The sequence below is a fragment of the Carassius carassius genome, chromosome 2 (genome assembly GCF_963082965.1).
Source record: "Carassius carassius chromosome 2, fCarCar2.1, whole genome shotgun sequence".
Taxonomy (NCBI): domain Eukaryota; kingdom Metazoa; phylum Chordata; class Actinopteri; order Cypriniformes; family Cyprinidae; genus Carassius; species Carassius carassius.
The window spans coordinates 28,460,861-28,532,949 of NC_081756.1; the positions used below are offsets into that span (position 1 = coordinate 28,460,861).

Below are 72,089 nucleotides of genomic sequence, written 5' to 3' on the forward strand. Positions count from 1 at the left end.
GTCTATTTTTTTTTTTTCGCAAACCAGTTCTTTCGGACAGTTTGTTTCAATGAACTGGTTCTTTTTCGTCATCACTTAATGATGTCAATTCTATCATCCCGGCAAATGAAAATACATTCAAACACATTCAAATAAAGTAACTTGTAATCATAACTTAAAATAAATAGTAATATTGTCATCATCATCTACGATAAGTTTCTTACATTTACGTTTTGCAAAAAAGCAACCAAACCGGCACTGATGTGTAAACGTGGATGTCTTAAAGATAATAAACCATAGCAAAACCTTAACCGTACAGAAATCCAGCTCATAAAGCTGCTACACTTCTTGTATTTAGTTTGGGTGCTACAAGGTGTAACTACTGTGGCCTCAAAGCTTACAACTCACCTACTCTGAATCGATTGCTATTCCTGAGGTGAAACGCCCTCCTTATTATCCAACGGACAAAAAAATGTAGAAATAAATAAATATAGATTTTTTTTAATAAATACATAAAGGTGGAAAAATATATATACATAACAAAGAAAATAAAAGTATAAATATTCATAGGCATTCATGTAGTTGCAAAGTTTAACAGTACTGGAACTCAAAGGTAACATGCCTTACAGCATGTCGCAGGGTAAATATCTCATATGTCTTACTAATGCAGAACTATCTGTGCAGGGGAGAGGATGCTATTCTGTTCACAGACTGTTAAAGTAGGCTTCCATTAGAAAAACATAAATAGGAAATCAGGAATTCAATTTGAAGTGACCCTAAGAAAACTATCTACAATTAGACATTTACTATGAGAATATATAATGGAATGAATGTATGTCTAATTAACATGGTGTTCTAGTCATTGGTTAAAATATTGTTTTTCCCATTATTTGTGGATAATTTTGGCAGTTTACTCAAAAACTGAGGTGCATGAGACCTATGACCAATCCAAGATGTGTTAATAATCTAGCAAAATAAGCATACAATTGCTTTACAGTTTTAAAAGGCCAGTCACCGAATCAAATTAGAACACCAAATTAGGAAAATAATTTTTAGCACAGCAAGGGTTAAAAGTGAAATACTGTACCATACTGAGTCAAAAAATGGGTTTGACAACAGAGATTACAAGTGTTTGTTTGAATCAACATTGTCTGATTTTGATCAAACTTCAGCTGTTTGTTTGTTGAAGGAGACCGATCCAATATCTTGATTTTTTTAAAGGATATATCCAAAAAAAAAAAAAAAAATGCACCAAATTTTAATTTCAGAAATTGGATAACCTTAGTGTACAACTCAGTTACATACAGTAGTTACCTTTGCACCTTACTGTTATGCAAAACAACAATAAAATTTGACATCAAGTCTCAAATTAAATTAAACACAGTTAAATAATAATAATAATAATAATAATACAAAAAACACTATTATTGTAATGAAAATTGAAATGCTGAAGAGGACAACTTGATGAATATGTCACATGAGGTTGTTCTGCAGGGTGCAATAGGGTGATCTGAATCTGAATCACTGATCTCAATGTTGTGAGATTAAATATGCGTCAGATCAAGACAATTACATGTTTTTCTGTTTGAAGGAGGCCTCTCCGATTTAGACGACTAACCTTCACTCGCCTTTTCCAATCTCAGCTGTGGTAAACAAGACGGGTCGACAGTGTCCAAGGCCCTATTCAATTAATCAGGAAGGTGAACACTTGGCTCATTTTGTTTAGATTAAAAATGATTATAATTAGAAAGATGCAGAGGGCTGCTGATGTTGAATCCTGGCCAAGTGTGAGCACATGGCCTGTGTGGAAGGGTGTCGCTGAAACTGGCAGGAGTAAGAAAGGCCAATCTTCATGCTGGCCTGCTCGCTGTGGCATCACTTTCAGGTCACCAGTCCCTGCCTCCACATTGTGTAAACAGCAAACGATAAGCGCTGCTGATGAGCTGTGAACCTTTACACTCTCTGGGAAAGTGGTGAGAAATGGAGGGATGGTTAAAGGACACTGTCCAGCTCTGGAAATGACAAATATTTTACACAAAGAAATTTCCTGCAAACCAACAGCATCATAGGTACTTCATCAAACTGATATGTGTTTATATGTCTCACGTAGACATCACAGCTGCACTCTTCCTGGCCAAGAATAGAAGCAAGACTTACAGCTGACTGAGACATTTGGAAAATAACTACAGGACTCAGAAAGACATATTTTCAAACCAGGCTCATTGGAAAAACATGTCTGTGTTTGGAAATTAAATGTCCTTTGTTTGGCACTAAATGGTTAATGCTCTATTATGTTTGAAAAGACTAAATCACCTACACAAAACCCTATACCTTAAACCCAACTGATAGTCTTAACAAAAGTAATCATTAAATCAATACAGATTTGCTGAAACATCCATGCTTTTTTTTTTAAAGACCCATGTCTCATGGGACTCGTACCCAAACATTACACATTACAATTACAATGCTGTACCAGCTGAGCTACTGACCAAGTTTGTCAGAAATAAAGCTGTGTCAAAATATATTAGTTTACAAATTATGCACTATAATAAAAGTGTTCACTTTTGAAAACGGTTTCTCATGCTGGTTAAAACACTACCCACATGAAAAGAACCTATATGTGGATATATGCGCATATATGTACATATAATATAGGAAAACGGCCAATTTTATATATGTCACATATATTAAAAACCTATATCAAAACCTATATTGAAACATATATGTTTATATAGGTTTTTTCCATGTGGGTATGGGGGGAAATTCTGTCTACTCTGAATGCTGAAGCCTGATTTGTTCATGTTTGTGTACAAACTACACAAACACTATACCTTCACTAGGTTTTATAACCTGGGCACCCCTGCCTGTTTTGCCGGGCTGAAATGCCATTTGCTTGTGCAGCTACATAAAAGTGAACAAATCAGGCTTCAGTATACAGAGTAAACAGGAGTTTGTGTTGGTGAAAAAAGTTGGTGTTTTACTGCCGCTAGTTTTCATTTCAGCTGGCATCTGCTATGAATTATACTGTATGTATAGGTATGTTTTTTTTTTTTTTGCATTTTTTTTTTCAGTGAGCCTGTATTTCCTCTCTTTATAACAAACTGTGCATAACTTTGACAGAGGTTAAAAGCAAAAGCTTACAGTTCGAGCTGGATGATAGTTTAATCTGGCCTGTTAGCCAGCTGTACTGATCTGATCCTAACTAAAACAAGGGCAGAAAATCTAAATATAGACCCTGCTTTTCACAATATTATTAGGCTTGACCTACGAATAACTAGGGCTTTTTGTAAATATTCTTTTGGGCTGTTGTCCTTCAAGAATGCACAATCATAGCCTTTCATTTCCTTCATGGGGTTGTTTTTAGCAAAATGATGTGTTGACAGTTCCAAAAGCAATTCATATTTTGTAATGTTTGCGTACATGTTGTATTTTAAGATTACATTAGGGAACATCATGAAAACGTCTGTATCGGGAACTCTGCTTGAAGGTAAATAATCATCATGTTGTTTTTGGACATTACAATGCTTTCCTTACGCCCCAGCAGAATGAATAACCCTGAATGTGATTTTATGCTTTAATAGAAGAATACTCATGATGAGATCCTGAGAGATTTGAATGTTCATCTGTTAGATTCAGCAGCAGCATGACAGGAAGAGCATGAGGCAATGTGACAGGCTTACCAATATTTTAAAAGAGCACCTGAGGCTGATGTGTGCTACACATTCGATGTCAAACAGGCTTCATTTACTAGTGGGAGTGCTGCTGTTTGGCGGTGTGACTATTTTTAGCGCATTGAATGTCTATATATAGCATACTTGTAAGGTCATCTGGGTCAAGTTCGCTAGTGTCATCTCACTATAAACAGGAGATGGCTGGCTAAAAGGGATTGTGGGTAATCTTTCCTGTCTCACTAAATGTGAAACCGTTTCAGCCTTGTTATTATCCTGAGGGATGGGATTATTATTCTCCATCTCTAAAACAGCTTGGCCTGAAGATGACCTGAAAAAACATGAATGAGGATAAGCTCTCTCTTGCTCAATGTCAGTCTACGTTATTTATGAGTGACCAAACAGAGCTTGTTTATTACATTTGAACTAAATCAGTCATACCAAAATGATAGATAAGTTGATCATTGCATCATTGATCAATCGCTCCAAATGTTTTAATTGCCACTACTGTGTGTATGATTGCAAACAGGACGTTCTAATTAAAGTAAATTGCATTTAAACAAATAACAGAAATATCCCCTAAAGAAAATAATTTCTGAAGGTCTCATGAAGTTCATTAACTTGAATCTTTTGCATAATGTATATGAGTGATTCAACTGAGCTTGTTTTGTCTTTGATTGTCTTTATTTCAGATCATCGATCACGCAACTCAGAGAGGAAAGGAAACAAACAAACTGATTTATTTATTGATCCAAAATTTTTAATCACCGCTAATTATGATAAACTATGATTGCAATAAAGATAACTACATAGCTTAAAAACAAATAAATAACATAGAAATATCACATGTAGAGAAAAGTTTTGAATTCTTCACAGTGGTACTAATGTATATATATATATAGCCTGTATATCTCTCTATATATATAGTCACTTTTCACTAAAACCAAAAACCAATTTTATCAAAAGTAAGCAAACTTGACTTTAGAGAAACCCTTGAATGAGTTGATGGGACTTTTTAAAACTGTAGTGACCAAATGACTGAATGGTCTAGAACACAAGAAGTTAGAGAGAGACTTTAAGTGGCACGCGTTCCTGGCAGCCTTTGTTTGGTGGTGTTGAATTCTGGTAGGACAATCTCACAAATATAACAATCAGTATAATGCCTGTAAACAAGAACATAAAATGTGATTTAGGAACTGCAGATTGTATTATCCTCTTCTGTTTTCAATCATTTCAGGATGTTCTGAAAAAGATGTGTACGTGTCTCACCTATAACTCCCAGAGTTCCGATACCCACTGTTGACTGAATTGTAGGCATGCCCTGAAGCTGTTTTGGTGCTGTTCTACAGTTCCCCCTCACATTGCACGGGTAAACCGTCACTGTGAGAGAAACATTGTCCATTGAGCTCTTTTTAAACGCGTTATGGGGGCAATGGTTGCTCACAGGAAAATAGGACATATGGAGCACTAGATTGAGGGTGATTGCTTCGGTGAGGTCTCGTGGGTCTCGTGAGTCAGACAAGATGAGATTGAGACAGGGAGGAGAGAGAGAAGCCATGCACCTGTGGCCATGCATCACTGGAGACTGAGTGAACAGGACGTTCCATAAAAAAAAATCTATTAAACCAATGGATGTGAATGCATGACCCAAGCAGACACAAAAACACACACCTTTTTGACTCTATGGCCCCCATATTGGCTAAGATAATTCCTCTGGTATTTCTGCTGTAATTCCAACAACACTGCGTGTTTACTTTTAAACTTTTTTTTTTTATTATTAACATAAACTGGCATTGTTGATATATAAATTAAATATGATTAATTTTTAGATAAGATCCAAGATCCTGTATGTCTTTAAATACAAATAAGTTATTTAGGGGAAAAAGAAATATGATTTTTGATTGTACCTTGTTTTTTTGTTTAGCATTTTAATTACAAATTTTAACATAATTATTAATTAATAATAAATAAATTATTTTTTGTCATCCTGTGGCCCCTTTGAGAACTTCTTGTCAGTTAAATATGAACATACATTTTTTAAATTTTAATGAACCCGTATGCATGTTTTATTTATTTAAAAATTAATTAATAAATCAACCTTCAACTGCATAAATCCATTTTTAACAATGGTCCTTCCAGGGAATATGCAAAAGAATACCTAAACAAACATTGATTTAACTTGAAAAACACCTCACCTATTATCACAACCTCACATCAGTGAGCTTTATGAGAAAACAAGGCTCCACCATTACAGATACTCACTACATTAGTGCTAAATTGTTTCACAAAAATCCTCTGACTGAACGGTCATTAAGCTTATTTGTACATTTTTAATAACACACTCACTGATGTGACTCTGCTTGTTTTATCATGGAAATGTGGCTTAATTGCATTTTTATGTGACGGGGGAACATAGAGAGATATCCAAATTTAACTGACCTCCAGTGAACATTACAGTCTCTAGTGAGCCATTTTAACATTGTGTTCAGACAGCTGATGAATGCAACGTATGAACATAATCAAATGACGTACATGGTTTCCTTGTTTATGTAAACATGCTCTCTTTTCATTCATTCAGTTCTAGGTTAGTCCGTGTGTTACCTGGCAGGTTGATGAATGTGCTTCTGGGTGGAGAGCTGCTGTCTGAGATGGTAAAAGCTACAATGTAAACCTCTGGAGGCAGATATGGGACATTCAAAGACAGGTTGGTGTGAGTGTCTGTGGAAAAAATTACATATCAGCTTACACAATTTTGTTATTAATCACTTATCCCCACCTGGTTCCAAACCTGTAAAAGCTTTGTTCGTCTTCGGAAGATATTTTGGGGGTAAGTGATTAATGACAAAATTTTCATTTTGGGGTGGAGTATCCATTTAATATATTAAGACAATACTAGCAGCATGCTAAATAATGCTATCAATACCAACTAGCTAGCTGAACAATCATCTATACAGCCACTGATCTATATATATGACTGGATCACTCATCGCATACTAAACTGCCAAACAGGCCGTGAAGCCACCGGAAGTGTTCGATCTGCCAGAGCACAATTGAGTCACATGCAAACCGCTGACCTAAAGTCACCCAATTAGAGGCAAATCAGTCAAACGGGATTAGTTTTTCTGTTGTGTGTATGTAAATTCATTTTTACTTCAGATGTTATCTGCAATCTTTATGGTCTTTTTGGGCAGGATAAGAGACATATTTAAACCGTTTAGGTGGGTGTGTCTGCTATGCACTGACAACACAGGTAACGATCCAACACAAAATATACTCTATTTCTTTATTAACATAATTATTCAGGAATTAATAAACATGAACTTATTAGTATCAAAAATGGATTTGAATATATTACAATGAATAATACAATAGCATCTGTTGATACTGCTATATACTGAAATGAAAAACTTAACTTACTATCTTGGAAATAAAGCCTTTAAATGTCTATAAATCCGTGCATGTATAGTAAGTAATCTCTCTAAATAAATTATGATGTGTATATTTTAATGTCCTGATTGAGCATCATTTATTTCAGACTCTCCAAGATCGCACAAATACATTTACTAGCATTACTGTTTCCATGTGTAATACTGTATGCTAAATGAATAATTTAACCACCATTTAAATCATTACCTGCTTCAAAATGAATGATGTTAACAAAATCATTGTTGAAACATTTGCACTTAGCGCCGAATAACGAATAAAAACACTATAACAAAATTATATAAACACTGTAAAAACTGTACAAGGCAAATAAAGGTATACGAATCATAAATCTTTCTTCAAATTTCAGAACGAGCACTTTGTCATTTGTTATATATGTTGAGGTCATGTCTGTCTGATCTTGATCATGTTCATGATGTTCGCTACTGTAATGAACATAGCTTTTTAATAAGTAGGGGAAATTCCTGACATAAAAAAAAAAAGTTTACATGCCTATGGTGTTTGCATTGTAAGAATGTACAGAGATACTTCAGATTTATAAATGCTGACTTGTTAGGTGATGTTTTCTCATTAAGATCATACTATTTCCTATTAATTCAACAGAATGTTTACGCACACTGGGATTACCAATGGCGGCGTGGCGGCTTCACTTTCATGACGTAATGAGCAATCCATTTCTCTATTATTTTAAACTTTTAGATGAGTCCAGCCTCAAAGTTTGTCCTTACACACTTTATTATTTTTTATTATAAATATGAGTTATAATATTTACCCTTGACATAAAAAACAACAACAACAACAAAAACAACAACATTAAGTCAAGCAGTCCAGTGTAATGCTGCTGTGCAAATATTATGGAAAATCTACTCACTGGGCCCAGTTAGGATTTGGCCATGTGACGCAAAAGCAAGAACTGAGTCTAGTAAACAAGAGGCTGTTATCAGTCTCTGCTCACTCTTATCAATGGTCCAAGAAGCCCTATTAGTGTTCTTTGACACTAGAGTCCTTTAATGTGCTAGTCAACAGGGGACTAAAGGGGTCACCAGTACTAAACTGGTACAGGATTATCTCTCACAGGTTTCTCTCTTGTCAGAGGTGACCATTATGTTGCCCATGGCCTCCACATCAAAAGATTTCTGGTGGAGACACTTAAAGAAATGTATAGTTAATTCTACACAATATAGTCAGTACAGTACAACTATCTATCAGGCCTATTCAAAGTTTTCAAAGTTTTCAAATTTCAATATTTTATTCAGAATACATCTCAAAAAAGTTGGGACAAGGCCATGTTTACCACTGTGTGGCATCCCCTCTTCTTTTTATAACAGTCTGCAAACATCTGTGGACTGAGGAGACAAGCTGCTCAAGTTTAGGAATAGGAATGTTGTCCCATTCTTGTCTAATACAGGCTTCTAGTTGCTCAGCTGTCTTAGGTCTTCTTTGTCGCATCTTCCTCTTTATTATGTGCCAAATGTTTTCTATGAGTGAAAAATCTGGTCTGCAGGCTGGCCATTTCAGTACCCGGATCCTTCTTCTACGCAGCCATGATGTTGTAATTGATGCAGTATGTGGTCTGGCATTGTCATGTTGGAAAATGCAAGGTCTTCCCTGAAAGAGACAAGGTCTGGATGGGAGCACATGTTGTTCTAGAACTTGGATATACCTTTCATCATTGATGGTGCCTTTCCAGATGTTTAAGCTGCCCATGCCACACGCACTCATGCAACCCCATACCATCAGAGATGCAGGCTTCTGAACTGAGTGCTGATAACAACTTCACCGACAATGTTTTCTGGAAGCATTCCTGAGCCCATTTTGTGATTTCCATTACATTAGTATTACAGTATTGCCCTGTTTCCACCGCAGGAACATAACCCAGGAACTAGGGACTTTGGCCTGGTACTCGGTGTGTTTCCACCGCAGGAACCAGGAACTAAATAAAGTTCCAGGTAAAAAAATGCCCCTCAGAAAGTCCCTGCTGGCGAGGTGGTACTTTTTCAAAGTTCCGGAACTTTCGGGGGCGGGACTTGGGCGCTAAACATCCTGATTGGTTCACGCAGCATTGGTTGAGTTCAACCACCATTTATTCGGATCAACATTTTCAAAATATTACTGTTATTGTGTCTTGAAATGTAATTTTAAAAGTATTTCAGGCGAGAATGTAGTTGTTTAAAACTCAAATCTGTGGTTTATTTATGAAGACAGCGCCTATTTAAAAATGTGTTTCGCCGATCTCAGAGACGGTGAACTCCACGCGATCAGCGGGAGCTCAGTGATCATCTATCCGCCGAGAGCAGCCTCACCTTGGCTAGACCTTCTGATGTGTGCCGCTGGCTCTGATGTCTCTTTAGTGGTTAAAACATAACATATAATTCAGCTGCGGTGTAAATCTAACAGGTTATCTTTGGTCTGTATTCAATTTATCTATATGTTAAAATGAAAATAAAAAAGGCAAATTTATATAATATTTCGTTTCATTGTAATGGCTGTATATATACATATCCCTGAACTAAGTACATTTCTGCAGCTGTTATTATGTTTAAATGAAAACGAAAGGAGGCAGTGGTATTTGATATCCGATTTCGTTTTATTGTAAATATACTGAGAGGAAAACTGCAGTAGCCATGGTCAGCTTAGTTCACGCAGCATTTCGGATCATTTTCAAAATATTAGTGTTATTGTGTCATGAAATGTAATTTTAAAAGTATTTCAGGCGAGAATGTAGTTGTTTAAAACTCAAATCTGTGGTTTATTTATAAAGACAGCGCCTATTTTTGCCGATCTCAGAGACGGTCAGCTCCACGCAATCAGCGGGAGCTCAGTGATCGTGTATCCGCCGAGAAGCCGCCTCACCTCGGCTAGACCTTCTGATGTGTGCCGCTGGCTCTGATGTCTCTTTAGTGGTTAAACATAAAATATAATTCGTTTTGGGTAAATCTAACAGGTTATCTTTGGTCTGTATTCAATTTATCTATATGTTAAAATGAAAATAAAAAAGGCAAATTTATATAATATTTCGTTTCATTGTAATGGCTGTATATATATACACATATCCCTGAACTAAGTACATTTCTGCAGCTGTTCTTATGTTAAAATGAAAACGAAAGGAGGCAGTGGTATTTGATATCCTATTTCGTTTTATTGTAAAAATACAGAGAGGAAAATTGCAGTAGCCATGGTCAGCTTACTGAAGTTATCAAGTACGCTGCTGTTTGCAGAATTACCGGATTTTGCGTCGTCGCGGACATCACACTCCCGAGTTTAATGCGCAGAGTCCGCACTACCGAGGATGCACGTCCAAAATCAGCGTACTTTGTATTGAGAAACGCGTGCAGACCTACGTCACCAGTCTATTTGCCTACGCTTCCTGGTACTTTAAACCGCTGTGGAAATGCAGAAAGCAACAGGTCTGGGGGGGGGAAAGTTCCTGGGAAAAAAAGTTCCTGGTACAAATGTTCCGGGTAATTTCGGTGGAAACACGGCATATGTGATGCAGTGCCGTCTAAGGGCCCAAAGATCACGGCATCCAGTATGGTTTTCCGGCCTTGACCCTTAACGCACCGAGATTGTTCCAGATTCTCTGAATCTTTGGATGATATTATGCACTGTAGATGATGATAACTTAAAACTCTTTGCAATTATTCTATGAGAAACTCCTTTCTGATATTGCTCCACTATTTTTCGCCGCAGCATTGGGGGAATTGGTGATCCTCTGCCCATCTTGACTTCTGAGAGACACTGCCACTCTAAATGGTTCTTTTTATACCCAGTCATTTTGCCAATTGACCTAATATGTTGCAAATTGGTCCTCCAGCTGTTCCTTATATGTACATTTAACTTTTCCGACCTCTTATTGCTATTTGTTCCAACTTTTTTGGAATCTGTAGCTCTCATGAAATCCAAAATGAGCCAATATTTGGCATGACATTTCAAAATGTCTCACTTTCAACATTTGATGTTATCTATATTCTATTGTGAATATGAGTGGACATACACACACATAACACAAGAAAATACAGTTTTCTCAGGGTGAAATATAAATTGAGACTATCTCATCCCTCACCATCATTTTCGACACGCTTTCATGATAGAGCATGTAAAGCTGAACAAGTAAAAAAAGGAAGTGAGAGAGGTGTGTAAAAAAAAAAAATAAAAAAAATAAATAAAAAACCCTGTTGGTTGTCTAAAGATCAATCACATGAAAAGTCATTGGAAGTACACTTTTAGCCTCTCAACCTACCAGCCCCAGCTGTGAGATCATATAAATTAAAGGCAGCATAATAACCCCATGTTTTTATCCATTAACAAGAAGGAAAAAATAAACTGAGAAATACTGAGACAAAGCCCTGCAAACATGTCCTTGCAGGGCCCATGCTGGCTTTTTGCAGGCACAGTGGGCTAGGGCCAGCCCACACCAAACCTAAACAGGCCCAGTGCGGGCTTGCCTAGGGGAGGCCCACAGCTTTGGGCTAACCGCAGGCTCTCTGTGAGCAGCTCACACTATGGGATTACCCACATTAATCCAATGATGGCCCAGTGGGGCCAGACATGAGCCTGTTAATAAAAATGTTGTGGTCAGTTTTCTTCCTTACCACTAGTGATGCTAGGGTGTTTTATGTTTCCTTAAGTAAAGCCATGTGGTAAAGAGAGTTAAGAATAGCAGGCAGCAATATCCAGCATGGTTCACCTGCTGAACACATTGTGCTGTGTCCTGGTTAGGAAGTGTGTCATTTCAAGCTCAGTCTGAAGGAGTTTTTTTTTTTTTTCTCATTGCTAATGTTTTTCTGCAGAGATTGTAAACGTATGTATGGTCTATGTTTGGATTGATGCTAAGAGTTTAAGACAGTGTATTTGCATATATTCTCTTTATTGGTAAGGTCACCACATTATGGTCCAGTTTGAATATGGATTTAAAGCTCTTTTCGACATGAGACCATAGTCTGGACTATTTTTTTTATTGTTCCTGGTTAGGAAAAGTCTGGTGTTTGAGAGCTGTGGCTTTTTTCATTACAAGAGGTTGGATTATTCATTTGCTATCAGCCAGCTTCAGCTAATTATTAATTATTTATAATTAATTTATTAATTAATTCAGCTAATTAGCAAAATCTCAGAGCCCCTGCGCTGGCAGCCTGCTGGGGGCCCTTAGGCTAGCCCTAAGTTGGCCCGTAAAGGGCCAGTGAAGGTGTGTTTGCAGAGAGACCAAGAAAAAAAATGAGCATGAAAGAAAAGGAGTGAAAAACATAATCAAAATCTATTTGATTCTGGTCCGTGACTCAGACGCTGCAACTAAGTCAACCTGCTCACCGGCATGAGCTTGGCACATTAACAATGCCTAAAGCTATCAGGAAGGGAGCCATTGCGCTTATTACACCCAACACAGATTTGTCTGAAGACACTAGATATGGAGGGCAATTTCCTTCTTTGTCAATACGCTCTTTTCCCCAGACCTGCACTGTGTGTGATTCAGCAAGTGGAAAGCATGGCACCCAGTTCGGATGACGTATTAATTTGACTGTACAGATGCTACAGCCACAGAACAGCAGTTTTTTTTCTTTTCTTTTCAAATCTCTAATTTTATCCACATTGACGTCATTGCTAGAGGAGGTCAACATAACCGGGCATGTCAGCCCTATTGCGATTATAGAAGGTTTGGGCACATTAAGGGAACGAGTGAAGATCGTCTGACATGTATTTTTTAAATGACTGACAGACGAATAGATCTTTAAAGACGGGTCACATAGTTCTTAGGCGACAGGGAAGATTTGTCACTTCACATTCAGCCCAAGTATAATTCAGTTCGTAGAGGGGCTGGAAGTGGGCAAAGGAATAGACAAACCATTGATGGGAGTGAGCTTCCAGTTGCGGCGGACAGTGACATCACTGCGGAGGGAGAAGTTGAGCCTTCCTCCATGCTGGGGCCCATCGCTGTCCCGAGAGGCCAGAACTAGAGCCTGATCCTCCCAGCGAGGTGTGCACAGGTACTTCCAGGAGTAATCGCCCACCAGAACAGGGCTGTTGTCATTTACATCCAGAATGTGCACTGTCACCAGCGTGGAGGCCGACAAAGAGGAATTGCCTGAAGGAGACAAGAAGTGACAGCAAACATTTTCAGTATTTAGTGTGCATTTAGTCTGTGTATTTCAGTATGTGTGTGTGGAATCTCTTAAAGGGATAGTTCACTCAAATTGACTTTTATCAAGAATGTTGGTAACCAAACAGATTTGGTGACCATTGACTTCCATTGTATTGAGAAAAACTATTTTTTTGGTCAACTATCCTTTAATGAGAGTAAGCAACTATACTAAAAATCCATACTATGTACCATGCCACAAAAGCTTTATTATAAATGAGCAATATCACTCGAGTTCAAGAGCGATACCGGCTCTATATCAGCATGGCTGTGATTAGGCCAGAGCCACGTGATGGAGGCAATCACAGCCGCTGATAGAGCTGGTATCGCTCGAGTACAAGAGTCATATTACATTTATACAACAGTTCGACGGCAAAAGTGTGTAAATACATAAGAAAAATAACAATGGAGTGTCTTTAAAAACCCTTTTGTGCAGAACTACTCCCTTCCGTTATAGATTCAAATCTCAGTTTGACAGTTTAACAGCTGAGTTCAAGCCTCTGTTACTAATTTGAAAATGTCACTTAAGAACTAGTAACGAAGAAACGCTGAGTTGCTTCAAGCTTTTATTAAAAGCTCACTGTATTATGTAAAGTATTATGAGAGAGAGATGGACTGAGAGTGTGATTCCCTGCCTCTGATACAGCATTCATTCTTCAACCCAATCTCATATTCACAATAAAACATTAGTCGGAATGTCTAAAAATATGTCTGAAATTAGTCTGAATGTCTGAAAGCGATATCTTTGTTGTACTATCTTTCATCTGTTAAAGGTGATTTACAATTACAGCGCAGCTCACTGCATTTGTTGGCTGCGCCTTACAAGCAGTTATTAAAAGTAAAAATAACTTTCATTTGAGTCTCTTTCTATATAAAAGTCTTTACTGTTTACACTTAAAAAAGTCTCTTGTCACCATCTAATGGCAGAACAATGTTGTAGAAACATTGCCAAGCTACAAAACATTACCTGTTTCTAAAATAGATAGCTATTTTAAACTGTTTGATCACATTCTGGGGTTTCTATTATGCATAAAAAACGTATGCAACATTGATAGGAACACTGAGATTAAAAATAATAATAATAATAAAATTAAAAACAATTCAAAATGTTTACTTTTTTGTAAAATATAACATACTTTTATATTAATTCTTAGAGTATTACAACATCATTATTGTATTTTTTTTGTAACATTTGAATTTTTAATTTAGTGCAATATTTTGTCACTGAAACATTTTATTGTCATTTTCACTAGCAACTGCAATTAGATTTATATTGTATATTTAAGTTCACTGTTCTCCCACTGGTCACTATTGTGACCATCAGCATGTTTACTCATTCTATGACCACACTCATTAAAACTAAATATATGTGAATGCATATATTTATACTAGACACCCTAAAGATCACGTGTACCAAACATCTTTGTCATATATTTATGTTAAGACACTTTATTAGCCTTTAGTTTTGGAGCTTTGATGCAGCCATCATCTTCTCAAGGTGCAAACAGGAAGTAAACTGCTCTGGTCATGTGACAATTTGCACTAATCACGTGAAACTGCACATATTTAATTGAGACTCTTTATTTTTTCCATATTTGCAGGAAGTACACTAAAACATCAGTCAGTAAGGTTTTTAGAGCTTTATAAATGAAAACCTTTTTTAGAGTCACTAGTGGGATTATTAAACAAGAAATTTGTAAGATTTATGTCAAAAAACATTCTCTTAATCACGTTTGTTGCTCATAAACTACTATAAGTATATCATGGGCTTATCTCCCCAAAAGTACAAACATTGAAGTTCCTAGACACCATCAAAAGATTTAGGGTGGCCCACTCAGATTTGTCAATCTTTTTCCATCCTAAGCTAAAGAGAGAAACTAAGGGGTAACTACTATTGCAGGCCGAGACAGAGGGTGTTTAGCCAATGTTGGACCATGGCTGTTGCGTTACATAGAAGTGCAAGTCAAAATGTGAAGATTTGCCTATATATATATATATATATATATATATATATATATATATATATATATATATATATATATATATGCAACCCTTTCTGTGTATTGTAATGCATCTCTTTCTGCAGCCCAGAGTAAAGTACAATTCCTTGAATGTCATAAGCTCTCAGATACTGAGGTATATGTGTATTATTTATATCTATTATCTAAAGTTTCTTTATTTTTCCCTCCTCTTATACACTCCCTCTCATTTTCAACCCTGCTTCAACACTCAAGACCACGCAAGACAGGGAGTTGTGAGTCGTATCTCTTGTTCTCATTTCATCTCTCTCCTTTTTTTCTCCCCCGTAAACATTTGTGACTGAGCATTCTGGACTGGAATGATTCCTCATCTGAGAATGCTGATGGGGGCAGAAGGTAATTGGAGGGTGAACTGTGACCTTCACACCTCAAATCTTTCATCTTCGCCCTACATTCAGGTGAGGAGAAATTATGTGGAATTCTATAGCACACACACATCGTTCACACACCGCAACATCTTAGCTGGTGACTCATTCACTGCTAGTAACAATGTCTGAGATTTCTCTCATGGTGTGTGGATGTGGACAAGAATTTTCAATGAGATTTGATACTGAATAGAGCCTGTCACAGCGTTTTGAAATGTCAAGTGTCTCGGCAGCACTGATGATTCTGAAAAAATGAAAGCCGAGGCATGTTGATTTTCCCCAGATGTCTCATATTGATAGCATCTTCTTCTTGTACTTGCTCTGTATAATAACTTCAGTTTGATGGACATGTTTATTCAAACAAACAACATGAATTGACAGCCCTCCACAGTGAATGCATGCATGACGAGGGGGTAAATTGTCACTTACGCCCATCTTCAGCTAACACCTCCATGGTGTAGGTGCTGTTCTCTTCTCTGTCCAAAGCCTGGACAGTCTTGAGCTCTCCTGAGTACTTCCCAATGGAGAAATATTTTTTAGTGTCTCCTCTCAGTGAATACCTGAGGAAAAAACTGCTTTTGAATCACATATTTTCTTTCATAATCAAGCAATTCTGACATTATGGATTGTAATGCAGAAAAAAAAAACAATCATTAAAATTATTAAAACAATCTACAAAAAATTTAATTAATTTGATCAAAAGCGAGAGTAAAGACATTTAAAAATGGTACAAAAAATGTATATTTCAAATAAATGCTCACTGTAAAAAATGATTGTGATTTTAACGGTAAAAAACTGTGAAAATACTACAGTTCAAACCTGTTTACTGGTTAACGGTAATTCCTGTAAACTTTACAGGGAAAAACCGTAAACTTACGTTCCCAGAATTCTCTGCGTTGCTTTTTCTTTGAAATAACTATGTTTCTTCTTAATTTTTTCTCATCTGTTATGTTTATTAGGTTTGTATGTTACATAAAATGTTGTTAAATTAATGTTTATTGCATATTTCAGTTTAATGAGTCTCACCATGATGGTGTTTAGTGCTTGTGTGAATGACACCGTGCACCTTCTATGTATCTTATTATTTAAAAGCTGCTTGTGATGGGCTTTGTTTCACCACATGACTCTCTCATCACCACCTGCTTTTGGTGGTTACCAGTGTAATACAAAGGTACAAAACAGATTTCAGTGCTTCAATAAGTTCGTATATTAATATTAAACTGTAAATATAAAGTAAAACCCTTAAACCTACAACAGTGTAACTGTATTTTTTACGGTATAAAATCGTCAAGCCAAATGGTTTTACCGTATTTTTTTACGGTATAATTCTGGCAACCACAGCTGCCGGTTTTTTACCGTATATTTTACGGAATATTTTTAACAGTGCTGTTCATTCTATTCAAAGAATCCTGAAATACATGTATCACGTTTTCCACAAAAATATTAAGCAGCCCAACTGTTTTCAGATTTGAAATAATAATATGTTTTCAGCATATTAGAATGATTTCTGAATGATCATGTGACACTGAAGACTGGAGTAATAACTGCTGAAAATTCAGCTTTACCATCACAGCAATATATTACATTTTAAAATATATTACAAAAGAAACCAGTTCTTTTAAATGATATTGTATTGTACTATTTTAATGTATTTTAGATCAAGATTCAGATTCTTTTCCACTTTCCAATGGACAACGATTGAAATCTATATGAACATACAACATGTTAAATTATGCTTCCACACATTTACAGTTCTGGATTAAGAGTTGTGTGTGTGTGTGTGTGTGTTTAACACAAATAGTGAGTTTTCTCTGTGTGTTTTAGATTTTGAGAATGAGGTGTTTGTGTCAATTGAGATTAATTAATTAATTTGGGGAATCTCTCATTGTTTAGGAATGAAAGGGACAGCTGGAAATTTTTGCAGGACGTCAATTGATGCATAGATACAATTTGTATTGTTATTGGTAGTTTTACTCATTTAAATGAGTAAAATATCACCTTACCTGATTGGATGAGAGTCAGGGTCATAACCTCTGATTGTGGCAATAACACGTCCTCGCTCCTCCCCTTCTCTAACAGTGACTTCATAATGGCTTTGAGACAAAACGGGTCCTTCGTTGATGTCATCGATAAAAATGGTGACAGTTGTTGTGGATGCTGGTCCGTACCTGCCTCGGACCAGAGCAACTGGGTTCTGAGCGCTCAGTACTAGTATATACTCATTCTCCCGCTCAAAGTCCAGCACCTGCACGCAGTTTGCCAATGAGCACACTGTAAGTACATGACCTTTTTTTGCAAGAGAAAATAATGACACACTGTAATTATGAAAATAATAATATAAAAATAACAAAAAGCCGTGTTCTGAGTTTCACAGGCAGTTGTCTTAATCTGTAGCAGCACACTGTAGACCTGGACAAAATCAATCTGAGAGTGTGTCACTGGTCATCACAATGTGTCAAACTGCATTTCTGAAGGTAAAATGTGTTCAAATCAGGTTCTGAAAGACCCATTGTATGCTCTGATGTCATTCTTCAGACTGAAGGTCAGATATTTATCTGGATGCGCACAACCTGCTGACATCACTCTGGCTGTATGTCATACACTTGCTGTTTTCCAGGAAAACAAGGCTATAATAAAAATAATGAATAAAATGCAGATAAATGCGGATCTGAGAGTGGGCAATGTCAAAACAGTCTTTGGTTATCTATACCTTTAATTGTCATCTTTTATTTCCATTTCTCATTTAACTTTATTCTAAAGGCTTCACCTTTAAAGCTCGTTTGTTGAAAAATCAACAACAAAAATCATCCTGTTAATTAAGAACAAATGTTGATGTTGACAAATGATGAAGAAAGACTGATGGATATTCTGAGTAAAATGAAGAATGCTCGCCAGACCCGGGAAATTAATTGTAAACCATGGTCTGACATGATGTCCTTGGGTAATCAGCTGCTTCCATCACAGTGGGTAGACCCTTTAGCGGAATGAGTTTGGCATCTTGTAGATCCTCCAGATTTTTATGATCTGGGATGATGGTAAATGGGTGACCGGAGGCCTCGAGCCAATGCATCCATTCATTGAGGTTCAATGTCATGCCAAGCAGCTCACGGTTACCAATATCATAGTTATGGTCCACCTGGAACAGCTTTTTTAAGTAGAAGGCACATGGATGGAGTACTGGAGGTTCACCATGCCACTGAGAGAGGATGGCTCCCACCCTGGTGGTAGATGTGTCTACTTTGACCAGAAAGGGAAGCTTGGGATCAGGAAGCACAGGAGCAGGATCTGATGAAAAGGCTTCCTTCAGTTGCTGGAAAGCTTCTTGTGCAGCAGATGTCCATGATAGGGACTTGGGCCTTTGTTGGATTAGGGATGTTAAAGGTGAGATGAACTGACTGAAATTCAGAGGCACACTAATTGTATTGGTCTGGGATCCATGCTGATTAATATTATTGTTATTATTATTATTCAGCTGTGTGTTAAACGAATGCTGCCTGTTGTGCCATTTAATTAAGCTGACTGCTGTAGCCTATATCCAGTTTAGGTGTGTTGTACCTTTATTTGTATATATACTGTTTGAATGACAGCTTGGTATATCTGTTGGCGATCAAATATTCAATATCACTACTCATCATAAGTACTTGGTACATTATCAGCGCAGCGCTAGACGTTCCAACTAATAGCACATAATTTATGTCTCTATGATGATTGGTTGATAAACCAGAAGGGAGGCAAGCCTCCCTTGCGAGGTTTCTTTTCTCAACACTCCTCAGCACTGAAAAGTGAACAATCTATAGTGATTGGCAGTGTTTTTTTTTTTTTTTTTTTTACCAAAGGAGGCACGAGTGCTCAAATCTCCCACGGGCCTCCCCCTCTCCTTCTCTATCACCTAGCAGTTGTAATTACATTAGCAGATTCGGCACATTCGCGATAGAAACACAGTGTTTTCCAACTTCATTAACCTGTTATGGTATTATAGCTGTGAAATTACAAACAAAAAATACACATTCTGAGACATGAATTGAAAAGAATTTTGAATTTTATTAACATTAAATAGTCATCCTTCCATTTTCACCCCTGCTGAAATTAGCCATAAACCAGTGGTATAAATTGGCAAAGCCCAGGAAGCATTGGAGGTCCTTGATGGTCCTTGGAGTAGGCCAGTCCCTTACCGCCTGGACCTTCTTCGGGTCCATTTGTATGCCATTGCGGTTGAATATTATAGCCTAGAAATGAAAGCTTGTCACAGTGGAACTCACATTTCTATAGCTTGAGGTAAAGATGGTGTGGTCTCAGCTTGGTCAGGACCTGCTTCACATGTTGGCGATGTTTGGTCAGGTTCCAGGAGTAGATCAGGATATCATTGATGTAGATAATGATGAACTGGTGGAGAAACTCCCGGAACATCTCGTTCATGAAACCTTCGAATACGGAGGGTGTGTTAGCAAGCCCATACAGTATGACTTGATATTTATAATGCCCAGATGGAGTAAGAAAAGGCGTTCTTCCACTCGTCACCCTCATGTATCTGGATGAGATTGTACGCGCTCCACAGGTGCAGCTTGGTGGAGATGCGAGCTCCTCGCAGTTGCTGCAGGTTGGCAAGGATTTTGACTTTAACTGTAAATATTGGCACACAAGTGAGAAAACAATTTTTTTGCACTTCTGAGAATAAACACTGAACTTTTGACTTCATTGTCATGTCACCTAATTTTTACGCCTCCATCTGCCGGTACCTTTATAGCCGTGGTGATCATACTGTTTGAAACATCTCTGTGCCACTTTTTTGCAGTAGTCAAACCACTGTCTCTCTTACAATAACAATATTTGATGGTCTGCACATTGAGGGCCCAGTAATCAATGCAAAGCTTCAAGCCCCCATCCTTCTTGCTGACCAAGAAGAAACTTGATGTGGCAGGGGAAGTAAATGGACAAATTAACTTCTATTTCAGGGCCTCTTCAATGTACTACTCCATGGACTTTTGTTCCGGAATGGACAAGGGACATTCCTTTCCCTTAGGCAGGGTTGTCGCAGGCAGCAAGTCTCATGGCTGATGAGGTGGTAATTTTGTGGCCAGCTGCTTACTGAAAACATCCTGGAACACCCGGTATTCCTGTGGAATTTCATTATGTTCAGCAGGTTCTAGATTCCCAACAGAGGTGGAGTGATTGACCACAGTGAAAAAGGTGGTATGGAAAATGATGGGCCTTGGTAAAGATGGTAGACAATATGGTAGATGGTAAAACAATAATCACCCCACTGTAGGAATTCTACACTGGACCTTCTAATGTTGAGGAATTTTGATATAACCACAGGCATCCCAGGATGACATCTGCTGTTGAGCACCATGAAGGAGATGGTTTCAGTACACTTGCAGCCAATGTAGGGAGTTCTAGGAGGTGAGCTGTGAGTGATTCGACCCCGACCCAGCAGCTCTCCCAGGACTGAGTAGATTTTTAAGGCTTGGGAGAACTGTTTTCTCTTGATTTTAAGTTTCTTGATTAATTTGGCGAAGATGAAGTTGTCCTCTCAGCCAGAATAAATAAGAGCTTGGGCTGGAATGGAGCGATAAGAGGCATTTACTATTACAGATAATTGTCTTAAGGTTGTTATGGCTTATCGGACGCACTGAGCAGTCACATGAGAGATGGATGGAATCAATTTGCATGGGCTCTGGTGCTGGAGGGCTGACAGAGTGGGTTGCGAGCGGAGGAGCTGCAGCGGGAATGTTGAAGGTAATGCCAGCGAGCCTCTGAGGAATCCATATTGAACATTGGATGAAGGCCTCTAGTCCAATAATTTCATCATAGATGGCCATTTGTTAACAGATCTGCAGGTACAGACCATGCCGATAAGTAGAAAAGAGGGCTGTCTCGTTCCAACCACTTGTTGCCTGCCATGAGTGTACAAAACTTTAGGGCATAGTCCATAACAGATGATTTCCCTTGCTGTAGACAGCAGTTGATAGTAAACAGAGAGGCTATTAGCAGTATGACCAAGCACTTCTTTTAAATAGGTGGTAAAGGTAGTCAGAGCACTGTTAGCTGAGCCATTGGCATCCCAAATCACTCTAGCCCATTAAAGACCTCTTCCAGATAGAAGTGAAATGATGTGTGCTATCTTGACATGGTCTGAAGTGAATAAGTGAGGCTGAAAATACAGTAAGCATTGGAGAATAAAACCATTGCATTCCTACTCCTATCCACTGTAGGGTGCCTGCCGTGCCATGGGACTGTGGTGTGGTGGTGGTGAAGATGGAATTGTTTGTGGGGGTAGAGATTGCCAAACAGCCTGTATTAGTTCAGTGAATGGATTTGATACAGGGTGAAGAACATCGCTTGGGTCCAAGATGTGTTGTCGGTCTAGTCTTCTGTCCCAACAGAAGAGGATAGATGGCAGATAAGCTCAACACAGATCTTCAATTAGCAGTGCAAGCAATGGAGGCAAGCGATGCAAAGCAATGGTAAGTGTGACAAGTGGGGCGGGGCCGAGGGACGTGGGAACGAGGAGCGAGGCCGGTGGAGTGATTGGAGATGAACTACACCTGTTCGAACCACCGGTCTCGAGTCCCACGGAGGAGATGGAAGGATGGAACTGGAGGGACGACAGTGAAGGACGAGAGAGGACCAGGCCTGGGCTTTAGTTTATGTTTGCTTTTTATTTGTGCACATCAGTCGTCCGTGAGGGGCTGATGCGCTGTTTTGTGTTTATTTTTAATTATTAAAGTTTCATTTGATTGTCCGCCGGTTCCCGCCTCCTTCTTCCCGATGATTATGGAGTTTTAATTATTACAGTAAGTATCACACAACACCGTAAATAGTAATTCAGCAGAATGGAGGAATGAAATAGGGTTGGGCCGATAGACGACGCCATCCTCATCGCCGATGGCTGATAGACATCATGATGACCCCCCCCCCCCACTTTTTGAATGCACAACTGCTTTTTAGTTTCAATATCCCTTACGAGATTCTTGATCACAAGTACTCTTATTTTACAAGATTATATGTTTATCGGTGTTACTGAGGATCTGCAAATCATTCACCATTGTCCTATCAGTAATCTCTCTTTACACCGTGCCTACACTGGATGCGACAGTTGTAGTGTTGCACCGTGCTGTATCAGCTAAAGACTTCTACACTGGATGTGACAAAGTGACTATTGAATATAATTTGAAATTTCTGTTAGCATGTCATTAATAGAATGCCACAGCAGTTTACTGTCAGGGATTTGTGGTGTCACGTCATGCCGTGCTGCATCCAGTGTAGACAGCATTACTGATTATAATGAGTTCTATTGACTTATCTATATAATGAATCTCTATTATAGATCACTGGTTCTATAGTATTTTGTCGCGCTCCGCTGCTCACATCTGGTGTAGACACGTTAAGAATCATTAGTTGTTTTCCCTTATAAGGATTCATGCTTCAGGCACACCCCTTAACTCCAATTTTTTCTAATTCAGTCTGAGAAACCTTTTTACAATAATGGAGTTTTAAAAATGTTACACAAAGCTTAGTGCTCTTCACATGGAATAGTGTGTTCCTCTATCCATTTGCTTCACCCAGAACACATATGTATGTTTAGCACACCTGTCACTATGGGCAAGAAATTAGCTTTTCTCAAATCCCTGCATTAAACTGAACACACACACACACACACACACACACACACACACACACACAAAAATGTATCATAGCTCCTGACAACTGTTAAAACATTGATCTAGCATGCTTCACGTCAACAGTAAATTCCATTTTTTACTGTTGTTTACCTAGAAAATGTTAATCTCCTGAAAAATACAGAATGTATGTGGTCTCCAGTGTTGATTGCCCATGCTGCAAACATGGCATACTGTAATTAACTCCTGCCAATTAAAAATACAATAAAACCACTTAATTACTGAGACACAGAACAACAACAACAGAGAGAGTTGTGCAGTGCAAACGAGAACACAGATGAACACAAGATAAACAAATGGCTCAGTTCCTTGACATATCAGTAAACATCAGGATTCAGATACCCTCTGTTGGAATGTCAAACTCCTAGCTTGTAATCCGGCAAAACATGAATAAAATATGTCATAAATGGATCAGACTGGTTGCATTTAATATACGGTGTGGACCAAGATCAAGGCAATCAGAGACACTAATCACACACTTGTGGTGACCTTGCACAGGAACAACTGCATCACCTGAAGGGAATGTGGGTCACGGTGAGGATCAGGCCTTAAGCCCTGGTTGAATGGCCTGTTAAATAATGACTTAACTGCTTGTTTTCAAACAATGACCTCAAAAAGTATTTAAAAACCTAAGCCCCACTTTTAATATGTACAAATTGAATTGTATTATATCAAACTAAGTAGCATTTGATACCGGACATTTTTTGGTCATTTACTTTATTTATATGAACACTTTTTTTACCAACTGGCAAATACCTTTGTAGTTCACATTGGTGTAAATTCTTGAACAGTATATACTATATACAGTATAAATACTTTTTTTTTTTTTTTTTTTGTGAAATATTTGAAAACTAGTGTTTTAGCTTAACACTTAAACCTCATCATGTCCTTAATGTTACCTATAAATATAGCAGCTGGTATAAATAAAACTGTTCAACAAAGGTAAACACAGAGATAATTATAGTAACTCAAGAGTATGAACAATCATACATTTTGACGATTTGACGATGAGTATCTGCAGTGTCAGTCCTACTCTGTAAGCACTTCACAAAACTGCATGTAGCTCACTTGGATGTGTTTAGAAGTTTCCGACAGAACATCGATTTCAAATCACAGATTAAAAGTTATATAAACATAAAGCAATCACATTATGTCAGGGTGATAATTCAAGATTTCCCCCTAAATCAGTGAAAAAGAACAGACCACTGAAAGTTATTTTTTTTCTTCTTTTTTTTTAATCCTTAGCTTTCCCCAAGCCCTCATTAAAAAGAATGTTTGTGCTTTAAAAGCACATTCTTTAAAAAAAGTGCAAGTGGTTTGATGTGTATCTATAAATCTATGACCAGCAGTTTTCAGGCAGAGAAGATACCTTATCAAGGATGATGGCAGCTTCATTGGTCTGTCTGTCAGTCACTAGAGTAAAAACCTCATCCTCATTCCCAGATTTAAGCCTGTAGTCCACCTGCCAGTTGTCCCCACCCCACTCATCGGCATCCCATGCCGACGCTGCAGTGACTGTAGTGCCCACTGAGGAATCCTCAGCTAGGTGGAAGGGACCATACTACAGAGACATAAATGAATGAACGATTCTAAGATAATATATGCAATTAAAATAAAAATGGAGAATAGAGAAATCATTAATAGGTCTGTGATTAGAAACCACAATATTTGTAACAACTTTATGGTCAGAGCCTTTAAATAAATTATACAGTCATGGTCCGAATTGTTGGTACCCCAGGTAAATGTGATCAAATAAGGCTGTGAAAATAAATCTGCATTGTTAATCCTAATGATCTTTTATTGTAAAAAATGTTCAGAAATGGTTGAAAGAATAATAATAAAAAATTTCTCATTGTGGAATAAATGTTTTTCTCTAATACATGTTGGCCACAATTAATGGTACCCTTAGAAATTCTTATGAGTAAAATATCTCTGAAGTATATTCCCATTCGTATTTACAATTTTTGGCACACCAGGGACATTCTGAACATGGAATTGTCCAGCCGTTGCTTCCAGTTTCACATTAATATAAATATAAGGCAAAACAAAGGCCAAATTAATATTGTTCTCAATATGAATATACAGTGGGTACGGAAAGTATTCAGACCCCCTTAAATTTTTCACTCTTTGTTATATTGCAGCCATTTGCTAAAATCATTTAAGTTCTTTTTTTTCCTCATTAATGTACACACAGCACCCCATATTGACAGAAAAACGTCTCTAGGTTACGTATGTAACCATAGTTCCTCGAGGGAACGAGACGCTGCGTCGAAAACGCTTTGGGTAACGCGCCCAGCATGAGCGACTCTGAATATCGTGTGTAATCAGTCCAATGGAAGAGCGTGACGTCACCGACGGGGTGACGTAAGCGACCAGGAAGCTATAAAAGCACGTGCCATGCAGCTGGCGTCAGCTTCGAGTACCAGCAAGCGCCTGCCGGGGGTATGGCTCCGAGACGCAGCGTCTCGTCCCCTCGAGGAACTAGGGTTACATACGTAACCTAGAGACGTTCCTCTTCAGGAACTCGAGCTGCGTCGAAAGCGCTTTGGGGAACGAGTACCAACGCCGCCAGACTACCAAACCCCTGCCTAGTGTGTATCCGAAGAGCACAGCTCAGGACAGGAGGACAGAAGCGCCTGGAGTGACTGGCATATCTAGGCCATAGAATTGAACAAACATAGAGGGCGTGGACCACCCCGCAGCATTGCAGATGTCCAGCATGGATACACCTGCTAGGAAGGCCTTGGAGGCCGCCATACCCCGAGTAGAGTGAGCCTTGGCTCCCGACAGCGGGGGACGACCAGAGGACTCATAGGTGACGTTGATAGCCTGGACTATCCAACGACTAATAGTCTGCTTAGAAGCAGGAAAACCCCTCTTGGGGGGACCGTAGCATACAAGCAATTGGTCAGTTTTTCTCCACAGGGCAACTCTGTGGACGTATGCGTCCAGTGCTCGAACTGGACACATACAATTTAGCTTCGCCTGGTCAGGCTCCTGAAAGGGAGGAGGACAGAAGGCCTGCAGCACTACAGGTCGTGGTGTAACCGAGGGAACCTTAGGAACATATCCCGCTCGAGGGTATATGAACGCTTTGGTCATGCCCGGTGCAAACTCAAGATAAGTAGGGGCCACAGAGAGGGCCTGAAGATCTCCCACTCTCCGCAGAGAGGTAATAGCCAACAGAAAGGAGGTTTTAAGTGTGAGATGTCTGTCTGATATATCTTGGATAGGTTCAAACGGGGGTTTGCACATTGCCTCTAACACCACAACCAAGTCCCAAGGGGGAATACGGGACCGTACTGGAGGTCTCAGCCTCAGTGCACCGTGGAGGAAACGTGTAACTAGGGGGTGTCTTCCCAGAGACTGGCCATCGAGAAGGGCGTGGAAGGCCGCAATGGCCGCCACGTAGACCTTCAGTGTGGAGTGGGTCAACCCTGCAGAGAGCCTAGCCTGTAGAATCTCCAGAACTGTACCAACTGGGCAGTTTGCTGGGTCTAACTTGCGGTCTTTGCACCATGAGGTGAAGAGATTCCACCTCAGGGCGTACAGTTTCCTCGTTGAGGGAGCTCTGGATTGGAGGAGGGTCTCAACAACCTCAGTTGAGACACCAGCAGCTAACAGTTGTGCCCCCTCAGGGGCCACACCCACAGCTTCCACAACTCCGGACCAGGGTGAACTATTGTACCCTGCGCCTGAGAGAGTAGGTCTGTCCTGATCGGTATCTCCCACGGAGAGCCGTCGAGGAGCGAGACTAGATCTGAGAACCATACTCGGCCCGGCCAGAATGGGGCTACTAATTACAGACGGGCCCCGTCCCGGCGTACTCTCGCCAGAACTCCCGGGAGCAGAGCGATAGGGGGAAATGCGTACAGACGAAGCCTCGGCCAGGTCTGTACCATAGCGTCCAGTCCCAGAGGAGCTGGATGAACTAGAGAGAACCAAAGGGGACATCGTGATGTCTCTAGAGTCGCAAATAGGTCTACTTGAGCCCTGCCAAAAACTCTCCATATCTGCTTCACCACCTCCTCAGGTCTGGGAGGAAGTGCTTCAGTGCACGATAAACTGCTAGCATTTCTAGACAATTGATATGCCACGTTAGATGGCGACTGCTCCACAGACCACGGGCAGGGTGGCCACTCATGACTGCACCCTAGTCGGTGAGGGATGCGTCCGTCGCTAGTGTCACACGGCGACAAGGAGCTCCCAGCACCGGGCCCTGATTCAAGAACCAAGGTCTCTTTCCTCATGTCTAAGGCACGGAGGCAGCGCCGCATGACCTTGATAGTGCGAAGTGGATTGCCCCTCGGGGAAAATCCCTTGGTCTTGAGCCACCACGGTAGGGGTCTCATGTACAGCAGGCCAAGAGGTATCACGTTGGACGCAGCTGCCATCAGACCCAACAATCTCTGAAATTGTTTGACAGTGAGTGACTGGCCTTCTCTGACTCTCTCGACTGAGATGAGGATCGACTCGATACGAGAAGGGGACAATCGTGCCTGCATCGCGGTCGAGTCCCATACTACGCCTAGATAGGTGGTTCTCTGAACCGGAGAAAGTACACTCTTCTTGGCGTTCAGTCTCAAACCCAGCTCCCCCATATGTGCGAGAATGACATCTCGATGCCGAGCCGCAACCTGCTCTGACTGAGCTAAAATCATCCAATCGTTGATATAGTTGAGAATGCGGATGCCGTGCATGCGCAGGGGGACCAGAGCCGCATCTACACATTTTGTGAACGTGCGGGGTGAGAGTGCAAGACCAAAGGGAAGTACTCGATATTGGTAGGCTTCGCCCCCGAAAGCGAACCTCAGAAACTTCCTGTGTTGTGGAAGGATGGAGATGTAAAAATATGCGTCTTTGAGATCTATTGTGACAAACCAGTCCTCGGACCTGATCTGAGCTACAACATGCTTGATTGTGAGCATTCTGAACTTCAGTCTCATAACTGAATGATTTAAGACCCTCAAGTCTATAATCGGACGCAGCCCCCCATCCTTCTTTGGAACTATGAAATACCGGCTATAAAATCAAGACTCCCTGTCCTGAGGAGGGACCACCTCGATGGCCTCCTTCTCTAATAGGGTTTTCACTTCCTGTTCCATAACCAGACCCTGCCTGGGGCCGACTATCGTCTGAACGACCCCGTTGAATATTGGCGGCGCGGAGCCGAACTGAATGCAGTAGCCTTTTTCTACTATGTGCAGGACCCAACGAGATACATTTGGCAGTAGTTTCCACGCTGCTAAATAATCTACTAAGGGAATCAGTCTCTCGAGACTGACGTCTGGTGTAAGAGACCCCCGCAGGGGTGGCGAGCGTCCCAGCCCCGCTACGCGCACGGGCGGAAGATACTGAGACTGATGCTCGCTCGGGGCCGCTGCACCCTGGAACACTGGCAGGGTTGGCAGACCGGCCCCCAGAGGGCGCTGAGGCGGGACGGGCACCATGTACTGCGGTGTGTACTGCTCTACCCCAGCAGAGGCTGCCCTCTGAAACCCCGGGCCTTTGGCGTCAGGGTTTCTTGGCCGAGGACTTCTTGGCTTCAATAACTGCCCTGAGATCTAGCTTGGGCTTAGAAGACCTCGGCTGAGAGCGTCTGTTTTTGGGCCTCGCGATGCAAGGAGCTAGGGTGCGGCTGGGGCATCTCCTTCCCAGATGCCCCGAGGGAGCGACGAGGGAGGAACTTATGGAACGCCGCTGCTTGTTTGCGGGCCTCCTGAAACCTGTCGACGACAGAACTGACTGCGTCGCCGAACAGGCCAGTCGGCTGAATCGGGGCGTCCAATAGGCAGACCCTGTCCCGCTCTTTGATATCAGACAGGGTCAACCATAAGTGCCTCTCCGCGGCCACCATAGCTGCCATGGACCGCCCAATAGCTCGGGCGGTCTCCTTGGTGGCGCGGAGGGAGAGATCAGCGGTCCTTCTCAGCTCTGAAATATCGTGGGACTTGATCTCCTCTCCCTCATCTAGCTCCTTAAGCATGTCGGCTTGGTACGCCTGTAACACTGTCATGGTGTGCAGACATGCACCAGCCTGACCTGTAGCCGCATACCCTTTGCCCACCAAAGCCGACGTTGTTCTTAGTGGCTTTGAGGGCAATGCCGGGGCCTTTAGAGACTATGCCGCGCCAGGGGACAGATAGCTCGCGAGCTTCTGTTCCACCCGGGGCATCGCTCTATAACCGTGCTCTCCCATCCCCACTACATTTCCATAATAGTCAGACGAGGGGATGTAGAGGCGGGCCGAAAATGGATTTCCACGACCTGGCGATCTCTTCGTGCAGGTCGGGAAAGAATGGAAGGCCCCGGCTGGGAGGTGGCTGACTCGCGTGCAGGAAGCGTTCGTCAAGCTTGCTTCTCTGCGGTTCAGTTGACTTTTCGGCGGGCCAATCGATGCTTAACTTGGCCACCGCGCGAGTAACCACCTCCAAGAGCTCCTCATATTGTAGCGAGTGGGGTGGCGAATCCCTATCGACCGACTCCACATCAACTTCCTCGGAGGAAGAGAGGCGGAGCGTCGATCCCTCTCCCTGAGTGGAAGGAACCGCTGAGCATGCTTCCGACTCTAGGGATTGGGTGCCAGATCTGGCAGAAGTGGAAGGAGATAGGGACTGGCCCGTCTCCATTCCCTCCACCAGATCGACTTGCGAACCCCACGAGTGCAGCCGCCGTTCTGCCTCGGCAGAAGCGGGACCAGCACCGCGGGGAATGCTGGCGAAGGCCCTCTCCTCGAAGAGGGCCCTCCGGGAACGAAGCAGCCGCACCGACATACGCTCACAGTGCAGGCAGTCGGCCCCCTCGAGAGCCGACTCAGCGTGCTTCGAACCCAGGCAAACCACGCACAGGCTGTGTGTATCCCCAACCGTTATATATCTCGGGCAGGGAGGAACACACGACCTATAACGCGATTTGGAATCGCCATCGGAGTGCTTAACTTTAGCCTTGCTTTTTGGCATGTCTAGGAGCTCTTAACTGGACAGACAACAGTAAATAAGACTCACAAGACGGACAAAATGACATACACACACAGAGCGTTTGCTGAAAGACGCGAAGCTGACGCCAGCTGCATGGCACGTGCTTTTATAGCTTCCTGGTCTCTTACGTCATTTTTGCAGATTTATTAAAAGAGAAAAACTGAAATATCACATGGTCCTAAGTATTCAGACCCTTTACTGTGACACTCATATATTTAACTCAGGTGCTGTCCATTTCTTCTGATCATCCTTGAGATGGTTCTACACCTTCATTTGAGTCCAGCTGTGTCCCTAATGACCCTAAGCACACAGCTAAAATAGCGAAGGAGTGGTATCACAACAACTCTGTGACTGTTCTTGAATGGCCCAGTCAGAGCCCTGACTTAAACCCAATTGAGCATCTCTGGAGAGACCTGAAAATGGCTGTCCCCCAACGTTTACCATCCAACCTGACAGAACTGGAGAGGATCTACGAGGAGGAATGGCAGAGGATCCCCAAATCCAGGTGTGAAAAACTTGTTGCATCTTTCCCAAAAAGACTCATGGCTGTATTCGATCAAAAGGGGCTTCTACTAAATACTGAGCAAAGGGGCTGAATACTTAGGACCATGTGATATTTCAGTTTTTCTTTTTTAATAAATGTGCAAAGATGTCATCAATTCTTCAGATGTTAAAGATGTTACAAATCTTCCTGAAAGAGTGCATGTGTCTATATCATCCTAATGCACAGTGAGGAGGAGAGTTTAAGTGGCTAAAGGCTCTCCAAGGATCAAAGCTGCACAATAGCAGAAATTAGTTGAGTCTAAAGCCTAAAAAAAAAAAAAGTCAAACAGCACCTACATCACCATGTGTTGTTTGGGAGGATTTCAAGAAAAAAAGAGAAAAAAAGAAAAGAAATGCTCTCATCCAAAAACAACCTTAAAGCATATTAATTTGCCAGACACCATTGGACCTTCAAACAGGACTGTGTTCTATGGTCAGATAAAACTAAAAACTCAAGATAGGTTTGGTGCACACAGGAGTAAAAAAGTATCCCATGTGCACATCAAAATGTAATAAACTACTGTCCCTTTAATGTTTTTGGTGTATTTTGTATTTATTATTATTTATTTTTTTCTGCTGGAGGTCCTGGACATCTTGTTCGGATACATGGCATCATGGATTCTTTCAAATAACAACAGATAAAAAAAAATGTAAATAGACTGTCCTACAAGAAATCTTATAATGGGCCCAGGCTGGTTTTTACAACAGGACAATGATCCAAAAACAAACAGCAAAATCAAAACAAAAATGGGTCACTGAGCACAAAACAAATATTCTGCTATGGTCATTTCCAGTCCCCTGACCTGAACCCTATAGCAAATGAGTGTGGTGAACTAAAAAGGAGAAGTATTAACATGGAGCTGGAAATCTGAAGGGTCTGGTGTGATTCTGGATGAAGGAATGGTCTCTGATTTCTTGTCAGGTGTTCTTCAAACTTATCAGGCATTAAATGTGAGGACTCAGAGCTGTTCTCATGGCAAATTATGCAAAAAGTACTGAATAAACGGGGTCCATTAATTGTGGCCAACGTGTACTAGACAAAAAAATAAAAATAAATAAAAAACCTAATGAGATTTCCCCCTATTTTGAATTCATATTTCGTCAATGAAAGGTTCAATTCTTGTTATTTTTTCTAAATAAAAGGATTTCTAAATCAATAGGATTAACAATGCAAATTATTTACCAAGGGTGCCAACAATTCTGACCACGACTAGGCATTTAAGTTTCTAAGGCAAAACACATTGAACAAATTTAAGCATTAAACGCATCATTTTTGAGTGTTTTCCAATTTAGAGAAACAAAACATGTGATGTAATGAAATATTACCAACATACACTACTGTACTGTACTTTTTTTGGAAAGAAATTAATACTTCTATTTAGCAAAGAGTCATTAAAGTGATGCTAAAAAGTTCACCCAAAAATAAACATTCGGTCATCATTTTCTCAATCCCAGGTTGTCCCAAACCTGTATGAGTTTGGCAAAAGAAGATAATTTGAAGAATACTGTTAACCAACCAGTTGACAGTAGCCACTGGCTTCCAAAGAATGGGGGAAAAAATACTATGGGAGTCCATTAAATGGCTGTTTGGTTACAGACATTCTTCAAAATATCTTCTTTTGTATTCAGCAGAGGAAATAAACTCATACAGGTTTGGAACAAGTGGAGTGCAAATAAATGATGACTGAATTTTCCATTTGGGTGGAGCTATCCATTAAATTGATCAAAAGTGTCAGTAAAGACATTTATATTGTAACAAATATATATATACTATATATATGTTTCAAATACATTCTGTTCTTTTGTACTCTCTATTCATCAGAGGATCCTGAAAAATATGTATCAACATTTAAACAAAAATATTAAGCAGCAACTGTTTTCAACAGTGTGTAGTTACAACTACGGCCACTTGCTATTGTGTTTCTGATGTTAAGAACTTCAGAGTCTTCAGAAGAGCTGTATTCAGATGCTAGTCACTCTTTCACTGGTCTGCCCAACCAAGAAATGTCAACACACCTCCAGCACTTCACGACTAAACTCCTAACATACAGTACCACCTTCTATAAAATTCTTCTACTTCAAGAGAAAGTGAAATAAAAATATGGAAACAGAGGAAGAGAAGAACCAAAATGTTAGCTGAATGTGGCATGACAGTGTCTAGCAGGAGAGTAGAAAATGTATGTGTGTGTTTGTGAATATTTCTGCAAACAATGCTGTTCATTAATGTAAGTAAAGCACCATTTATCAAAACATTATTCATCAAGTTATGGCTGCATCAAAGTTCCTACAATTCATTGTCAACTAAATTAGGGGATACATAATGAGAATGAAAGGCATAGCGCCAGTGAGGTGAGCTTTATGGATGTTTCCAGAATGCAGAACAGAGCATGTCTTCTTCTTCTTTCCAAGTGGATCTAAATATACCTGCTTAATTCAAACCAGCACTGCTTTTTTATCTCTCCACTGCTGCTGCCCTCCATCTTCACTCCAGCACTCTGTCTGCACCCACCTACATCTCCTGTATTATTCACAACACGTAGGCGTAAACACGCAGGGTATTTTCCTGAAATCAGGGACCACTGCCTGCCTACATCCTGCATCTGCACTTCATTTCCCCTTTTGCTCATCTCTTCCCGTCATTTTAGTCAGTGATCATCTCACTGTTTATTATTCAACTCGGCTGCATTAATGAACAAAGATGATGACATAAGAAAGGCGCTTAGGGCTGTTCTGCATAAGAGAATGCGCTCATGTAGCATAAATAGATAGCGCTACAAATTAGTAAGTGGTCATATTTAGAACATCACCCAAGGATAAGAAATATTTCCAAAAATAGGAGAATCAGATATGTTATGCAAACATTTGAAATTATGCTCCACTTTAACATAATGGGACAGTACATTATTTTTCATTTGTTTACTCAATGTAATTATGTACTGATATTAACATTCTGGCTTATACAGATGATAATTATTTAATTGTTCTGTTCAATAACCAAAACATTTTGAATTCATTATATATATATATATATATATATATATATATATATATATATATATATATATATATATATATATATATATATATATATATATATATATATATATATATATATATATATATACTATTATTTTTCTATAAATTAAAATTCATATTAAAATTGGACACTAATATGTCTAAAATAAGAGAGAAACTTCAATTAATCCTACAACACATCTGAATAAACTTAACTGGAGTCATTCAATTATAGCTGTGAACACTGTTCATTTATAGTGCTCAAAACTATAAAAAGAAACACTCCCAGCTAAATTACTACATTGCCATAAGCCTGAGATTAAAGCATGGATTCCCTCTGCAAGCTCTTTATCTCATCGGCCTCTGTAAATCACATTGTCTAGAACATAGGTCTTGTACAAACACACACGCTAACAGATAAAGAGAAATAAAAGGAGAAAGAGAAAAGTCCACCAGCCAGCTGAGATGTCAGCAAAAAAGCAACAACAACAAAAAAGTCTAAAGGCAACTGATCTCATTCACAAAACTGAAAATAGTGCACTGTCCATACCTCATGATGGGTAAAGATTGGTGGGTTGTTGTTTTCATCCAGAACTTTGACTATGACAGTGCAGGAGCTGTTCAGCCCTGAGAAACAAGTCAGAGAACATATTGATTATCTATTAATATCAAGCGACATAAAAAGTCTTGCAAGATCTCATGTTGCTGTGTGACAGTACATCAGATTCTACATGGCACACTATTTTGAGAGCCATTATTTGGGTCCATACAATTACAGAGATTGATTATAGCAGCTCTAGCATGCTGCATAACTACAGTAACTTCCTCAAGTGGTACATGAAATTATGTTTGAGCATCACAATGTGAAATCTGAAAAAAAGGTGTCTCTAATCACACAAACCAATCAGAGAAAATTGCACAAAATGACACCAGTTAAATTGCATGGTGCCATTTTGCAAGACTAATTTAGCATTGATCAGTGCTGGTGATGTGTCGACCTTTAGCGTCCTCTGCCGTGATGGTGAGTGTGTACTGTGGAGCGGTGCCCTCCATGCTGTCCGCCTGCACTGTGATCACTCCCGAGTCCCGGTCCACACGGAACAAATTCAGGGGAGTCTCAGGCATCTGGCCCACCAGCCGATAAAATATCCGCACATTATCGGTTTTTGGATCGTCGTTGTCCGCTGCTTGGACTGTGAGAATCTCTGTACCTGCGAGAAGAAGATCATACCACTCGCTAACCTGCTTTATTTTAGTATTCAAATAGCATTTATATAGTGTGTGTAACCTTTAGTCGGAAGCTCCTTGACCACCGTGTGGTACTGCATCTGTGGGAACGTGGGCCTATTGTCATTGGCGTCCCCCACCATCACTCGCAGCTCCACAGGCTTAGCAATCTCTCTACCATCTGGCCTCTCTACCACTATGTCAATATGAAACTAAAAGGGAAAAGGGAATTTTGTGAATTCTCATTTGCAAAGAAATCAGTATGTCTTCAGCCGACGTATTATAGTCATCTGTGGTCTGGAGTACATGATGAAAAGAAATCATGCTCACTGAAATCCCGAATATACTATATATTGAATAGAAAAAAAATGGTTTAAAAAACAAAATAGAAAATTTGTTTCTCTGTGTCCAAAACATATGTTATCTGATGGTGGGGAATCTTCAGTAAGCAGACATATTTACATTGGAACATCTTAAGACATTTAGGCAACGTTCAAACTGTCAGTGTTTGGGACTGACAATTGCATTTACTTTTGGCGTGAGTCTTGAAATATTCTGTTCAATCAGCGGTCCGAATGAGCAACTGAGGTCAAGCTCGTATTCTATTTGTGACTATCACCTTTAACCATAGCGACAGTTACTAAAGTAAATATGGTGACATCCAAAATCGCAAATTCTTATGACTTGTGACATGAAAAGAGTTCAACGGAGGTGTTCCATCTTAATTAATCAACAGAAGGTTTAAACCTCAGTAAGCATGTGATTTGAGTCATGCGAAGACCAAATAAACTGTGGAGGACGGTGACGTCATCTAAACCTTCAGATGACACAAAGCTCATATCTACGTCTCTGAATATTACTGAAACCATACATGAAAACCCACAACATGTCACAGAGGGGCTCTCTCACACTGTATAGCTAATGAATACGACTGCTGGTGTGAGTTTGGTTATAGAATGTGGCTGTTACTCTCGTAAATGAATAAAATTAGTTTAAATGCAACCGTATTAATGACCCAAATACTGGACCAGAAGCTGCATTTTGCTGCTCAGTGAATGTGGCCTAATGCAGTTAAATGGGGGAGTGAAGTCATGTAACAAAACTGTGTGATCAGTAACAAACAATTGGGATTTAGAATGGTATAGTTAAGAACAGTAATTATATAATCCTCAAGCATTACATAGGATTTGGTGTGCTGTCAAAAACGTGTCTGAGTGCAGAACTCGGCTCAAGCTTTTACATGGACTACTGATGGACAACTTGATTTAATATATATATATATATATATATATATAAATATAAATGGATACACATGATCATCAATAAATGATACTGGAGTATGGGACAAAAAGGAGCTGGAGCAACACCAGACTGTGGTTTTACAGTTCTCACTCTTGTTCTCTTATCATTTAAATATCAAGAGCAAAACAACAAAAGTACATATGAGATTAACTATTGCACATTAGAGTTTCTGTAGTCATTCTGTTTTTTTAACATTCAGAGAGGGTTTAGCACATATATTACTGATATAAACATAAAAGTATATATATAGATTGTTTTTTCTTTCATCTGGTCCTGTGTTTCTCTGTCTAGAGGAGCATTCAGGTAAATGATTCCTTCCCTGTTGATAGTGAAAAGCATTTCTGGAAACTCTCCTTCAAGACTATACTCAACAGGACTGCCGCTCCACTTCACCTGCAAACACACACACACACAAAATGCACAACATAACCCATCAATACTACTGAAGACATTAACAGTAGTTAACTTGAATGAACATGTTTACCCAAAATCGAGATTGCTTTCTTTATACAATGCTCTAACTAGGCACCTGTGAAGGAACCATGCAAATGGCTTGGACATCAGATTTAAACAAAGATGAGATACAGTGTTTGAGGAAAACCCTGCCTGTTTAGGCACTGCTGAGAGTTAGCTGATAAGTGCGGCGAGGCCGGCACCTGCCAAAACAAACCAGCTGCCCTCGCGATGGAGGGATTTTCCACTGCACTGCAACAAATGATGCAAACGGTCCTGGAAAGGGTGTGGAAACGCACCGAAGAAGGAGAGGACCCTGTAGAGGGGAGAGTGAGGTGGACATGTGTATCTCCTCAATACCTCACCCTCCAACCATTTGTTATGAAGATGGCTCTCCAAACTCAAGCACTTTGTATACATCAGTGGGCCTCTCTAAAGATGACCTGCCCACACTGTTATGAACCGTCAAGAGCAGGGCTTTGAAGAGATTAATGTGTGTCGTCCTGCTGTTCTAAAAATGGTGAGCACCAACTAAGGTGATGTCATCTATTTAGTTTCCAAAGCCTGTTTTTGATAGAAGTGATAGAATCCTCTTAGGACGAGTCAGTTCATGCCTTTGATGTTTAGTGCTGTAGATTGACAAGAGAGAGTGTTACCAGTTGGATGTTGAAAATATATTCTTGTGATAAGGAGTCTATCCACGCACACTGAGGACATGCAGGTTAATATGGAAGCCCTAGGAGGCCATTGTTATTTTTGTCCTGTTGCGTTTTGTTACGATCACGAGAAAATCAAAACTACTCACCCTTTCACTGATTAGTCGCAAATTATTTAATCGCATCTGACAAACATCATTCTATATAATCATGCAGGAGCTCTGGATTAACAATTAAATGAATCACATGTTCTCAGTTACTATTGTGTCTATGCTGATGAAGTTGTAGCCTCCTTCTCCTCCTCCTCAAGTGTTACTGATACTGATTTGGAAATGCTCCGTCACTGAGTCACAGTAGTGAATCTCTCTGATCAAAGTAATTAAAAACAATCAAAATAAATTGCTCATGCATGATGCAGCCATGTATATTGGGGTTATAAATGGAAAAAATTAGGGGAAACAACTTTTATTTCAAACTCCTGATAAGCAACATTTGTTGAGTTGAATTGGCAGACATGAAGTTATGACTTGAGACAATTAGTACCTTATAGATATTTCTGTGAAGGACAGAATGATCAGGCTTCTTCTAAACGTATGTTTAGAACTTAATTAAATTGCAGCACAGTAAAGTCCAAGCACCCTGAAGAGTGTTTCCTGTTTAAGCAAGACATTTTGACCAGCATCTTGCAAAATAAACCACAGAGTATCACAGATCACAGGTTTACTGGAACTATATAATTTTTGTAAGCCTATAGCTTCATGACATCCTCCAGACTTGATTTAAAATGCTTCTGCTGCCAGCCTATCTGTGTCTCATACACACTCGGTCACAAACAGCACAATGTGAATCTTGAGCTGGGATTTGTCATGTAAGGTGAATTTGGGCCAAAAAAAAAAAAAAGAAGAAACCCAAATTGGAGAGAAACATTTGATTGTACTACTGTGGCATCAGCTCAACACAATATCTATGAAATGGGGATTGGGCAAGACACTCAGTTTATCTGCTCTCCTGAATTGTGTCACCCCTATATTTGGTGGATTTAAGTCAGAGCAAACAAACAAAGCTGACATCCCAAGCTGAAGTCATCCACTAAGCATTATGATCAAATAAAGCTCTTTATCTAAAAAAATACCAAAAGTGTTTTTTAGGAACACATGGAGTTAAGAGGATTTTTAGGTTTATTTCAATGCTGTTTCAAAAATTTAAAAATGGAGAAAGATGAAATGAGGAGAGCACAAGCGATGCTGTCCAGCAGTGTTGCTATGAGAGACAGAGAGAAATGCACGACACGCAGACTCTGAGTCCTTCATGACCACTAATCTGTTTCATAACTACAACCGCCCACATGCACATCACAGCACACACGAGTGGGTGGAAAAAGGCTTTTCCCATAAAAAAAAGCACACACATAGCACACGTATGATTGTTCCTTATCTGACTCCCTTACATCAATAGTTATTTGAATTAAATTAATTTAAATATAATGCAATTCAATATCAACCTAATGTTCGATTACAGCATATTTTGTATTAAGATTATATTGTTTAATATTTTATATTAAGAGTATTATTTTTTATAATAAAACGTAAGTTATATATTAAAATGCAGTTCAAATTGCACATATCAAAACCAATACTATAATCAAGAACAGTAGCCTCACCAGTAAGACTCAAGTACCCCTTCATCCACATCACTAAAGTTTTTTTTATTTTACTATTTTTCTTATTTTAAAATATCAATGTTGGTAAATACATAAATAAATAAACTCACAAAGTCACAAAAGCGCATATATTCTTTTATTAATGTCATTAATAGGAATTAACTTGGACACATTTAGCATATTACTCTATTTTCATTTCTTAAAAGAGTCCTGAAAAATGATGATTATTTCTTGTAATCTACTGATATGCCTAATATTTTAAAGTTGGAATTTTATGTTTTAGGGTTAAAAAGCAACATCGGAATCTTCCACCCTGCTTGAGCACATATATCCCTGGTTGGGAAAGGAAGGTATTTCCAGGAATTTTAGTGGGTGAAAAGGCACTGGTGTGTGTAGGAGGCGCCCAGGAACAGGAGAGAGAGGAGGATCTTTTGCCACAAACCCACAAACAATTTGTGACTGCAAAAGATTATTCTGCAAACACATATCATACACACTTTTCCCTGCACACTGTGCAATTTTACTATAATATCACTGGCTGTGTTCAAGCATTTCTTTCTACAATACTTTCTACAACAAGATTTCACCTTTGCGGTGGAAATAGATGCATAATTAAGTTAAGATAAGTGCTAAAAGTAGAGGCCAAAAGTACCACATCCACTATCATGACATCAGGTGTTTCATACACAGTGACTTTGTGTTAAGATGGCAGTGAGTCGTGACTAATATAAAATCTGAACAACAAGCACAAGGTCATGATGAAAGCCATGTGCAATTGTGGGATGCTGCCACAACTTGCCTTTGAAGAGGATGAATGCAATATAAAACAGACACACCTATGTTAATATATATATATATATATATATATATGTCTCACAGGGTCAGGTGAGGCCCACGCATTCCCAGTCACCTCCACTAACACAGTTCCAGTGGAGAAGAAAGCGTTGTCCTTGCCGGCCATGTCCTGCACCATCACAGACAGCTTGTAGCGGCCGCACATCTCTGGATCTAGAGTTGAGGCACCTGGACAGATGGACAGATAAAAACACAAACAGCTGACTTACAAAGATCAACAACACACCAACAATAGCTAAAAAGGGAAAATATATAGTTGATTTCATTTGCCCAATCGTTCCAAAGATTGGGAATTTACATTTTTGAAAGAAGTCTCTCATGCTAACCAATTCATCACTGATTTGATCAAAAATACAGCAAAAGAAATTGTGTATATTATTATTATTATTATTAATAAAATGTATAGCATGAATGCACTGTAATTCACTTTGGACAAAAGCGTCCGCTTAATGCATAAATGTAAATGTAAATGTAATATTAAAATTGTGATGTATTATTACAATTTCAAATGTGCATTTTCTAATATATTTTAAAATGTAATATATTCTTGTGATGGCAAAGCTGGATTGTCAACAGCCATTACATTAGTCTTCAGGGTCACATGATCATTCAGAAATATAAATATTTCTAACAATGTCAATTTATTTACTGTGAGTTTTGATCAATGTAATGCTTCCTTGTTGAATATAAAAGTATTAATTTCTTTAAAAAAATAAAAAAATAATTAATAAATACTGACCCCAAACTTCTTAATGATGGAAGTGTAAGTCAAATTAAATTTCTGTTATTTGAATCAAACTGACTACATTTGGTTGCACCACAAACAATTGAAATGTTTTCAACTGCAGTTTCAGTTCTTGGAGTACAACTGAAAAAAAAGCTATTTTTGACATTCAGCTGTTTTGTTTATCACCTAACTGTTCCAGTGTATTTCTAAGGAGTGTTAGTAACAGTTAGGTGATAAACAAAACAGCTGAATGTCAAAAATAGCTTTTTTACCCTGGAAGCAACTTTAAGGCAGCTGTAAAGACCTGCATTTTAAAACCATCTCTATCTTCTGCACTCTGACATGAAAATACAGTGTACAAACATTCTTTGAGCATATTAAGCCTCTGTTTTTATCTCTATCTCTCTGAGCTAGGCTGCTCTGGTTATATTTGAACCAGAATCATCCGAGTTGACCTGATGGCTTGGGCTCCCAAATGAACCATCTTTCTTTTCTGGCTCTGTGAGGTTTGGCACTGGTTAAAATACTTTTTATTTAGTGGCCATGTTCAAAAAACCAAGGGGCAATGTTGTTAACAGCCGAGTTAACAATGCAATAAGCAGAGCGTGTTGGACTGGCTGAGTGAAAGACAGAAAGAGAGAGAGAGTTAATAGCTAATTTCATGGTTTAACTGGGCCGAGAGGAGTGACAGCTGAGGAAGGGAGACAGGAAGGGATGCTGTTTACACCAAGACACTAAAAGAGGCATGAAGCCACTAGTCCAGAATTCACAAGAAAATACATATTATTCTATGCCTTTTCAAGATTTGATTGGTAGATGCAATGGTATGGTGTTCAGGAGACACTGACTGCTCTAATGCATAATAATAAACATATTATTAATTATTCTTGACCAAATATATCAGTTGGACTATTCATTTAATCCATCCTAATCTTAGTCAGACACAAGCAGGAGTAGTTTATTACCATCCTCTGTAAGGGACACTTCTCCAGTGATGGAACTGATGGAGAACATGTGGCTGGCAGGGGTGCGTGGTATCTGGTCCAGAAGACTGAAGCGCAGTTCCGCGTGGGCAGTGTTTCGGTCGTCTCAGTCCAGTGCTTCCACCTGCATAAATGGAATTCCTGTGATAACGACACACACATATATCAGAATTATTTATCACATGAACTGACACATTTAGAGTGACAAGCAAATGGTGACTATTTGCATATTAACCAGATTTCAAAAATAGCTTTTTCTTACAATTATATCATTTTAATAATATATTCAGCGTGAAAGGAGACAGGAAACGACAGCGAGAAGAAGGAGGAATGGGACTGGGTGCTGTGCAACATATCAAAGCAAAGTTGTCAATTAGCACTGAAAATAATTCTGAGATTACTGGGATGAGGTTACAGAGCTTCATTTTGTTGAAACCAGAATATATTCAAATTCCTTTAACTGCCCCATTCTTAATGTCTGATTGCAATCAAGTGATTGCAAAACATCTTAAAATCTCACAACTAGCCTGACTTTCAACACAGGTCATTACTGATTTTCTATAATTCAAAAAATTGCCAATGTATATTCAACATAAGAGGATGACTACACTGCATCGTTTGTTTCTTTAGTATGTTCGTTTTCATCCTCAGCATGAAGCCTCTGAGGTCAGAGTACACTAGTCTCTTTATTGTGATGTTCCTAAAATAAAAGATGAGTAATCTCTGAATATTAATGAGCAAAATCATTTTTCATTTTGGTCTTGTTATTCACTCCAATCTCTGTTAGTGTTTCTGAGAAAACATTCAAGAACCTGAAGAACACATGAGTGTTAGTGCTTCATCTGTCCTCACAGTGATGTACAGGTAAAACATCTTGTTCTCATATATATCAAACAGACATACAGATCTCTTTGTGTGCCTCATTATGGAAAGGAAAAAGAGGGGGGAAAACTACCATTGAATTACAATTTCTAACTGCTCTACTATGCTACTCTAATTCATGGTGTGTAAGAAATGTGTGACATTCAGTCTATTTCTCATTTAGCATCTCGTGGCTGTAGAAAAAGTGAAGGCGATTAGCACTTCCTCACCCACCTTTGAGAAGCCCCAGCTGCACGCTGCCTCTCATGCTCTCTTCCAAGAACACTGGCACGTTGTCGTTCTTATCGATGACACACACCTCAACAGTAAAGCTCTGAGTGTGCATGGACTTTGTGAAGGACATCTGGGAAAAAATGACTCAGGTAAAATCAATCAAGCAGCATGTCTTATTAGAGCTCAAAGCTTTTTGCTTCACGTTAATTGTAAAAGAACAAATGACAAAAACAAGTCTTCTTGAAACACAATTGATACATATGAAAGTGTATCTTGATGTCTTCTTTTAAAAATGTGCATTAAAAATGGCTCTAAGTCAAAGGAACATTTCTTTATGGAATGATTTTTAACAAATAGCAAGTCCCTTTACGATTCTGCACCTGCAAAGAGTAAGCCGGCTGCTTCTCTCTGTCCAGAGGTTTAAGGGTGTACAGGAAGCCCGACTCCACCCCAAAAATCCCTTCATCGTCACCACTTACAGTCAGATCAGAATAGGTCAGGGGGAGATCTGGCAACTGTAATATCAAAACACATATTATAAATATCAATAGAGTGAAATTGTATGCTCTGTGTAGTTGTCAAAAGCTATTCTGGTGAACATCTAATGAACATCTATTGCTTCATTCATTTGTTTTTATAGACACCATTATGTACTATATGAGAAATGGCTCTGGTTGGCGCTGTCTCAGTTTACACTTGGCATTAATGTGATTTCTGTATCTGGAATTGATGTTGTAAACGTATGCATTAAAAAGACAAGTGTAAAAGCTTTTGTGAACTGGTTGTTTATAATTCGAGAAAGTTTGAAATGCAGTTTGGGATTGGAAATCAGTGTACACGGAATACAGCATATTATTTACATAGTGTCTGCACTCTGTTGGTAAAAATAAAAGTGTCCATAACATGGAAGTACCCTAAACAAAACAAATGAATTATATTTTGAAAAATAAACCTATGTAACAACATCAGAATTCAAAATTCACATACTCTATAGGCTATCACAACTATGCTATCTGTGAAGCAAACCGTGAAAGTTCAATAATTAACACCATTCACTGCAGACTTGCTTTCTGTTCACTGATCTCTATATAGATTATATACATTTGTCATCTATTTTATAGACCAGTGTTTCTGCCAAGTTTCAAATCAACATGTTACTTCCAACATCACCTTGTGTACCATCTAAAATTTCCCGCTTATATCTTGGTCATTTGTGTGCTCGGAACTCGCAATTATATTTCCAAACACACTTGAAGAGCACATTAATGGCTGTTAGTGTAAACACTGTTTGTAGAAATGGTCAGTGAGATGGTAATAATGTTTGACTGACCATTCTCTAGATGTCTGTGAATAAACATGGCTTAATCTGTTGACAGCAGTTATGTGGCTCAGTGGTTGACACCAATACATATAGAGATTCTGAATTAAGCTGGGCATGCGGCTCCAAATGCTTTGTGTTCAGTACTGGCACATTCAAAACAGGGCACAGTGTACATCTGGTCACATATCTTAAATAGCACACAAACCTGGACACTCAGTGTCATGCCAAAAATTCTGGCCAATGAATTTTAATTCTTTTATTTGGTTCCTGGAATGTAACTCTGAAGACTTTTTCCCCATGCTTGCCTGGCATATTTAGAATAACATGCCAGTGAGTGTTTGTTAGGAAAGGTGAAGATTGATTGAAGTACTAATTGCACACGCAGCATGACTCGCGTGGCACTTTGTAGCTCGCCTTTCCCTTTGTTCAATCTGAAATGCTGCCTACACCTCTGCACAGGACATCCAGGGAACAGAGTCTTTTAAACCCATACTGTGTTGCCTGTAGCCAAAATACAACACTATACAATATATATATATATATATATATATATATATATGAATTGCATCATACCTCATCTGTCACTTATTTTTGTAAGCCTAAACAAATATTATGTAGCCATCATTCTGTTCTTTCAGTGTTTACACAGGGTGCGGGTAATTATGCACCCACTCATATATAGGCCATTATACTTCATTTGGACACGGCACAGAGACTGTTTTGATAGCATGCCTTCAAATGCGAAAAAATGATAAGTGACAAGCACTGGGACCCAAACAGTGCTTCAGAAATGCCGCCAATTACAGTGTCAAGGCGAAATGCTTTTTAGAGAGCAACCAGGCTATTACTAAACGGCATCTGGTAAAGATGCCTAACACAGGGTTTGAAGTAAGGCATTGTACAGGAGCTCCATATTTAGACTTATGACGACTGGTTTGTGCGTGAATTCCTGATCATAATTACACCTTGAGTTCTGAGTGCTCTGGGAAGTCGGATGTAGGGTTTATTGAATGCCTTATTCAATGCTCTGCTTTTCAGTCTTTTGTCTATGTTGCTTTTAGAAGCAGTCATTAATACATTCTCAGAACTCTTTATTCATTCGCAACATGTCACAAGGACTGTCCATTTAAACCAAATTCAGTCTATAAATAACATGCACAACAATTTCTTTCATTTTAGTCGCTTTAGACAATATGTCACCTAGTCCGAATTTACAGAGATTACAATTCTTAGCCTACTGAAATGTTCAGAACCTTGGTGTCACATCTGCTCACTTTTGAAAATCACATAAAATCTTCAGTATAGAAAAAAAATAAATAAAAAAAACCCTACACCAACACACCACACGTAATATGAAAAAGGCTGGCAGTCTATGACTTCATCATCTCCCATCATTTTTACTGGAATGCCCTTTTCATCAGTCTACAGTAGTCAAAAACACAGCTAGACAGTTTGGCAACCTGTATCGTCTTGTATTAAATCCAAAACACTCCTCTTAACCTTCAAAGTCATTTTGTCCTCCTTACTGAAAGAACTCACCTTGGCGAGGTACCATGGGAAAATACCATCATAGTTTTCTGGAACACCAATTTTAAGATGAGCAGTCTCAGAAAGCAAACTGTTCTGAGACAGCACCTAAAACAAGAAAGCAATTAGATGCAGAAGTAAATCATGTTGAGTGATAAACATATACAGTGGGTATAGAAACATAATCATTCTCCATACTCCTTTAAAATAATTACATTTTGCTGTTTTGCAGCCTGAAATAAAAATGGACACAGTTTTTGTTTTATCCAGATATTTCCAAGTGTTTTATTCACACATCCAAGTGAAAGATATAACACCAACATGTCAGAAAAAAATAAAATAAAATAAAAAAATAAAAAAACAAGAAGGTCTACGGGAGTCAGGAGATAGTAGAAAAAAAAGAATCACAGGCTTTATCAATGCCTAGAAGCACAGTGAAGTCTATTATTAATAAGTGTGAAGGTATTTGTTTGAACACAGACCCTTCCTGGATCAGGACATCACTCCAAACTGGATAAAAGAGCAGGAGGAAACAGATCAGAGAGGCGACCAAGAGACCTACAGCAACTCTGAAGAAGTTGCAGGAATTTATGACAAAGAGTGGTCACTGTGTGATTGTGACAACAATATCTAATTCTCCACAAATGTGGCTTGTATTGGAGGGTTGCAAGTAAAAAGCCTGGGGGTGTTTCTCTGCAGCAGGGACTGGACCACTTGTCAGGATAGAAGTAAAACATGGATGGGGCAAAATACCATCAAATTCTTGAGGACAATCTGCTGCCTTCTGCCCGAAAGTTGTCAATGGGAGGAAGGTTTACCTTCCAACATGACAGTGACCCAAAGCACACAACAAAACTGAGCACACAGTGATCGAAGGAGAAGAAGGTGAATGTTCTTGCATGGCATAGTCAGAGCACAGACTCAAACCCCATTAAATATCTGTGCAATGACTTGAAGACTGCAGATATAAACAGTCACCATCAAATTAAACTGAACATGAGCAGTTCTGCAAAGAAGAGTGAGCAAATATTGCAAAGTTGAGATGTGCAAAGTTAGAGACATATTCCAGAAGACTAAATTCTGTAATTAAAGCAATTGGTGATTCAGCAAAATACTGACACAAGGGAGTAATCCTTTTTCCAACTCAGTGATGTTTTTTTTATTTAATTTTTTTATGTTGCTGTTACATCTTTCACTTGGATGTTAGTCATAAGCTGCGATGAGTTAATTGAGTAAATTGAGTAAATTGAGCTGGATAAAAGAAAAACTGTGTCCCGTCTTCATTTCACGTTGTAAAGAAACAAAATGTGATTATTTTAAACGACAGTAATTATTTTCTATACCCACTGTAGTCCAGGCAAAAAGGTTAACTAAGAGAACTTACACTCAAGCAATCAGAGATTTCATCCAGACAACAGTGGCCTTCACACTTAAGCCAAAAAACATAATCTTAGCATTCAGGCTTTGCATTAAAGGTAATTATTTGTTTATCTAGTGATCTGTTAATGTTCATGTAAGAAAAAAAGAAGACGTTTTTAATAGATAATAATGGATACACTTTTAAAGGTGCACTGTGTAAGCTTTTTTTCTTCATGTGGCTCGTCAGCTATTGCAGTTTCGCTGTGTAATGTAAATGTAGTCTACATAATTCTAAGGATATTTCTCCAACATTCTAATACTTTTTTGTGTGTGTAAAATACTGAGTGCACCTTTAAGAGAAAAGTAATAGTTTGAGCGAAAGAATCAAGCGTGCCATCAGACAACTTTCCCTCCAGTTAATGTTAAACTCGAGTACACCTCATTAATGTAACATCACGTCAGGTGTCGACTTACTTTTGTAGCCTATATGCTTTTTCAGAGATGGCTACAAGATTTCGGCTAAAGTGTTTTACTTTTTTTTTTTTTATACAAAGCATGATCATAAAACAAGAATATCTGCTTTACAAAACATGACAATAAATGATGTGTGTGTACCCAGCGGTTAGCCTACTGTACATGAATGTAAACAAACAAACAAAAGTCTGTATACTCTACAATTAAGTCGGGTAAATATTGTAAAATAAAATAATAAGCTATATACACCTTACACAACTATGGTATGTCTAGTCGAACTTTCTAAGAAACTCAACTTTCTAAGAAACTCAAGTCAGTTTACTGGAATCAGTGATGCGGTTGCTGAATAAGGCATTAAAAAAAGCCAATTGAGGTCACAGTGGACTGTGACAAAATCTTACGCACGTCTTTCTTTATCTGAACATAATGCTGTTTAATAAATGCTCTTACCTTCAGTCCACACTTCCAGTGAGCGAAATTGAGAATGGCTTCAAGTGTTTAAAAGCATTGCCTCTCTTTTGTACCTGATTAATGATTAGCTTTCTTAATTTGGCCGAGAAAACCTTTAACTACCTTGTTTCCTCCAATTACACAACTGACTAGCTAGTCCCTGTCTTGCATATGTATGGGGGAATAAATTACATGGTATAATAGCTTCAAGTCTGAATGTGTATTTTGTGTTTGTAGTAGATAGAACACAATGCACGTTAAAATTATATCTTTTTTCAAATTATTTTATTATAAAACCAATTGTAAACGTAACAAAATTAACAACTCAATAATATTAAATGGCATTAAGTGCAAATCAAATGTTTTGAAAAACCGCTCACAACACATAATTTATTGCTTCTATGTCGTTCATTTGCACATGGAGCACAGATGTCAGAATAACCATATCAGACCTCTTATACTGAAACATCCTATTTATATTGCCTCTTGCCCTACCCACCCGGCCCACCCAAAAAACCCAAACCTTTTAGTTCAGTGTCTTGGCTGAGTTACGAACCTGCACACTCAGTTTCAAGTAACATTTGATTCCATAAGTAATATCAACAAGAACAATGACTTGTGCTCATCCCCTAGACATCTGACACAGCTATAGTCCACATAATGAAGAGAACCTATTTCTTTTGCCTTTGTGCAAACACCCCCCACAGCTCTCCAAAGGGAACATTGTGATTTGTGGATTTACATCTTATTTACATGCGCAGAATTTGACAACTCTAAATATTAAGGCAGCAAAACACTGAAAATTGTAACAACAATAAAAAGCCTCATGCCAGTCAACATAATCAACATGATTTTGTCAGTTTTGTTTCGTATAGAATCTCTTCTCAGTTTAAAAAACAAGTTCATTTTCGTCTGTACAGCTAGACAGTCCTCATATTAGCATGGAAAACACACAGCTTCTGGTCGTGGGAATCAGAGGGCAAATTAGTCCAGTTTTTCATAGCACTGACAGGTCGTGACAGGATTTGGACTTCTGCCTGAAGGCCATCTTCTTGTTCTTCCGGGCCACCATACGGCCCAGGAAACGTTTGGCCTTTTTGCTGATGCTCTCGCGGCGCTTGCAGTTGGCCATCCGGCGGGCGTTTTCTTCCTTGCTGTCCTTGCGCAGGCGAATTTGCCGGACGATCCCCTCAAAGAGGTCGTGCACATTGTGATGTAGGGAGGCTGAGGTTTCAATGAACTTGCAGTCAAAAACAACAGCACAGGCACTGCCCTCTAGAGAGACGGGGGGAAAGAGACACACGTGCAGGTGAGCAGAAACTCCATTACCAGAGGGATGAAGGCTACGTGTCATCATTACTGTGCCTCTTGGCTGTTACTCAGAGCTCAGGAGACAGGCAAGTGCTTTATCCAAAACATCTACAACCTGACTCCAACCAGAGACTGCAAAGTCTGTTTCTACCTGCCATATTTAAAATGGAGAAGAAGGTGGCTGAAATCTTACCATCAACAGAAACTTCTCGGGACCGCACCAAGTCACTCTTGTTTCCCACCAGGATGATAGGGATGTTTTCCGACTGCCGAGCTCTGCGCAGCTGGATTCGTAGCTCTGAAGCTTTCTCAAAGCTGGACTTGTCTGTCACTGAGTACACAATGATGTAGGCATCTCCCATACGCATGCACTGATCCTTCAGCCACTGGCTGTTGTCCTGCAGGAACAAATTGATGGTTATACAGTGTAAAGTTAATGCTGATCATAGCTAAGACATCACATTTTTTTAAATCAATTTTATTTATTTTGATAAAATAATTGTATTTATTTATATTATTTTAATTTAGTTAAAATATTTCATTTGAAACATTTGTAATATATATATATATATATATATATATATATATATATATATATATATATATATATATGTGTGTGTGTGTGTGTGTATATGATGTATTTAATTTAGATCAAATATTTAACTTTAATAATTTTCACGACTTCAGTGTTTTATTTGTTTAAATTTATTGAAAATATTTCATTGTAAAAAAAAATATTATACTATTTCATTTATTTAAAATAACTCTTCATGCCCACTGCTTACCTGTTCCCATATGTCATAGAGAAGAATTGAGGTCTCCTCATCATCAACCACAAGGGATCTGTCATATGTGTTTCCTGAAATGAAAGGGGCAATGATTACACATCTGTAATGTCACACAGGCCTGTAATACATTAATAAAAAAGCACCACATCACTTTCAGAAATGATTAATCTGAAAGGGAAATCTTGATCCGAGCGCTTCTGAACAAATCAGGACAAAATCTAGTAATTTACCTGTTTCCTCGCAGTCGTTACTGTCTTCAACTCCTCCAAATATTCTCGCCAAACTCGACTTCCCGACGCCGTGCTCGCCCAGGAGCACCACCTTGTAGACCTGTCCGTCTGAGTCGCTGCCGGACGAGATGACGGAGTCGGAGGAGTCGGACACGCAGCTGTTCCTGTGCTCCTCTCCCGGACTGAAGCGCATGAGGCTGGCCAGCTCGGTGGGCTGAGCCTCGGGCATCGAGCGCAGCTCTCGGTCGTCCACAGGCATGCTCCTTCTGTGCAGGTTCTGCAGGTGGAGGGGAAACGGCATGCTACCTCTCCTCTTGTCCATGTTCCTCAACTTGTCTCCTTTGTTTAAGGTCATGACTCCAAACCTGTCTGTGCAAAACTATATTATAACAATTGTACACTATAATGACAGTTTGTCACAAACTTACACCTATAATAATAATAGCCTAATACTACCAATAGGAGTTGTAAGATATGAAAACGTGTCAAAAGGATACTTACATCTGATTGCGTCTACAACGTCTTCCGTGTAATGTGAGAGATTCCAGTTATTCCGGTAAACGCCGTTATTCTTCCGCTGAGGTTTTCGCTTATGAACGGTGATGAGACGGAACCCTTATTTATGCGAGTGAGTGACGTCAGCCCGAGGGAGGGCTTGCCTCGCGGAGAATCACGCGTCTTTCTTATAGTAGTAACATCATTTTGAGGGAGGGGCGTGTGATTCACAATTCTGCGAGTATTGCGAGGGCGTTCGGCAGAGAGGGTCTTCCCTCCCCTGCGCGTGTACTGCTTTAACGATGGGCTGAATCATGTTCCGCTTTTATTGCAGCCATGAAACGCCTTCTTCACTGTAGAGAAAGCAATGGCGTATAGTCCGAACATAAAAATGCTTTAGGAAAAGAAATCAGTGTGTGTGTGTGTGTGTGTATGTGTGTGTATGTATATATATATATATATATATATATATATATATATATATATATATATATATATATATATATATATATATATACATATATATATAACTTTTCTTTCTTTCTTTCTTTCCTTCTTTTTTTTTTTTTTTGAAAATAGACATCTTGCTAGTTTTAACTGGTTGAAGCTGGTCTCCCAGCCTGAGCTCATAATTCGTCATTTTTAAGGCAAAACAATATGAAAATGCCTTGAATTGGTACAAATTCATTTTTTTACAAAAATGTAAGCAAAAAGTAATATCCTTAAAATGTAAAAATGTATAGAGAAAGGGGTTTTCCACAAATTCCTTGACCAAACATTTGTTTAGATTTGTGTTTAGACCTTAATTTGTACATTGGGGTGTTTTGTTATATGTTATAGCATTATTTTAGAATTATGAGTGTTACCTTAATGATCTTTTGCTTTATTTGTGTCGTTAATTGTGCTCTCTAGTGTGATTATTGGTTTATCACAGTGGCTGGAAAGGTCAATTTCTGAAAAACATCATGTGGATTTTGATTGTACTGTACAGTAACAAGACTGGTTGGTTAACATATATGATTTCATGATATACAGTTATGAACTAAAATCACCAAGTCACCATAATGTCATCACTTTGGATTTCTATGAAATACTATGATTAAATATTCCCTGGACCAGCAATTAACTGTTTTCCCCAGCATTCCAAAGGTATTACTTAAAGAGATTCCCGATTAGTATCAGAATTAGTATTCATTGTCAGATTATCATTTATTATATTTGTTGCATGCTAAAAACGTCATCCTATAATTTTCAAGGGCAAAATCATGTTGGTGGAGTACACTTATAGGTAGTTCAATGTTGCCATCCAGTGGTATATGATAGGTACTGTCAGGTACAGACATTTACCAGAAGGTGTATCAACTATCCTGTGCCTTGCCAATACAGTTCTACTTTATTATTCCACTGTTATAATTTAAGATACATTTTAATATTTTTAACTTTCATTTAACAGCTGATTGTTTATGGGAGTTACATATAGCAATTTCTTCATGTTTTATCAGATCTGATTTTAAAGAGTCAATTTTTTCATTAGCATTTGATTCTGTGAAACTAAATGATTTTGGCAAGTAGGCATCAGGCCTAAGTCTTTTATCCACACTAAGCTGATTTCAAACTTATTATGTGGAAGAGGTTTATATATTGTGATGACGTGCCAAAGTTATGGGATTTTTACATCCTCACTGTAAAATATGATCATTATTTTAACAGTAAAACACTGTAAAAATGTTATAGTAAAAACATTTTAATTGGTTAACATTAAGTTTCCATACTATATACAGTGAAAAATTGTGATTACCGTACATTTAATGTGATTTCACTATAAGGTACTGTTAAAATTACGTTCATTAAGTCATAATTTACAATAAAAAACAAACAAACAAACATAACTGACACTCCCACAATTCCTTGCGTGACACTTCATATTTGATGTTTTTTTTTTTTATAATTTACAATAAAAAACAAACAAACAAACATAACTGACACTCCCACAATTCCTTGCGTGACACTTCATATTTGATGTTTTTTTTTTTTTCATCGAAATAACCATTTCTTCTTGTTTTTTTCTCAACATGGTGGTATTTTAAGAATATATCAGTAAATTAAATACTTTTTTTTTTTACTGTGATTTTAAGTCTGTAAAACCTAAAATGTTGCTACCATATGTTTTACGGTACAGTTCTGGCAACCAATTTTACACTATAAAACATACCCTGACATGTCCTTTCTACTTAAAGCGCAGATGCACAACAAGCAAAAACTTCAAATAAATAATCATAAATGAAGAAAATTTATATTTGAAGTTTGGTGTTTATTTTCATGACCAGACCAAAAAAAGACAAAACTATTGAATAAGAGTTCTGTTACGTGAAATAGTATCTACCATGCATTTTTAATGCATGCTAGCGAAAGCAATTTTGTGACTTGAAAGCCAAGTAAGTGTAATCTAAACAGACTCTGCAAACTATTGTGCTTATTCTAGCATCTGTGTATCATCACCTTCTGCCTTAAACTTCCACAGACTATTACCCTTTAGACTTCACAAGACAAACAAGTTTTAATCATAACTTTATAAAAAAAAAAACTACAATTTTCCTAAAGAAGTAATGTGATTCCTGTCATTCCCGGTATCATTTGATGAGCATCAGCCTAACTTTTGTCTCTCAAAGATGCAATAACATAGAGTGTGCTATAAGTTGGTCTGTGATGAAGGTTAATAATAGCTAATATTAAAGAAGTTACCCTGCCTATATTATAAAGTGTCTAGTATAAACTGACAAAACGGATTTCACTTTTTTTTTTTTTTTTTTTGGTTTTATTGGCAAAAACAAGATTTACAAAACAAAGCAGTGGGAATTATTTCTGCTGCACACGTTCTCCGTTTTGGCCAATAAGAAATTTCTTGGAAAAGTCCACAACTTTCTAAAAGTAAAAGTCATTTTGTACATATTCATAAGTATATGGCATTACAGAACAACATTTCTTTATGTATCCATGTACTGTCAAACAGAAAAGAAAGAAACAAAAATGGTTCCACGTGAATTCTCTCTTAATGTTCTTTTCCTAACACATTTTTAAACTCAACTTGGAAGCATCTCTCACTTTTTAAGCACTAAGTCCTCCTGCCCTATATATATATATATATAAAATAGCTAAAAATCTTATCATCACTCAACTCTGGCTTGACTGTAAGAGTTCACTGCGGACTGTCAAAGGTGTACACAACAGCGGCAGGATTCTTGGGATCACATGGTTCTGGTGAACAGACACTGGTTGACCACCTCCAGCAGCTGAGAGTTCTCCAGAGCTGCTGCCACTCGCTCTTTGTCTGCAAGCTGCTTATTGACTGGAGAAGAAAAACACAACTGGAGTTTTATTTTAAAATAAAAAAAAACGGTGCTGTGTAATAAAAAAAAAAAATATTCTTGCCCTTAACCATATAAAGCCTACTGAATATATATACGCTACATAAACACTTGGATTTCTAAAACCTCTAACGTTTAGTTATCTGACTGACAGTTGATCCTTTCATTAGCAAGTAAAATGCCTTTTAGTGTAATTCTACAATCATACACATTTAGGTTATGAAACATGCTTTTGAGGCGTCTGAATTGCATTTCATAACATTTTGTCCCAAAAAAAGCATTCAAATGTTACCAAGACACACACACACACACACACACACACACACACACACACACACACACACACACACACGGAAAGTATTCAGACCCCCTTAAATTTTTCACTCTGTTATGTTGCATCCATTTGCTAAAATCATTTAAGTTCTTTTTCTCTCTCATTAATGTACACACAGCACCCCATATTGACAGAAAAAACACAGAATTGTTGACATCTTTGCACATTTATTAAAAAAGAAAAACTGAAATATCACATGGTCCTAAGTATTCAGACCCTTTGCTCAGTATGTAGTAGAAGCCTTTTTGGGAAAGATGCAACAAGTTTTTCACACCTGGATTTGGGGATCCTCTGCCATTCCTCCTCGTAGATCCTCTCCAGTTCTGTCAGGTTGGATGGTAAACGTTGGGGGACAGCCATTTTCAGGTCTCTCCAGAGATGCTCAATTGGGTTTAAGTCAGGGCTCTGGCTGGGCCATTCAAGAACAGTCACGGAGTTGTTGTGAAACCACTCCTTTGTTATTTTAGCTGTGTGCTTAGGGTCATTGTCTTGTTGGAAGGTGAACCTTCGGCCCAGTCTGAGGTCCTGAGCACTCTGGAGAAGGTTTTCGTCCAGGATATCCCTGTACCGTATTTTCCGCACTATAAGGCACACCGGATTATAAGGCGCACCTTCAATGAATGGCCTATTTTAGAACTGTTTTCATTTTTCAGATATATATTCATATGCATAGAATAGAAGATACTGCAGTCAAATGTTTGACTGGGTTTGCGTTGTCCATCCACTAGATGGAGCTGTGCTAAAGGGAATGTCAACATTTGACAGAGTGCCTTAATCCATATGTAAGGCGCTCCGATTAGAAGGCACACTTTTTTAAGGTCATTTTTTGAGAAAATTAAAGGCTTTTAAGTGTGCCTTATAGTGCGGAAAATACGGTACTTGGCCGCATTCATCTTTCCCTCGATTGCGTTCTGTCCATGCAGCTGAAAAACACCTCCACAGCATGATCCTGCCACCACCATGCTTCACTGTTGGGACTGTATTGGACAGGTGATGAGCAGTGCCCGGTTTTCTCCACACATACATCTTAGAATTAAGGCCAAAAAGTTCCATCTTGGTCCCATCAGACCAGAGAATCCTTCAGGTGTTTTTTAGCGAACTCCATGGGGGCTTTCATGTGTCTTGCACTGAGGAGAGGCTTCCGTCTGGCCACTCTGCCATAAACCACTGACTGGTGGAGGGCTGCAGTGATGGTTAACTTTCTCCCATCTCCCGACTGCATCTCTGGAGCTCAGCCACAGTGATATTTTGGTTCTTCTTTACCTCTCTCACCAAGGCTCTTCTCCCCTTAATTCCATTTAAGGATTATGGAGGCCACTGTGCTCTTAGGAACCTTAAGTGCAGCAGAATTTCTTTTTTTTTTTGTAACCATGGCCAGATCTGTGTCTTACCACAATTCTGTCTCTGAGCTCTTCAGGCAGTTCCTTTGACCTCATGATTCTCATTTGCTCTGACATGCACTGTGAGCTGTAAGGTCTTATATAGACAGGTGTTTGACTTTCCTAATCAAGTCCAATCAGTTTAATCAAACACAGCTGGACTCAAATGAAGGTGTAGAATCATCTCAAGGATGATCAGAAGAAATGGACAGCACCTGAGTTAAATATATGAGTGTCACAGTAAAGGGTCTGAATACTTAGGACCATGTGATATTTCAGTTTTTCTTTTTTAATAAATCTTCAAAGAAGTCAACAATTCTGTGTTTTGCTGTCAATATGGGGTGCTGTGTGTACATTAATGAGGAAAAAAATGAACTGAACTGAAAATGATTTTAGCAAATGGCTGCAATATAACAAAGAGTGAAAAATGCAAGGGGATCTGAATACTTTCCATACCCACTGTATGTATATATATATATATATATATATATATATATAGAGAGAGAGAGAGAGAGAGAGAGAGAGAGAGAGTGCATATAGAGTAATAACTGATATTCATATGCACCCGATATTCAGTGTTTTGCTTTACTTTTATAAATTCTCACTGATTTATATTAAGAGCTATTAGGAATTAATCTTGCACTATGGCCATATAAATAACATGCACCAAATTGCATTTTTTTTTCTCAGTTTGGGCCTTTAAATTAAATTGACATTTTTTTTCTTCCTGCGTGAGTTCTATGATTCTCTTTTGATCATACTATACAGGCCATATTGTATCAAATATGATACAAAACATAAAACATTTGCAAACACATTTTTTTTAGCTTTTGTCTAAAGGTGCAATAAACTGTTTCAGACTGTTTCACTGTTTAGGGTCAAAGGGATAGTTCAGCCAAAAATGACAAATTCTGTCATCATTTACTGCACTTGTGTGAAGTTGATGCCTTTAAACCTCAGTATTGTATATGGAGCGTTTACCTGCATCCTCAGAGGCATGTGTGCCAGGAGTGATGTGAACATCAATCTAACAACAACAATAAAAAAATAAAAATAACAAATGAATTGGATGGAAATTCCATATTCAAGTCAAGTCACCTTTATTTATATTGTGCTTTATACAATACAGATTGTGTCAAAGCAGCTTTACAGTAAGCCTAATGTAAGCTTAAATGTGTTTGGCTGCTCACTATACTGACCTTAAATCTGTCAGGAAGGGAGCGCAGAAGCTTGACTTTGATGGACAGGCCAATGAGTGTGGCCATACTGCAGTGTGGGATGGTCGGAGTGAACTCCACAGACACCACGCTCTCCGGATCATTCACCTGCTCAGGGAGCACAACATGATTGATTGACAGAGAGAGAGAGAGAGAGAGAGAGAGAGACAGACAGACAGACAGACAGACAGACAGACAGAGAGAGAGAGAGAGAGAGAGAGAGAGAGAGAGAGAGAGAGAGAGAGAGAGAGAGAGAGAGAGAGAGACAGACAGACAGACAGACAGACAGACAGATCCGACTCACATTGACGCGCACTTGTTCCACGACATTCAGCTCTTCGAGGGAAAGTGGGTGCTCAGGGTCATTGATCGATCTGATTAGATGTATTCAATGAGTTAAGGCCTGACTCAAAACAATCACAAACGCATTAAATGAGGTTTCTGAACTAACGCAGTTTGCAAGTGTAACTAGCTATCATCATCGCAGATAATTAACAGCAACAAGGCTGACATGTCACAGTCACAGTTGCAGTGAAGCTAAAGCCATGTTTGCAGCTCTGAAAGGATATCGAAGATCTCTCTGTCATCGATGGGATCCGCTACATCTTCATCCTCATCGATGGCAGTCACGAGTCTTTCCCCCGAGCGCTGAAATATCAGAGGATTGGCGTTCTCTAGGCGAGCTCCCCCTGACATCATAACCTCATCAACGGTAAAATGATAATACAACTAACACAAAACGATCAATACACTATTGTTAAATAAGGTTGTCAACTCTGCGAAGTCGAAAACAAAACAAGCCAGCCGGAAGTCAATCTAAATAACGGAAACAGTATCCACTTTGTATTTTTCAAAATAAAAGCATATATATATATATATATATATATACAATGAAAATTTAAATGTATAATAATGATGTCATTGTACAGAATAACCTTATGTATCAAAAACATGAAATGCATAAATAAATAAATAAATAAATAAATAAATAAATGTCTTGAACTAAGAGGGCTGATAGTAATTTTATACAGTATAACATAACCACCGGGAGAAAGCAAAGATCTGTCTTCCCTTAATATTGTTAGTTTTTTTAAGGTTAAGCACACATCTAAGCAGTGTTCATCAACCTTGAAAGCTTGACCTTGATTAAACAGTGAGGTCAGGTCCAAGTGACCCAATCAAGATTAATACACTTAAAAATAACATTTTAACCTAAATGTTAGGCATCTTTAAGTCATCACCAGGAAAACAACAGAGACCTGCTTCTGTTTTACCAATCAGCATCGACCAGCATGTACAGATCTTCAATAAAGCCTAACAGCACACAAGGCCTAGCAATCCTATAAACCAATACAATTACAGTGATAGAGATTAGAATAAATCGTCTTCATTGTGGGACAGCCAGCACTTCCTTGCACAATAATAAATACTTTTAGACTTAGTCCTAACAATACGAATAGTTGAATTTTTACATTTAAAGATAATTTGTACTTCATTGTATGTATTTTAAAGAATCATTCCTAGCAATCTATACCCCCCCCCCCCACAAAAAAATAAAAAAATAAAAATAAAAATAAAAAATAAAATCTTATTATGTTTGCTTACACACTCTTTATTGAATGCACTGTACTCATTTGAAATGTGTCCTATTATACAGTATATATATATATATATATATATATATATATATATATATATATATATATATATATATATATATATATATATATATATATATATTTATATATATACACTGTAAGTATTATGACATTCTGAGATTAAATTAACTGCATTAGCTGCCATAGAGAACTCAAATGTTAGTATTTCACATTTCTCAGTTTGCGGTTTCATAGTATTCATAACGCTTTCTTTATTCTTAGAAGCTCTGGCATTTTGAGAATGCAGTGGGTGCATTATTAAATTGTAGATCATGTTAAACTAGCACAAACCTGGCCAGTACTTCAGTTCATAATGATTCTCTTCCTGAGACATTGAATCATCCACACAAAGGATTTATAGACAAAGAGATTATCCATAGAGTCACATATTATATTTAATGGACAAGTGCTTTTATTTCAGACTCTTTTCCAACCATGAGACTATAAATCTGGCAGCACTACTCTGCATCATCCTTTAAAGAGACTGCCATCCACCCGCTGACAGCTTCTGTGTGCTTCTGTGAAGGTCAGAGGTTAATGGTATAGGATAAAGGAATTTATTCATGTGCCACAACCCCTGTCTTCTTTCCAGGAGAACATTTTAGCCTTTCTAAACTCACAGATGTGCTGGTATTGATCAAATTCTGTTGGGTGAAATGTTAGTATAGTATTGCTTTCCCACATATTTGCATGATATGCACAATTGTTAACATTTTAATTAGCACTGCACTTATTTCCATCATTCCCACTGCGACTGCTTTAAAATCTGACACCAAAATCTAAATTCTAAAGGTCTACTAGTATGTCTGAAGATCTTTAGATGTGTCCAAATAGCAAATGACAAATTTTCTTCAGAGTGAATGATTAAACCCAATGGCTGCTATCAAAAATGTCCTGATTCTCAAAGATGAGTGAGGATGTGAAAAAATTGGCCTTTTGAGGGGATTTAAATGTTTATCTCAGCATCTCAGTTTATCTGAGGGCAAAGCGACAGCATAAATTATTCTGTAGCCATAAGGGGGCAGTCTTGCCACATGACAATAACTGCCATTTATTCATTATGACAAGAACTGTAGCAATCTGCACTGGGTTTAATGCCAGTAGATAGGGAAAGTAGATAATCTCTGATATCCTTCTTTCTTTATTCCCTCATTGGATGAACACAAATAAGAGGATTATTTAAGGTGCTCTGAAAAAAAACAACAACTCAATTTCTTTCTACAGTACAATAGAAGCAGATCCATTGTTGGAACAAGTATATTCTTTCACTATTGAGATAAAGAAAACAAGAGGCACTGCAGACTCTAAATATTCCATTTTTAACATGTTCATCAGATAGACATGCCTCTCAATACCACTTAATTTCACCAACAAACACATGTGCACACTCTCCTTGCCACTGTCACCTTTAGCTTGCCAAGTCAGGGTTTAAAAGACATTTAATGTTTAGTCATATTATCGAATTAATGACACTAACACTATTGGATGATAACAAAACTTTGACTAAATTGATCCTCAAAAATGACTGCTTGAGCTGCTTTTCTGTCTTCTGTAAAGCTGCTTCATAGCTGAATCAGTTTTTTTTCTTTTCTCTTCTTTTCTTTTCCTTTTCTTTTTGCTATATTGACACTGTTATTGAATTTGAATTAAATCAGCACTGAACCAGCTTAAACTACGGAGCCCCGCACATGACATGCAGGATTTTTCCATTATTTTTTTCTTGCATCTCATGTGTGGGGCTCCGTATTAAACTGAATAACTGCACTACTGTTTTAATTTAAGCTTCTTCCCAGCTAACAAAATTTTGTTACAAGAACGTTCTCCAATATATTCAGTGTTGGTTCTGGGAACATAAAGTTAGATGTTAAATAGATGTTAAAAGGTATGATGTTCCTCAAATGTTATTTCAATTTAATTTTGATTTAAAATTCAGCATTCTAGGAACGTTGATTTGTTTCATTGCAAAATTCCAAAATTTCCTAATGTTAGTAGAATGTTATTTAAAGGTTAGCCTAGTATGATGTTCCTGAAACATTCTTTCAATCATGCAAACACCTGCTGTGAACAAGCACTGAAAGAAAGAGAAATAAGAACACAAACTTCAACTTTTTTCAGCCACAGCCTTAGAAGAACTGAGGATAAAATACATTAAATCCAGGCCCGGCAGCAGGATGAAATGACTGAGGGGGCATGTGAAATTGTTAAGGGGGCTTAACTTTACTACACCATCAATGATTAATACACACTGAGATCTCGCTTTGCAACGACAGATTTTTAAATACAGCGCTCCCTAAAACACTCCATTATGCAACTGCAGGTAAGTTAACCAGAGACTAGCAAATTTTAAACAGCGTAATGATGATAGATCATGTCCTATACCTTTTTAAAAGAGCTGCAGTTTCCTTGATTTGGCACTGAATCTCCTTAGTAACAAATGTATTTTCAGGAAATCACACAGTCGACAAAAGATAATCCAGCGTCATTTTTTATGAATAATTAACCCTTTCACACTTAAGTTTAAAATATTCTAACTGACTCCCGAGAGTAAGATTTTTCAAGGCAGTTATTTTAGAACGTTCCCCCTTAATGTTTCCATGGCAACGCGTCAGATGTAGGCTATGCTTCATTTCGTTTTTCCTTTTTTATTCAAAATATTCACAAACTTACCATGTCATCAACTATCTGATATTCCAATTCTCAAATATATTTAAGTGAGTGTGTTTGGTCGTTTAAAAACCTTTATAACAATAGAGTAAATTTTATAATTAGCCTACTTCCACTGTGTTTGTCTGATATGAAAAACACACGTCAGCAAATTATATTTGAATAGATTGTTATTGCTGCTTCCACAGACTCCAAATGTAGGCTATTGTTTTACCAGTGCTTATGTGTAGCCTATTTAAATGTATGAAATCTAAAATAAACATTATGAGGTTGAAAACACTGCATAGTTGTGATATGACAGCGCTGAGCTCGTCTGTCTCTGGCTCAGCGCCAACCAACGCGAAAGACGTTTGAATCTTGCAGTAATGTCACGAGTCACAACACTGAACACTCTAAATCCCATGGGGATAAGGTTCAATTATTATTTAACTCAAAAGGTTGAACATTTTATTTTTAACCATGAATACAAAAATTAAACAGAGGGGGCACAAGTCAGAGCTGAGGGGGCATTGCCCCCTTTTGCCCCCTTGTGGCGCCGGGCCTGATTAAATCTCTCAACATCTGATTAAACAACTCCACAAACAGCATTGCCAGCTTCAGTTATTACTAACCAGTTTTACTTTATTTCTGTCAGACATAGCAGTTCTTATTGAAAATAAACAGAAGTTTAGATGTTGATGTCTTATGGAAAATGTTTAGTTTGAGGTCACCATCACATAGATCAGTGTTTAAGTTGTGCTCTTGACCCTTAGCTATTGTTGAGCTGCTTCTTTAGAAGCGATTGCTGGTGTTTTCAGAAAACATTACTGTGTTATAAAAGCAGCTCAACATCTCTGTTGTTTTAATAACAGACAAACAATTGTATTTAAGTGGTTTAAATAACTCAACCAATATGAAAAGAAATAACTGGTAACACTTTTGTTATACTTAAGATGCTGAATGTTGATATCTGTGAGTGTATAAATACTGTCATTGTTAACTTTTTGTTTAAAACATATTTTGTGTCATTAATACAATCACAGGCATCAACATTAGACTTATGAAACACAGCAATGGTGATATACTGCATTCTGGAACTGTCCTGTTTAATACTGTAAAGCTGCTTTGAAAAAAAATTGTATTGACTTGACTGCACGGACACTATTGGATGAGACATGAATTAAACTTAGATGGATGACAACATCATTGTGATCTCCAGAGCCCCTGTGAATGGCCCCTTAGAGCTGCTTTACAGCAGAATTTAATTTTGTTTGCACCACTGAATCACTATTTTCTTGTTTATCACGTAAAGATGCATTGAAACTATCTGTACTGTTTAAAGCACTATATAAATAAAGGTCACTTGACATAACTTGACACATCAGGATCTTTCTGAATTTCATCTGACTGTTCCTTGTGGAGAGCCATGTCCCTCGTACAAGGGTCAGGATTAAAACTTGAATCTGGCCCTTTCTTGGTGCTACTGACTGCTTTTGACATTTTAAGTGCAAGTAGGTCTTTCATTCTGTTATAATAGCAGAAGTTGCTCAAAGGTTTACTGGGAGAGACTTGAAAATCCTGCAAAAAAAGCTTTGAGTGGCTGGTTGTGATGAATAAAGAATGAGCAGGTATGATATAAGAGGTATGAGGCACAATAGTCGACAGAGTAAGTAGGGGGCACGTGCAATTTTAAAATGAGGGCATAAATAGGTAGGAAACAAGTTGTGGATTACAATATCATTGTCAGGGTTGGTGAGCATGAGGGGGAGATATAAATAATTGAATAAATGTGTGCCACACAGATACTAACCCAACAGTACTGACCTATTTAGCTCAACGCAGCTGTAACTATGAACATAATGACTTCTCCTCTGTAGCATCCATTCACATTTAGTCAGAAAGTCAAAAACCTCTTAACTAAAGTCACAGCTGTTCACATGTTCACAGTTTTGTCTGGAATATGTTTTTGCAAATGACTTTGACAGAGATTTTAGACAATATTTGGCGGACCATGTTCTCTCAGTGTGTTTTTTTTTTTTTTTTTGCAGAGGGTATCATAGATATTCAGTCTTGCAGTCGATTCATTTGTTTACTCTGGATTTCAGCCACACTGCTGATTAAAGGTTCAGATGGCTGGTGGAGAGCCAACTTGATACACACTCTTTGGAGCATATGCCTATGTATCTGATACACTTGTATCTATTCTACTTGAAGAGGTAACGATGCTGAACAAAGAACACAATAATAACTACAAATAAACATGCTTAGTACCGGATAATGTGTCTGGTCACTGCTTAAAAATAAAGGCTCCAAAATGGGATTTTCACAGTGATGTCAAGGAGGAACCATATTTAGGTTCACCAATAAACCTTTCAGTGAACACACACTTAAGAATCTTTTTTTTTTTTTTAAAAATGTTTTTTAGATTATTAAAACGATCTTCATATTAAGAAAAATATTCTTTAAAGAACTGTTCACTGAAAGGTTATTTAGGGAACCCAAAATAATCCTTTTTTTTCTCCTTAGTGTGGAGAACATTTTAATAATCTAATGAATCTTTTTCCACTTTAAGGACCTTTTGTGGACTGGAAAGATTTTATGAATGTTAAAGGTTATTCATGGAACCATCAATTCTAATAAAGAACCTTTAAGGATGATCAAAACCCTGGTGCTATTCACCTAAAAAATAAATGTGGACATGACATTGATTTGATCTTTTTTTTTTTTCCGCTAAGGATAATGTTCAAAACATCAGCCTAGCAACAATATGAACACTGCAACCATAGTTATATTATAGTAATATGATAGCAGTCCTCTGATATCTTTTTTCCCCCATTCTGTGAAGTAATGTGAGACGTGAAAGTAGTGCCTTTATATACAAACATGCTTAAATACTTCTATAATTAAAACTTGGATTGTGCACTTTTTGGCAAATATGGGGACAGTGAAAATGCTGAGGGTGTTGGCATTGGGGATGTCACTGTGTTTTTGGCTCTTTCTCCAGTGGGGTTGACAGGCTGAATCATTGGCCTGAAGCAGCTGCAGCCAGTTTCTTCAGCAGTTCAACTGAATGGGCACAGAGGGGTAAGGAAAGCAAGTCAACCCTATTTATTTTTTTTGTCTCGAGTCAGACCAAACTGAAATATTTAGCTCTTGCTATTACTGATACTTGCAGTGTTATCATAACCATTAAAAGTGGCATAAAAAGGTGAATTTCTTGTACATACTATATGATGAATATATGAAGCAGCATTTTATATTAATAGGCATAAAGATATAGGACCTTTTGTATTCTGGCATATTTATATTTGCATATGGAATATGCAGACACAACAGTAATAAATGGTAGTAGGCATGTATTTGATGTATATATGGAATCTAACTGCAACACTGGAGGTGTGTTTGGTACATTTCTTTTAAGTTTTCTGCTGGATGAAGGTTAATCTACCTTAGGGAATCACTCTGGATAAACACAAACATAGAAAACACTTTCATGTTTTCAGAAAGATTGTAAGCACATTATGTTTTGTATGCATGCTGATGTGTGGACCATTATGCACAAGTTTAATTAGAAAGACTCAAAAAGCTCGGCGGCTTTAGCATATTGAATGAGGACTGCCCTCATGTGCCCTGCTAGAAACTCTTCACAGAAATCACAAAATTAACGATAAAAACTAACAGCACTGGGGAACAAACTGGGCTGTTTATCCTTCTCAGTCCTGAAAGAGGAAATTTATATAGTTATGAAATTAATTTGAAATGCAATAATTACAATAACTCTGTTTTTCTGTAGAGGGAAACTATTTAATAAATTGAATTTGGCCTTATGTGCATACAATTTATTTTCACGACTGTTGCAAGATAAAAGCAAATATTACAGTCTACTTCGTTTACATTTTTCAACTAGCAGGTGAATCAGATGAAATACTAAAATAATTATTATCCATATGATTATGCATATAATGCAAATAATGCAAGTCTACTACACTAATTTGATGTTATAGCTGCATTACATGTGCAAGTAGCATGTAATATGAACATCTATTTAATGTGTCATTATTTCCTGAAGTAACTTTCACATTGTTATTATTATCATGCAGTGTGTGTAATACTGTATCAAACAATAGACAACGAATCCAAATGTCCAGTTAAAATGACATGATACATATGTGTATAAAACATCCTGAACTGTTGGAATGAGGAGGTTATAAACAGACTGTTCATATTTTAAGTCCCTCTTCACTCTCTTCATTTCCCAGATCCAGCATTTTCCACAAACTCCCAAATGTATTTATACACCCCAACGATTTTTCTTGACTTGTTTAAATTTCTTTTACTGCTCTACAATCGATTGCCTTGATCTCAGCTGGAACCAGAGTATCTCTTTGCTCGTCCCCAGAGTCTGTGTTTTTTCTTTTGCTCTTTATAGGTTATGAGACATATTTGGTCAAATGGACAAACAGAGATGACAGAGCATTTTGCCAGTCTGCTTTTGTGTATAAACAGACTGTCAAGCAGCATTTTTCTTTTGGCTGAGCTGACTAGACTTTTCATTTTCACTTACCCACACACATAAAAAGTTCTATAATAAGAAAGTAGAAAGTGCAAAAGGAAAGAGTAGCTTATTATAATTTCGGTTTTGCAATGTAAACAGAATAAAAGTGTGCTTTTATTCAAATATGCTTTCTCAGTCATTACAATTTGTTGACAAAACAAGAACAAATTTGATAAAGAATATGCATCCAAAGTGGAATTTACATTTCAGTTCCTCATAGACAGATGCATCTGACTTTATTTGACAGAAAACAAAGCTGTCAGCAAATATTTCCTAATTTCCTGATTTTGTTTGACATGCTTTTGGGCTGCACATGACTGATTGTGAGGAAGATGATACTGACAGTGGTGATGAATGTAAGATCATACTGACAATATTGATGGAAAATGAAAACATCATTAGGCACGACAATAAAGTTATGCGTTTCATTTCAGTGCACTTACCAAGAATGCTTTAAACCAGAATCCTATTTATACACAAGCACCAAAAATAAGTGAGCAACCTTGTAAAGTGTACAACTGCCCTATCAAAGAATGGTCTACAATTTTAATTTTGTCGCAGGTCAGAGCGGACCACCAATTTAACGGGTCTCGCTCCTCCCTCTAACTTCCACCTCGAGGATGTCCCACAACACCCCAATGAACGGACAGACAACCAAGATTAAAAATTAAAAATTTTATTTATTTAAAAGTTTGGGGAAAAGGGGAGAGGAAACTTTAAAACTACTGATGACTCGAACTATTTTTGTCCACAGATACGGATTCCAGTCCTCGATAATGCTACTCTTCAGCCCTTCCTAGACAGCACTCCACTTCAGCCCTTGATTTCCAGCAGACTCCTCTCCAGGTAAGTTTAAAGTTCAAGACACAGGTGAGTATTCACAGGGCTGGGCTGTTAGCGTGCAGGGGTTCTAGCCCTCCGGTAAGTACAGTGTTCAATACACAGGTGGATATTCACGGGGCTGGGCTGTTAGCGTGCAGGGGTTCTAGCTCCCAGGTAAGTACAGAGTTCAATACGGGTGGGTATTCACAGGGCTGAGCTGTTGGCGTGCAGGGGTTCTAGCTCTCAGGTAAGTACAAAGTTCAATACACAGGTGAGTTTCCACAGGGCTGGGCTATTAGCGTGCAGGGGTCCTAGCTCCCAGGTAAGTACAAAGTTCAATACACAGGTGAGTTTCCACAGGGCTGGGCTGTTAGCATACAGGGATTTCTAGCTCTCAGGTAAGTACAGAGTACAATACACAGGTGAGTATTCACAGGGCTGGGCTGTTAGCGTGCAGGGGTTTGCACGCACGCTGTGAACTGGTTACTCACCACTGAAGATATTCAGAGGTCGGTATTCCAAGCAGATACGGGTTTGGTCGATGACTGACGGCTGGTGGGCCTTACAGGTGAGACTGCAAACAATACTGGGCTTCCCGCCCAGCTTGGCAGGAGGGCACACGGGGGAGGATCGGCTGTTGTCCTTCGCTTCCCTCGTCGAAGAGACAGCACAGACGACATGCACAAGGCCAGTGGTTGCTGACAAGGCAAATGACACAACGTCACGTGGATGCAAGGGTAATGCTTTGATTTAAAAGCTTACAAAGATCGCCGCGTGGGCGACGTCATCCAACCTCCTCCAGAGGCGCCTCCAACACGTCCAAGCTCCAGCTTACTTAAGGTAAAGACTGTGGTCGCCACCAATACACTGCTCCCCTCCGTCAGATCTCTTCCTACGACCGGGGACACAGCCACGGACAAACACCACACACCACAAAGGCACTACAATTCTTCTTGTGTGTACACTTCAATATAGCAGCACTCACCACACTCCACACACTCAGTGAAAGAAGATCCGTGGTGTATTCCCGTTTCGGGCTCAGAGTCCTGGAGGGGCGTGTCAGATGGACGAAGGCAGGGAGTCTCGGAGTCTCGGAGTCTTTCCCAGTGATCTCCAACACAAGGCACTACTATCAACCCTGAGTAAACACACGAGCACTGAGGATTATTAGATCAACACAAGAGAGGGGGGGGGGGATAACCCACTGCTACGGGGAAATATGCAGTCGGAACTCTTTCTCAAAGGCAGTTAGTCTCCCTCCTCATCCGTCATCCACTCTCCACAATATACAAGGAATGTTCATAAAGTTTTCACCCGCCAGTACACAGTCTTGTCCTCTCCCAATACGAATTCAATGATCTCCTTCACCCAGGGGCCTTCCAAACATAGGATCGCTCCTTCAACCCAATCCACAATAAGATGTAAACACAACATACAAAAAGGTTGGGCACTTATCTTCCTCCACACTTCCAATATCCACTTTCCTTGGATTCTCCGTTGCAGCCCGTAAATCACAACATCCACGCCACACCAGCCACTTCCGTATCGTATGGAACAACAGCGGAACTAAAAAAAACTTTTCTTCCTGTTCATAAACCAGCCCCTTTTATATCTCTGCTTCCTTCCTGCAGGGGTTCTAGCTCCCAGGTAAGTACAGAGTTCAATACAAGTGGGTATTCACAGGGCTGAGCTGTTAGCATACAGGGGTTTCTAGCTCTCAGGTAAGTACAGAGTTCAATACACAGGTGAGTATTCACGGGGCTGAGCTGTTAGCATGCAGGGGTTCCTAGCTCTCAAGTAAGTACAGAGTTCAATACAGATGGGTATTCACAGGGCTGAGCTGTTAGCATACAGGGGTTTCTAGCTCTCAGGTAAGTACAGAGTTCAATACACAGGTCAGTATTCACAGGGCTGGGCTGTTAGCATACAGGGGTTTCTAACTCTCAGGTAAGTACAGAGTTCAATACACAGGTAAGTATTCACAGGGCTGAGCTGTTGGCGTGCAGGGGTTCTAGCTCTCAGGTAAGTACAGAGTTCAATACACAGGTGAGTATTCACAGGGCTGGGCTGTTAGCATGCAGGGGTTTCTAGCTCTCAGGTAAGTGCAGAGTTCAATACACAGGTGAGTAGGCACTACTATCAACCCTGAGTAAACACACGAGCACTGAGGATTATTAGATCAACACAAGAGAGGGGGGGGGATTACCCACTGCTACGGGGAAATATGCAGTCGGAACTCTTTCTCAAAGGCAGTTAGTCTCCCTCCTCATCCGTCATCCACTCTCCACAATATACAAGGAATGTTCATAAAGTTTTCACCCGCCAGTACACAGTCTTGTCCTCTCCCAATACGAATTCAATGATCTCCTTCACCCAGGGGCCTTCCAAACATAGGATCGCTCCTTCAACCCAATCCACAATAAGATGTAAACACAACATACAAAAAGGTTGGGCACTTATCTTCCTCCGCACTTCCAATATCCACTTTCCTTGGATTCTCCGTTGCAGCCCGTAAATCACAACATCCACGCCACACCAGCCACTTCCGTATCGTATGGAACAACAGCGGAACTAAAAAAAACTTCTCTTCCTGTTCATAAACCAGCCCCTTTTATATCTCTGCTTCCTTCCCGATCCTCCAATCAGTTTCCGACACGTCCTCTTCCCACACCTGCCGTGTATCTGGGATAATTTCCCCGCCTTGGCCAAACGGAACAGAACTCGTGTTCCACTTAAATTAGTCCGGGCGGAAATATTTCCCACACTCCAGTTCCGCCCGGAAAAAAAAAAGTTCAGCTCAGAATAGTCACCCGGTGACATCCTCCCCCACCATATCGTTCTAGTCCCTAGAACGTGGTTGTTCAACCCAGTCCCCATACCTCTCGGGGGGCCGTCCTTGGTTCTCTCGTTGGGACCGTCTGGGTGGTGATCCGGGGTCCAGTCCCCTTGGCTCAGCCTCTGGGAGCCTCTGAACTATGGCCCATCCTTGCAGCGGTGGGACGCACACAGTCGGGGCTGGTGGCGCCTCTAGGGGGGATCTAGGGTAGTTCGGGCACGGCCGAATCAAGTTGCGATGTAATACCCATTCTGGTCCAGCCTTCCCCTCAGGTCGAAGTACATAGACCGGCTGCCCCGGCCGCTGCACCACATATGGAACAGACTCCCAACGGTCACTCAACTTCCCTTTCCCCTGTCGCCGGTTGTCCCGTACCAGCACTCTCTCTCCTGGTAACAACGGGGCTTCTCGGGCCGTTCGATCATACATCTGCTTGTTCTTAATTGCAGCAGCATTTATCCTCCCCGAAACTTGCTCATAGGCGGAGTGAAGGCGCTGGTAGTGGCGTCCTACCAACTCGGTTAAACTCGAGGTCTCCTCCAACGTAGCCACCCCCAATACCAAGTCCGTCGGCAACCGCACGTGTCTCCCGAACATCAGGTAGGTCAGGGCATACCCCGTAGTGCTATGGACGCTATTGTTATAGGCCTGGACCAGTGCAGGAAGGTTATTCACCCAATCGTTCTGACGTTCCTGGTCCAGCGTACCCAGTAGACTCAACAGAGTCTGGTTGAAGCGTTCGCAGCACCCATTCCCTTGGGGATGGTAGGGGGTAGTATGGGTCTTTGTACATCCATACACCCGACACAACTCCCTGATCACTCTGGACTCAAAGTTCGGCCCCTGGTCGCTGTGCAAGAATTCTGGGCATTCGAAAGGCTGAATCACTGCCCTCCATAAAGCGGTGGTGGTCACATTGGCTGTCTGATCCAAAGTCGGGATGGCCCAAGCATACTTGGTAAACAGGTCAGTGACCACCAAGATGTTTTGGTAGCGGTCCATTGGCCTGCCCAGGGTCAGATAATCCATGGCCAGGATATGCAATGGGGCCCTGGCCTGTATCGGAACCATCGGGGCTTTCGCCTCCTTCCGAGCCTTAAACCGGGTACATCGAGGGCATGCTTGAATGAACAAACTCACAGCGGCCTCCATCCCGGGCCAGTAGAAATGTCGCCCCAAGAGCGACAATGTCCTCTCATTCCCCTGATGCCCCAATTGTGTATGGTAGGCCTCTAACAAAGCCTGCACCTGGCCTCCTGGCACCACCACCTGGCAGACCTGTTTTTCCGACTTCGAGTCTTTAATGGTCCTGCATATCACCCCATCCCTCAAGCCAAGGCGTGCCCACTGCCCCAGCAGCTTCCTCACCTTGTGAGTCTGGGCTCGCCGTTCCACCTTCGTTGGCCCCCTCCTCAGTCTTAACCAATGACCTAGCGTTCTCAAATCCTGGTCCTCCTCCTGACGCTCCCTCCATAGTTGCGGGTCCCAGCCCCAGCTCACTGGCACAGCCTCCTGTGGAGCCCCCGATACCTCCACAACCCCCACTGCCAGCCCTTCCTCCTGGCCTATCGGTAACTCTTGTTCACCCACCGTCTGCTGTGCCTCCGGGAGTCTGGACAAGACGTCGGCATTCGTGTGCTCCCGGGCTGGCCGATAATGGATCAGGTAGTCAAAGTTTGCCAGCTGGGCCACCCATCTTTGCTCCACTGCCCCCTAGCTTTGCCGTCTGTAAGTGGACCAGGGGGTTGTTGTCTGTTACCACCTGTACTTTAGCACCCCACAAGTAGTCTTTGAATTTTTCACTCAGGGCCCACTTCAAAGCCAGCAACTCCAGCTTAAATGAACTGTAATTCGAATCGTTCCTTTCTGCCGGGTGAAGGCTTCGGCTAGCATAGGCGATCACTCGCTCTAGCCTTGCTGCTGCTGAGCTAACACTGCCCCGAACCCGAGGTTGCTGGCATCTGTGTACAAGGTGAAAGGTTGTGAATAATCCGCATAGCCCAAGATCGGAGCCTGGAGCAGCTCTTGCTTCAGCTTTTGAAATGCCGATTCACACACCGGGCTCCAAGCAATGGAGGGAGACCCACGGCCACGAGGGCGCCCAGTCCCTGCCAACAGCTGATTTAAGGGTTTGGCAATTTTTGAAAAATCCTTGATGAATCGCCGATAATATCTGACGAAACCCAAAAAGGACCGAACTTGCCTCACGGTTTTCGGCGCCTCCCAGCCCTGCACAGCCGCCACCTTCTCGGGATCAACCGAGACCCCCGAGGCACTCACACAATGGCCCAGAAACTTCACCTCCTTCCTCAACAGGTGGCACTTCTCTGGCTGCAGCTTCAACCCATACTGCTCCATGGCCCGGAACACATCCTCCAGGTGTCGCAGATGGGACTCAAAATCTGGGGAATAGACGATGACATCATCTAGATATACCAGCGTAGAGTCCACCAACTGGCCACCCAGACACCGCTGCATCAGCCGTTGGAACGTGGCCGGTGCATTGCATAGGCCAAAGGGCATACGGT

At 39.4% G+C, this 72,089-nt stretch overlaps 2 protein-coding genes and 1 pseudogene across 4 annotated transcripts; all 3 read right to left on the reverse strand.

Moving 5' to 3' along the window:
* Nucleotides 1-4,578: 4,578 nt before the first annotated feature.
* LOC132098853 (cadherin-17-like) lies at nucleotides 4,579-45,747 on the reverse strand (annotated as a pseudogene).
* Nucleotides 45,748-48,191: 2,444 nt separating this feature from the next.
* Nucleotides 48,192-50,957, reverse strand: rrad (Ras-related associated with diabetes). 3 transcript variants are annotated; one of them, XM_059514159.1, is made up of 5 exons: nucleotides 50,759-50,957; nucleotides 50,258-50,622; nucleotides 50,025-50,098; nucleotides 49,433-49,637; nucleotides 48,192-49,203 (listed from the first exon to the last, which is right to left on the reverse strand). In XM_059514159.1, coding segments are annotated over exons 1-5 (924 nt in total). In that variant the 5' UTR covers nucleotides 50,761-50,957; the 3' UTR covers nucleotides 48,192-48,925. The 3 variants fall into 3 exon arrangements, with proteins under 3 accessions (XP_059370142.1, XP_059370151.1, XP_059370158.1); XM_059514168.1 differs by having other exon boundaries at nucleotides 50,258-50,626; nucleotides 50,759-50,953; XM_059514175.1 differs by having other exon boundaries at nucleotides 50,258-50,636; nucleotides 50,759-50,859.
* A 2,984-nt stretch (nucleotides 50,958-53,941) lies between these two features.
* Nucleotides 53,942-57,885, reverse strand: LOC132097707 (cytosolic iron-sulfur assembly component 2B-like). The gene is made up of 5 exons (XM_059503593.1): nucleotides 57,617-57,885; nucleotides 57,352-57,431; nucleotides 57,030-57,155; nucleotides 56,812-56,857; nucleotides 53,942-54,098 (listed from the first exon to the last, which is right to left on the reverse strand). The coding sequence occupies exons 1-5, from the start codon at nucleotides 57,744-57,746 to the stop codon at nucleotides 53,998-54,000; spliced, it is 483 nt and encodes a 160-aa protein (XP_059359576.1). The 5' UTR covers nucleotides 57,747-57,885; the 3' UTR covers nucleotides 53,942-53,997.
* Nucleotides 57,886-72,089: the final 14,204 nt, after the last annotated feature.

Excerpts from the sequence above, each read along its gene's own strand:
- LOC132097707 (XM_059503593.1), bottom strand. The coding sequence starts at position 57,746 with ATGATGTCAGGGGGAGCTCGCCTAGAGAACGCCAATCCTCTGATATTT. Across the intron at positions 56,858-57,029 it reads CCCTTCCTGACAGATTTAAG|ATTGATGTTCACATCACTCC; the intron begins GTCAGTATAGTG and ends TGTTGTTGTTAG. Across the intron at positions 54,099-56,811 it reads ACATGCCTCTGAGGATGCAG|TCAATAAGCAGCTTGCAGAC; the intron begins GTAAACGCTCCA and ends TTTCTTCTCCAG.
- rrad (XM_059514159.1), bottom strand. Across the intron at positions 50,099-50,257 it reads TAACGACTGCGAGGAAACAG|GAAACACATATGACAGATCC; the intron begins GTAAATTACTAG and ends CTTTCATTTCAG. Across the intron at positions 49,204-49,432 it reads CCGAGAAGTTTCTGTTGATG|AGGGCAGTGCCTGTGCTGTT; the intron begins GTAAGATTTCAG and ends CCGTCTCTCTAG.